The sequence below is a fragment of the Brassica napus genome, chromosome A2 (genome assembly GCF_020379485.1).
Source record: "Brassica napus cultivar Da-Ae chromosome A2, Da-Ae, whole genome shotgun sequence".
Classification (NCBI taxonomy): Eukaryota; Viridiplantae; Streptophyta; class Magnoliopsida; order Brassicales; family Brassicaceae; genus Brassica; species Brassica napus.
Genome location: NC_063435.1, coordinates 16,090,821 through 16,162,909, shown reverse-complemented (window position 1 = coordinate 16,162,909; position 72,089 = coordinate 16,090,821). Strand labels below are relative to the sequence as shown.

At 32.7% G+C, this 72,089-nt stretch overlaps 3 protein-coding genes, 2 long non-coding RNA genes and 1 pseudogene across 5 annotated transcripts; 3 read left to right on the top strand and 3 right to left on the bottom strand.

Moving 5' to 3' along the window:
• Positions 1–9,581: 9,581 nt before the first annotated feature.
• Positions 9,582–10,737, bottom strand: LOC106393375. Its single transcript, XM_022696044.2, has 4 exons — positions 10,629–10,737; positions 10,134–10,547; positions 9,960–10,044; positions 9,582–9,882 (listed from the first exon to the last, which is right to left on the bottom strand). The coding sequence occupies exons 1-4, from the start codon at positions 10,735–10,737 to the stop codon at positions 9,582–9,584; spliced, it is 909 nt and encodes a 302-aa protein (XP_022551765.2).
• Positions 10,738–13,801: 3,064 nt separating this feature from the next.
• On the top strand, positions 13,802–25,298 carry LOC106395763 (annotated as a pseudogene).
• A 5,214-nt stretch (positions 25,299–30,512) lies between these two features.
• LOC125586897 lies at positions 30,513–32,577 on the bottom strand. The gene is made up of 2 exons (XR_007323432.1): positions 30,788–32,577; positions 30,513–30,661 (listed from the first exon to the last, which is right to left on the bottom strand). It is a non-coding gene; the product is annotated as an uncharacterized LOC125586897 (long non-coding RNA).
• An 8,605-nt stretch (positions 32,578–41,182) lies between these two features.
• Positions 41,183–44,097, top strand: LOC106396908 (primary amine oxidase-like). The gene is made up of 4 exons (XM_048756740.1): positions 41,183–42,711; positions 42,841–42,954; positions 43,071–43,633; positions 43,716–44,097. Exons 1-4 carry the CDS (start codon positions 41,371–41,373, stop codon positions 43,927–43,929), a joined length of 2,232 nt encoding a protein of 743 aa, XP_048612697.1. The 5' UTR covers positions 41,183–41,370; the 3' UTR covers positions 43,930–44,097.
• A 6,640-nt stretch (positions 44,098–50,737) lies between these two features.
• On the top strand, positions 50,738–52,274 carry LOC106395837. The gene is made up of 5 exons (XR_001279362.3): positions 50,738–51,140; positions 51,218–51,491; positions 51,564–51,654; positions 51,758–51,882; positions 52,040–52,274. It is a non-coding gene; the product is annotated as an uncharacterized LOC106395837 (long non-coding RNA).
• Positions 52,275–67,720: 15,446 nt separating this feature from the next.
• On the bottom strand, positions 67,721–69,822 carry LOC106436650 (flavonoid 3'-monooxygenase CYP75B137-like). The gene is made up of 2 exons (XM_048756736.1): positions 68,645–69,822; positions 67,721–68,474 (listed from the first exon to the last, which is right to left on the bottom strand). The coding sequence occupies exons 1-2, from the start codon at positions 69,569–69,571 to the stop codon at positions 67,851–67,853; spliced, it is 1,551 nt and encodes a 516-aa protein (XP_048612693.1). The 5' UTR covers positions 69,572–69,822; the 3' UTR covers positions 67,721–67,850.
• Positions 69,823–72,089: the final 2,267 nt, after the last annotated feature.

The window sequence follows — 72,089 nt, the reverse complement described above, 5'->3', positions numbered from 1 at the left end:
TACAACATCAATATGTAACTGCTTATATAACTTTTATTTATACGACATCTAAGAAACAAAACTGTTCCATAACCGAGTCCTACTTTTAAGGAGATGGATTATGAATGGCAAAACAGAATCTATGTTTTGTTTACCAATTGAGCTTCCCGATTTTTTAGCTTAACTAGAATTGGTTGTTAACAATTAAAGTGAGCTTTTCATTTACATTGGATCAAACATTATAAACCCATTTTTATTTGCATCATAAATTATTATGTGTAATAATAACATTTTATAAATCATTATATATAAAATCAAATGATGAAAATTTAATGGAAAACTATTTTTACAAATATTTAATTACACTATTTAATTACTAAACAAATTTGTAACTATGCTTTATTAATTTTTTAAAAAAACTAACAAATTTATAACTGTTTAGATAAAAAATCAAAATTAATGCATGAAATGACTATGGAACAAGTGTATACTTTGGCAACCTCACAAATTTAATAGAACTAGGTGTTTTGCCCGCGATGCGGGCTTAAACATTTTCATAAATTTTTAAAAAATTCTTTGTACACTATCTTCATTATACTAAAATAAATTTTAAAATAACTCAAAATTATATTTTTAATTATATAATTAAAAAAATTTATTTGATAAATATTTAATTATATAATTTATGTTTTTAACTTTTTACTAAAATACTTTTTCAGATAACAATACAATATATATATAGATATAATTTTTTTTAATTATCTTTTTAGATTATGGATAATTCAATATTCTATTTTTAATTATATAATTAAGAATTTTATTTGATTAATATTTAGTTATATAATTTATGTTTTTAACTTTTTACTATAAGACTTTTTCAGATAACAATACAATATATACATAAATTATCTCTGTTTAAATTATATTTCAGATTTTGGATAATTCTTACTATTATTAATTTTAATCAATTATCTAATCAAATAAATTGAAATTTCGTTTAAATTTTTTAGTTTATTTATATATTTTATTCATTAAGGGTATAAACGATATTAACCACTCTAACTTTTAACGTGAGAGCTCGATTCTAAAAATTTACTTCGCAAATAATAGTATAGATTAACAAAAGTTCTTACTAAAGTTTTTAAAAAATATTATACACAAATTTGATTACAAAAAAAAAAACTACAAATATGATTACAAAAGACACAAATATGAATATTTCATTTCTAACAAAGAAAATACAAACAAAAAATATACCCGCCCTCCGAAGAGCGGGTCAAAATCTAGTTTTATATTAAAAATCTAAGACAATGATTATTTGACACATAGAAACACGATTAGAAGAGAGAATCATCTCGATTTTTACTTCTTATCAAACAAATATCTTTCAAAAGGAAAGAATTGATTTTGTCTCTTTTAGAAACATATATAAACTTCGATCTATGGATCGATTAGAAGTTCCGTCTAGCGGATTATAATCTTCGCGGTGGCGATCTTTTTGTTTCGTTTTGCCTTGTACCTCTTTCGAGTGTTTAAACTTTATCCCAAACTGTCAATGCTTGATTATCTTTCTATTAAGAGCATCTCCAATAAGATTATATTTTTTTCTATAATTTAAACTAAAATAGAGTAACTCTATTATAGTGTAACTTTTGCTCCAATAGTGTTACCCTATCATAGAGTTATTCTATTTTAGAGTGAAATATAGAAGAATGTCATATTTTACTCTGAGTGGAAAAGTGAAATTCATCTATATTTCACTCTATAATAGAGTAACTCTATTATAGAGTAACACCATTGGAGCCTGTGCCGGTCTGAGAAAACTTTGGGCTGGAAGCAAATAATCATTATGGGCCTATTCATTTTTAAAAAAAATATTATAGCACATGCTATTCGAACCACTCACCTTATGTTAGTAAAACAACAACGTTTTACCAACTATGCTACTGACGCTTTACCCAAACAATCGGCCGATATTTTAGATATTGTAAAACGGGCCGGAAGCACATGCTTGTACCGCTTCCGCCCAGGGCCGGTACATTTGGAGCAAAAGTTACTCCATAAGAGCATCTTCAAAAAGACACTCTATTTTGAAGTTTCCAAAACTCTATATTTGAAGTTTAAAGGTGCTCTACTCCAAAAGCAAAACTTCAAAACTAACTTTAAAACTATTTATATTTTATACTATGGTCTTTATATTTGTCATAATTAATTTGTATTCATAATTGTTTTGTAAATAACTAGCACATATATAAAAAGATTAAAACAATATTAATTAATAAAATATTATATTAAAATATAAAATTTTAAATATAAATAACATAACTAATAGTATTAAACTTTAAGTAAAACACCATATCATTCCATAAAATTATTTATGTAATTCATATATGATCAACTAGTTCATTTCAAAGTAAAAAATGATTCTTTTCATTTTAATTTGTAAATTACGAGCTAAAACTTGTTGAAATCGGGTGATATTAATACTTGTAAATACATTAGATCTGAAGAAGAAAGTAAGAGGAATATAAAGTAATGCTAAAATATTTAACTTCTAACGATGATATTAATACTCGTGAATACATTCAATCTGAACAAGAAAGAATCAGACGAAAAGACATAAAAAAACAACAACAACCTTTTTCGGCTACACAAAAACTTTTGGACAATATTTAGGAAATTTTGGATGTTCCTGATCAAATTTACCTAACTATTAGTGTTATTGTAATATTTAAATTTTTGTAATAGTTATATCTTCATGTAACTTTAAAAAAATGTTAAGTTTCTTTTGTGTATTGTTGTTGTTAAAATATTTTAAATATTATTTTAAGGTTTTATGTATAAAACTTAAATTTATAAAAACAATTTGAAATATTCATGAGATAAAAATTTTAAGTATTAAAACTTAAAATATTTGAGAATTATAAATGTAATGTATAATTGTAGGGATCAAAATGCAATAATAATATGAAACTTCAAATTTGAAGTTTTGGATAGTGAAACTTCAGATATAGAGTTTCATACTTCAAAACTTCAAAATTTGAAGTTTTGAAATTTCGTTTTAAAGGACAAAAAACTTCATATTTGAAGTTATAGTGTTTTTAGAGATACTCTAATAGAGTTACTCTGTTTTGGTGTAAATGTTAGAGGAAAAAATGGAGTCCCATTGGAGATGGTCTAACGATGTACTCTAGTTCTTTTCTTTAGGATATCAGCTTCACCGGTTTGAAGGTTCCCTGGAAAAGTGGGTAACAAGGAGAAGCTTTCCGAAGGGAAGGATGAGATGGTGATAGATCCAATCCAGTTTTCTCATAGGAGATTTAGCTGAATTTGGCGCCTCATAGCGGTCCAACAAAAGATCTTCTTTTGTATCGACTAAGTGATCACTTTATTAACATCTGAAATAGCAAGAGTTCAATCAATTGACGTCGAAGAAGCAAGGATGATTTTGCAGCGGGATCAAATCGTCTCAAAGACAAGGAACCAAACTACAGAAGATCGACTTCGGAGGAGCTTACGATGGAGGAACACTGGCGGTGGAAGAAATTGTTGATACTGCATGATGACCACGTGTTATTACACGTGTCACAGAAATGCTCTTGCCGTCAACATGTGGACTTGATGAAAAATATGGAGTCGATTAAAGTTTTGGGTTTATCTTGTACTGAATCTTTTTTATTTTTTCTGTAAACATGTTTCGATGTACAAGCCCATTGGACTAAAGTAATGAAACAAAGTTGACAAATAAAGAAACATGGTTAGAAATAATTTTCTTTTTACTAAGACCATCTCCAATAATTTGCTCTATATTTTACTCTAAAATAGGATAACTCTATAATAGAGTTTGAGTTTGCTCTGAGCATCTCCAACCTCACTCTATTTTTCACTCTAAAATAGAATTTAGAGTAAAAAATGCTCCAATGGTACTCTATTTCTCACTCTATAATAGAATGAAAAATAGGTTTACTCCAAATATAGAGTAATTTTTTTTTTGTTCATCACTCTATTTTCTACTCTAAAATAGAGTACCATTGGAGCAAACTCAAACTCTATTATAGAATTACTCTATTTTAGAGTAAAAATAGAGTAAGTCATTGGAGATGGACTAATAGTACTCTATTTTAGAATAGAAAATAGAGTGATGAACAAACAAAAAACAAGTTACTCTATATTTAGAGTAAATTTATTTTTCACTCTATTATAGAGTGAGAAATAGAATACCATTAGAACATTTTTATTTTAAACTCTATTTTAGAGTGAAAAATAGAGTGAGATTAGAGATGCCCTAATAAACAGAGTAAATTAAACTTCTGAAAAGTAAGCTTCTCATGACACTGGGCATTACTAATTAGTATCGCTTCTTTTCTACGCAACCTTTGATTGATGTTTAAGTTCTTCTTACCGTCCTTTTCTGTTTTGTCCTCCTATGCACCCACTGCATTCATAAAAAAAAAAAAACATTTAGCATTGCCATATAATACGTGTTACATTACTTGCATTGCAACTACTCCTTTCTTATTCAGTTTTCGAAAAATGTAATAATGGTCATGACTCAAGTGCCAATATCAATTAGTCTTATTGACCTGTTGCTTTAGTTGAACCAATGGCCTGTAATATTTTAGTTTATAATTGCTAAATGCCTACAATTAATTGAAAATAATGTTTAAATAAAATAATAATAATAATTGTATATATAAATGGTCATAGAAAGAAAATAAAAAGGAAGAACATAACTTGGTTTAAAATCTAAATTAAGAGCATCTCCAATGTAAAATTCTATTTTTTCTTCTAAAATGGAGCAAAAGTAAAAATGGAGTATAACTCCTCCAACTCTACTCTATTTCCCATTCCATTATGGAGTGATGAACAAACAAAAAATAGATCTCTATTTATGGAGTAATTTCTTTATGAACTGAGATATGGAGTTGGGTTGAAGTATTTCTTATTCCATATTCACTTTTACTCCATTTTCGAAAAAAAAATGGAGTGAAGATGAAGATGCCCTAAAGAAAATTTCAGTCTCTAACAATGGTTCAAAATTCACATGAAACCTAAAAAACTTAAGTTCCGGCTAATAAGAAGAGTTCAAGCATTGCAGATTAAGCAGATCATGTAGATCTAGCGGAACAAGTGCATATCAAATGGATCATGCTAAAAAAAATGCAGATCAAGTGGATCATGCTGGCAAATCAAGCAGGTCAAACAATTATTATAGTTTTGAATAATAAAACAGTTGAAATAAAATAAATATATGTTTAAATAACAAAAATTACAATAAAATATATCAAAACACATAATATAGCAATATAATACATAAATAAATCTCGCTTTAAATCTATGTTAGTACAATTTTGAAATCAAAATAGGAAAACATTAAAATTTAATGAAATATATATATATCTCTTCCACTAGTATCATATTTAAATTATACTACTATATTTTTCATAATACATATTATAATTAAACAAATACTCCTGTTTTATAAAGAATGTCATTTTAGTTTTTCTATTTTTTTTAAAAAAAGTGTATTTTACATTTCCAATGTAAGTTTCTCATTAAATCACTTTCTTACCTTTTTAGATGACCAGTAGATGTTTAGTTAAATATTTTTATTTAAATAATTGTATAATAAAGAATGATAGATTAGTATATTTTGTTAGTTTCTTAATCTGCGTGAAATGTGTCTAAGTGACACTTATTATGAAACAAAAAGAGTATTATATAAATATAATAATTTAAATAAATGTAAAATTATATGAAAAAATAGAAAGAGAAATATATAGTCGATGATAGTTTTTATATTGTTAAAGTTGTAAGTAAAATTGAATAAAATATTGTATTTATAAAAATAGATAAATATATTTTAAAATTAAATATTCGCTCGGTGAGATCTGCTGATTTTTTCAGAAAAAAAATAAATTGCATGCAAATCTTGTACTATCTGCAATGTAAAATCAGAAATAGTTGAATGGTGAATGCAATGCAGAAGAATTACATGTACAGATGATCTGCACTTTCTTCGCTAGACCATTCGAAGCCTTTGTTAACCAGATTCTCATGATTGGGTTGCAAGCAATATACTCCCTCCGTTTTTTAATATAAGTCGTTTTAGAGAAACTTTTTTTTTCTAAATTATATGTCGTTTTCGGTTTTCTATGTAATATTTATTAATAATTAATGTTATATGACCAATGATAATATATCTTCTCTTTTTCTATTGGTTGAATTGTGGTTAGGTAAATAATTAATGATGTTTTTGTTTCGAAAATATAAGAAACTAATGATTTTTTTAATCTATGTGCATAGCTTTAAAATGACTTATATTAAAAAACGGAGAGAGTATTAGTTTAAGAATGATAACTTCAGTCAAAATCAAAATTTATTGCATCGGAAAAAGATAACTTCAGCCCTAAAAGTAAATTGCAGTTTGATGTTAACTTCTGAATATCTTATTAGTTTAAGATCAAATTAGATTGCGCGGGATCATTTTTCTTTTAAATTTTCATATTAAATAATGTATATTTGTAAAATATAATATTTTCATAGATTTTATGTTTGTAGGCAATTTCAATATAATTGCCCTCTTTCTTTGTTATTATTTTAATTATAAGGTTATGTGCTAAATATTTGTTAACTTAATATTTGTAATTGTCTTGATATATAATTTTCTTAAAATTTTCATAAATGTGGAGACATAATTTAAAAGTTTGTATTTTTATACTAATAATTAATAACTAGTTTTGAAGATTTATTATTTATAAGTTCATTGTATTAGCGTTTAAATTAATTTTAAATTATTATATTTACAAATATATTACCTAATCTATTTCTCATACCATATTTTAATATTTTAGAAGGAAATGAATAGAAATAAATATTTAGATAAAATATTTCTGTTTAACATTTTTTTTAACTGGGCTTTGTACTGTTTAGTCTAAAAATTAATGGGTTTCAATTTGAACAACCTACAAAATTTATAGGTTTGTGAAACCCTGCCCAACAAACAACAACTTCCCGATCTTTGGCCTTAAAAAAAAATAAAGAAAAGGAAAGTAAGCAAAAAAGCGTATATCAATATAATAGCATTGCGGAAGCACCGTAGCCTAGTGGTTATGGTTTAAAGGTTTCTACAGCCAGTTCTAGGGTTCAAATCCCAGACTATGCAATTTCTTGCAGATTGCACAGGAAATCCAAGTTTCAATTCTCGGAGCAAGCGATTTATTCAAGAATTATGCGATTACGGAAGAAAGGCTTACAAGGGTTTCTCAACATGGTGCAAGTAAATCCAGTCAGGTGTAATCTTCCTAGGACGGCTCAAATGATGCAGTTAGGCATAGATCCTCATAAGACAGGTAGTATTGTCGGTTATCGAATCGTCTTTGTAATCTTTCTCATAGTTGTAATATCTAAATAAATCTCCGACAAAAAAAAATATAATAGGATTAGAATCGTTTACTTAAAATTTTGGGCGATATCGTATACGTTAAAAGTGCCAAGAATATAAGAATAATAATCAATACTCCTTCCATTTCTAAATAAGTATCACTTTGATTTTTTTCACACAGATTAAGAAAGTGACGGAAATATATGTAAGTTGTTATTAATTATATGTTTCTGACAATTAGTATTTGAGATAAATAAAATTATTTATAAAATCAATACAGTTTTCTATTAATTTTCAGATAAAAATAAGTAAATTTGCATTGAAATTATAAAATGACATTTTTTGTAACAAGAAAAAAATGTTAAAATGCCACTTATTATGGAAAAGAGAGAATAAAAATCTGTTGATCGAAATCAAAACTATATATGGTTTTAAGTTACTATAAAATAAGAAAATAAATATTTAAATAGAATACTCTTAACTAATCATTATTACATCGTGTAGTTAATTCATAAAGTGTTGCCCAAATTGAATGTGTAGTGTAATTAATAGGTTTTTGTACGATTGATTGAATATATAGTTAGCAAAACAAATTAAAATATTCGAAAAAAGAGAATGGCATTGTTTGTAAATAACTTCAAAAAGTAAGGACAAAATCCTAGTAAAATTTATGCTTTAATAGTATAGACTAGGTACGGTATACGCATAGTAAAATACTTTATTATATCTCATTATTTCCTATATATTAGTTGAGAATCATTTAAAAAGATATGACCTTATATGTTGTATTATTTACATTTTAATCTTGCTAAGTTGTCAGCTAATTAAAACTCTAAATTTCATATATGGCAGTACTACAATGAAATTGAGAAAACATGGACCAATCTTTTATTTTCTAGGAATTTTTTTTATCCCCACGTAATATAACAACGACGAACAATATGTTTGGTACCACCTAACCAAAAAATATCACATGATCTTCCACTCACGATTTATTACGAACTCAGCCTTCAATGATATGTATATCCTTTTATATTATTTAAGGAGCACTATTGTTAAATAATCTTACTCTCATGTGTGATTAACTAAAATACTGTTATTTTGGTGTTATCTTTAGAATCCTTCTCATAGCCTTAAATAAAATATCTTTCTTTCACTAGATTAATTACATAAAATGCTATTACCATCCAACTTTGGTATAACCATAATAAAAATCATACATCTTAGTTATTGATAAGTATATATACTGTCATAAAGTTTTTTTTAATACATAAATTCAAACCATTTAAAGAGTTTTCATTAACATATACATTTTTATCTAATGGTTTGTCCCCAAACATATACTCGAAAAGCTCTTCAAATATTAACCTCTTACCCATGACTAACACATAGAAGAATCGCATACGAGCCATAGACGGCCTACCCATAAAAAAAAAATAGAATAATTCATAGATAACAAACTTTAAAGTATACTTATTGTTTACATTTTTTTTTCAAAATAGTTTCTCTAAAATTTTATCTTTCTAACATTTCGTCTACATGTATTCAAATGATTCGTAACATATGTGAGAAAAAAATCTTCTTTATTCGAGTAAGCCTACTCATAAACAATTCGTCAATAATATGTTTTAAAAGTATTCAATTTTCGCTTTTCTAATCTTTTTCTTCCTAACATTTTTTCTACACGTATTCAAATGCTTCCTAACATATGTGAGAAAACAATTATTATTTTTTCAATTAAACCTACTTATGAACAATTATACAATACTGTTTTAAAGGATTAGTTATTATGTTAGTTTCTATAGTTAGGTAGTACAAATATTCATACGGACAATGTGGTTAAATGTATATTTATATGTGTAAATTTATTATATATAGGTTCTATATAAAATATTTCAAAAATTATAAACCTAGAGTTTCATTTGGTCTATTTTTTAAAAGTAGCAACTATTATGTTAGTTTCTATAATTAGGTAGCACATATTGAAACAGACTGTTAAATTTATATTTATAACTGTAATATAGTATATATAATAATTCTATATGAAATATTTCAAAAATCATAAACCTAGGAGTTTCATTCGGTGCACTATAATAATGATCCGTAAAGTGATTTAAGATCTTATGAATTACTGATTACTTGGAGTTGTGTTCAAATTCTCTTTTAATACATCAATTTCTGAATAAAAGGTAAGTAGGTATTAGAATGATTCCTAACTTTAAGCATTTGAGTTAATACAGTGATATACAATTGTGATTTCTTGTGCATCTGTAACTTTTGCATTTAGCGGAATTCCAAGCAAGTTAGGTCCAGCAGGCCCTGTGATATCAATCAGTTTCCCCAAGTGTAGCCAGTTATCATGCCAGAAGAACGTATCAAGACCATCTTTTACCTCAATACGGAGGAACTGACAAGCAATGTCACGGAGCTTAAGTAACTTTCGCCAGATCCAAGAACCATTTCCCATTTCCAAACTGTCCAAAACAATTTTCCCCGTAGCAGATACCACTTGATCCAAGCTACCCACAAAGAACCCGCTAGTCTAAAGATTCTCCATATCAGATTTAAAGCAAAAACTCGGGCAGTATCCATGAACCTCCGCAGCCCTAATCCGCCTTCTGATTTGGGAGAGCATGCAGTCTCCCATGCTACTTTAGCCTTTTGTTTATCATGGGGAAATCCTGACCAGAGGAAAGCATTGCACATACTTTCTATCTCATCATAACAACTCTTCGGCAGAATGAAAACCGAGCTCCAAAAGTTAACGAACTGGTGATCACAGTTTTAATCAGCTGCAGTCTACCAGCGTAAGACAGAGATTTATGGGACCAGAGTAGAAACTCATTCTGAATCCTGTTAAGAAGAGGCTCGTAGTCAAGTCTGGTAAGGGCTTTGGTAGTCAAAGTCAGCCCAAGGTAGCGTATGGGGAGAGTGCCACTCTGAATCCCCACCCTGTGATCCGTTACAACCAGTTGGTTTGCTTCTTCACCTGCTGAAAAGAGAGTAGACTTGGAAGGATTTATATGTAACCCTGACGTTGATGCAAAGTCCTTGAAGACCTCCAACACTCCAAATAGGGAAGCTGAGGTCCCATCTGTAAAGACCAGGATGTCATCAGCAAAGCTTAGATGGGTGAGCTTTACCTCTTGACAGCGAGTGTGATATCCAAACTTTCCTTCTTCAGCTGCTCAGTTTAACAGCTGAGATAACACACTGTTCAAGATGACATATAAGTAAGGAGAGAGGGAGCAGCCCTGTCGAATACCCCTTGCGCTTGTGAAGAATCCTTCTAGTGCCCCATTTACAGCCACTGAAAAACTAGCGTTAAAAATGCAGAGATAAATCCAATGAATGAATATATCCGGTAGAGCCATCGCCTTGAGAACATTGACAATAAAAAAACCATTTGACTGTATCTAACGCCTTGGATATGTCGAACTTGATAATCCAATCAGTTTTAGTTTGTGTTTAGTATTTTGAAATTTATGTTCGGTTCTTTGAATCCAGATGTTTTATCCAAACTTACTTTTTTCTACTAGAATAAAGAAAAATAAAATAAATGTAAAATAAATATTCTCGGTTTATTTAACATACATAATTATTGGCCTATACTTTAAAAATACCAATAAAAATGGTTAAGAATCGTGTCAATATTTTTTGGGCATGTTGCAAAATTGACATAGTATAAAACTAATAACATGTATTTTCTTATAATGTGATTTCTTCGTTAAGCACATGAATTCTGTTTTTCAATCGATTTCACGAATTTTTTTTTTCTTTTTAAATTTTTTTGATTTCTGATTTTTTTTTCTTGCAATCTGATTATGTTTCTTATTTTTGGTCTGATATGAAAACTCCGTAAAGAAAAAAAATATTTGGTTTAACTAATGATCTGACTTTGTATGTGGTATTTTTTACCTCAATTTTTTTTTTAATTCATAGCTAATCACAATTATTTATTGTCTTCCTGTTCAGAATCATCAACCATAGGTCCATAGCTAAGTTCCGCAAGATACAAAAGTTTCAATTTCTAAAAGCATTCCTACTCTATCATTTCAGTTGATGTGAATCTTAATCACTTTTTAATTTATTTCTTTCAAAATGATATTATTCAGTAGTTGTACGGAAATAACTTCAGTTCATTAATACCAAGATTAAAATGAGCTAATTAAAAAAATTAGTTATATGAATGCATTAATTATTAAATAAATATAAAGACGATATGTCAGTATATTCAAATTGAAATCGATGTGGCTAACACATGTCTAATATAGTGTTAATGAATTAAATGGCAATGTTTTCTTTTAATATACATGGGATTAGCTCGGTGGTCGTAATATTCATATTCATTCGAAAGATCATAAAACATTGATCAAGAAGAGTCCGGGTTCGTCACCAATGAAACAATGTGATCCTAATGGGTCATTCTCAAATTATGCTTTACCTGTAAATTTATAGCTACTGTAGTTTCTACTGACGCTGCGTATCACATTATAATGCTGGATATTATTTTGATTTTTTATGTAGCTAAAACTTCCTCCACTAGAGGAAGAACGCGAGGATTAAGAAAAATTGTTACTTTATATCGGATATTTTATTTTATATCCATCTGACCATTTGGGTGGAGATCACATTCGGTGCTTGGCTCTTCGATCGAAAATTAAGCTTAATCCAGAAAACTAGATACAAAACAAATAGGGGGGTCGCATTTGATAAAAAGAAAAAACAAAAAAAACAAAATTGGTCGCATATGTCGAACGTTTTGTTGGTCATGTAGTTTATTCTAAAAAATATTTCATGTTTTTTTTTTATAATGGTGGGGAGTAAACTGAGTTGCTGCATGTGTTTTTATTTGGTTTTGGTTTTGGTTTTAGTTTCAAAAACATGTTTTTCGTAATTTATTATTATCTGTTTTATTTCAATGTCTCATTGTTTGGTTTTTATCAATAAAGATGAATTTGAATAAATATTACTCCTATTGTTGCTCTAAGTTAACGACCAAATAACAAAAAAGTGTAAATCTACTCTATTAAATTATAGTTATCCGTCGCACTTAACTAAATCTTTTCGCATACGGAAATATGGTCTAATACTAGCATCGAACATCATGCCCTCCAGAATTTCATATATTTCATGTTTTTTTTTTGAAACTAATATTTATTCTAAAAAATACTTGAAAATTGACATATTACATAGATTCTCAGAGTCTCTCTCCTCTCCTAGAGAGAGATTTTTCTCTCGAAAACTCTATACCTCTTATCAAACAAAAATCTTTCAGAGGATAGAGTTTCATTAGAGAGGAAGAGAGCTCTGTTTTGTTTTGTTAATAATAGGTTCGATCACTAGATCGACTTTTTATTCCGCTTGTCGGATTAAAATCTTCGCTTTGGCGATTTCTTTTTTACTTAGGTGATTTTGTTGTGTTTCAATCAATAAGCAAAGCAGTTCTTCAATTTTTTTTATTTGTCTCTGTTTTTTGTTGATTTTAATAAAATATCCGATTTATTTCGGAGTTATGTGAAGCTTCTCCTCTCGTTTTTAATTCGTATCCCAGATGCCTTTCCAAATTTTCTATTCTCTGTTGGCCATCCTCGATCTTTTTCCCTGATGAAATCAATCTTTGCTTCTATAAAATTTAGGCAAAGTATTCTTAAGGGATGAAGATTTGAGTTTTTCATGTTTGTCTTCACAGTTTGGTCCAGTTCAAGAAGAGTTGAAGCTTACTATAAGAGTAGGTGTTTCAACGACGGCTGTAACTAAATTGTTTGAAGCTTCTTGGTATATGTCACATCCAATGAAGAAGAAGAAGAAGATTTTGAGAGGAAGAGGCGATGGTGAGAGGGAAGTAATCAAGTGGAATCAAGTTTCTACGTCTGAAAATCGCTCAGTTCGGATCATCGGAGGAGAGTGAGTCGGTGCCGGTTCTGGCGACTCTGCAACCTCTTCCCTTCGTGCAACACGTGGCGTCTATGAAGCCCTAGCTCAAGACACGTTGAAAGACAAATGTCTTTTGGTTGATCAATTTAATGTTTTCTGTGTTGGGCTTAATATTGGGCTTTTGTGAAGGGTTTGGTTTGATTTCACTTGTAAATGTATTGCTCATTGGGCACATGTTTCCGTTTAATGGAAAATGGGTTGACAAAAAAAAAACATAGATTCTCTTTGTTTCGTCTAGAATAAACGACATATTTTCCACACCAGAAGTTTCATATAGTAACAGTTCCACACGATCTTTAAACTTCATCTTAATTGCACATATATAGAAATACAACCTATTTCCGCACAATGTCAAAGTTCGAAGCCCGAACCCATATGACTTCGGTTATTTATCAATTTAGTGATTCAGAAAAGGTAACCAAACCGAAAGACATAAAATAACCCGGAACCCTAAAAATAACTAACCCAGAAGCTCTCTCCTTCAGCTGGTGAAAACCGAAGATGAGCAATGAAAGTGGAGCTTCGTCAGGGACATCAGGTGTTCGAAGAAGAGGAACAGTGGCCGGTGTGCCGAAGAGATGCTGGTGTGACGAAAGAACAGTCGACGAAATTGATTCAGAGCTTCAGTCTTGCCTAGGGTTCACGACACTTGAGAGAGATAAACAGATTTGGGGTTTTATCTGGTTAATAAAATCTGGGTTAGTTAAATTACGGTTTATAATAACAAATAGGGTCGCAAACGGGTCTTCTTTGGTTTAATTAGGTTTTCTATTGGTTAGGCTTAAACTCAAAAACCGATTTCAATCAGCTAATTGTACGTTCATGTGGGTTCGGGTTTCGAACTTTGACAGTGTGTGGAAATAGGTTGTACAACTTCTATATATGTGCAATTAAGACGAGGTTGAAAGATCGTGTGGAACTGTTACTATATGAAACTTCTGGTGTGGAAATATGTCGTTTTCCCTTTGGTCTATCAAAAGTAGATATCCCCTATAGAAACATTTAAAAAGTTATAACATATAATTTTTACTAATTAAAAAAATGTCATCTTGAGTTGTCACATAATTAAAATGTCAATTTTACTTGTGTGGCGGCTATAGAATCAATTGAGACTTTTGTTAGTCCAAAATTAAATTGCTAGGAAATGTTATATTATATAGTATATCCATTATGGACCATTCATTTATCCAATTAAAATTATTATATATATTATTTCCTTAAATAAAACCTACGAAATTACCTAATATGAATAAGATATATATATCAATTAATGATTTTAAATAATAAAGATTTGTCAACAATCTGTACACTTTCTATCAATTTTGTTTGATTATTTATTATTAAAATAAATTACACAATTAAATTAATCATATAATAAAAATTTAGATTTTTTTTTGTATATGATGTATTTTGAATTTTTCAAAACGAATATAAATTATTAAAACTGTTAAAATCTCACATAAACTATTCTGATCAAGGTATAAATTGTTTTCTATAATAAGATACAATGATTATAAAATCATATGAATAAATAATTTTATTTTAATATGTGTTTATGTTAATATATATATAGATTTCATATCGTTTAAATTAAACTATACATCATATGAAAATAGATACTTATATTTTGATATCTGCGTTGAACATATATTGAAAAGTTAATATTTAAATTCTGAAATCTTCATTGTTTTTTTTTAAATGATTATAAAAATTATTGAAACCAATAAACATTTCACATTTTAAAAAAACTCGTTGGTGTAAAATTTTGTGACACAAATATGAAAATAATCATAAAATCATATAAGTAGACACCTTATTTAATAAATATCTATATTAAAAGTATACTATATATATCTATGTTAAGATTGATTGTTTTGATTTATTTACCCTATAATGATTGCGAATAAACAAGATCGGTCGTTTGATTTATATGCGCATGCAAATTTATTACAAAATAGTAACTCATTTCTTAGTTATTTAATATATAAATATTATTTTATTATTTCATATTATGCAGAAAACATAAAATGAGTAATAAATATAAAATATTTATTCTGCATAAGGCGTAGATCTTAATCTAAGTATGTATCTCTTTAATAATTTTAAATCTTAAACATTTTCTATATCTCAGACCAAAACAAAATAACGAAATGAGAATAAACTCAAAAATCAATATTTATATCGCGCAATAACTAAAATGAGAAAAACGACACAAAAATGAGAAATACATTGAAGATATATAGGATTGGCACATGAACGTAAACTTTTCATAACCATAATTAACTTTTAATTGCTAAATCATGATATAAAACTTAAGCTGACAAAGTTTCATTGTAACCAAATAGTAGGTCTGATATTCTTCGATCTAAACGTTAGGTTGTTATACGATAAATGATTTTTTGACATAAAATATTTAAAAAATTAGGTTCAGCTCATCAGTAAAAGAAATTATGTAATTAATAAAAAAAATTAAAAAATTGTTTAAGGGCCAAAAATAGAGAGAGAGAGAGAGAGAGAGAGAGAGAGAGAGAGAGAGAGAGAGAGAGAGAGAGAGAGAGAGAGAGAGAGAGAGAGAGAGAGAGAGAGAGAGAGAGAGAGAGAGAGAGAGAGAGAGAGAGAGAGAGAGAGAGAGAGAGAGAGAGAGAGAGAGCGAGAGAGAGAGAGAGAGAGAGAGAGAGAGAGAGAGAGAGAGAGAGAGAGAGGATCTCTGAGAGAGAGAGAGACTCTCTCTTCTCTCGAGAGAGAGATCTCTCTCTCTCTCTCTCTCTCTCTCTCTCTCTCTCTCGCTCTCCCTCTCTCGCTCTCTCTCCTCTCTCTCTCTCTCTCCTCTCTCGTCTAGCTCTCTCGAGAGAGAGAGAGAGAGAGAGAGAGAGAGAGAGAGAGAGAGAGAGAGAGAGAGCGAGCCAGAGTCCACAACGGCTTGTTTCATCCTCATTTTCACTTCCACTAACTTCACTCACGCACAAACTCATCCTTTTCACATCTTTGCACCACAAGAAACTTCCTTTTCAACAAACACATTCGACCCATTCCTAAAAACAATCCTAAACCACACCCACCTTTCTGATACACCAAAACATCCTCTAGACCCCCTCACGTTGGTCGAGATACAAAAAGTCCGATCAACACTCTCCTCTCACGCACTCTTCACCTCACGTGCACCACACGCACTTCACTCCGTCGTACTCGAAGAGCCAGACAAGAATCTCGTACGACAATGGGAGAAAGGAAACGCACTCCCACCAAGAAAAGCCTCTGTGATAGCACGTGTCGGTAGCGACTCGCACGTGCTCACCGTTGATTTATCTACTGGTCACGTACTCACGTCGACATAGTGGATAGTCCAGTTCGTGTGTTGGGTTTCCCGGTTATGACTGTTGAGGAGATGAGCGACGCCACATGGGCACCTTTCTCAAACACGGAGTTCAACCGTACGATCATCTCACGTGGACTTAATCTAACGGACGTGATTTGTTTCCCGATCTCCAGTGGCTGGTATGGTAACAAAGAAGAAACTTCGAGGTTAATTAAGATTCAATGTTACTTAACACGAGGCACGGCTAATTTCTACATGCAACCAATCGAGGGTTTGACTCTACTTTACGATTTAGACACAAAGCAAATCCTCGAAGTATCCGATACGGGTCGGGCAATACTCATACCCAGTCCAAACAATACCGATCGATTACCGTTTCGCCAGTTTTCCGACCCTGGATAAAACCCGAATCCTCAACCCAATATCCATGGAGCAGCCACGTGGACCAAGCTTCGTAATCGAAGACAACCATCTAGTAAAATGGGCAAACTGGGAGTTTCACTTGAAACCCGACCCGAGAGCCGGGTTGATCATATCCCGGGTCAGGTTCCACGACCCGGATACACAAGAGACACGTGATGTGATGTACAAAGGGTTTGTGTCGGAGCTTTTTGTTCCGTATACCATCGGAGGCTTGGTACTTCAAGACTTATATGGACGCAGGCGAGTATGGTTTCGGGTTACAAGCGATGCCGCTTGAGCCGCTTAACGATTGTCCGAGAAACGCTGTTTATATGGACGGAATATTCGCTGCGGCTGACGGAACGCCGTACGTGAGAGAGAATATGATATGTGTTTGAGAGTTACGCCGGAGATATTGCATGGCGTCACTCAGAAAATCCCGTCACCGGCTTACCGGTAAGATTCTTTGTTCTTCTCTATTTTATATTATTATTACATGAAAAGTATTTCCGTGACTTTGGATTCCAGTTCAATCTTCACAACTTTATCTTAAAAGTTCTTGAGATTATAAATCTATTATAGTTTCCAGAACAATTAATTGATTAATATATCAAATCACGTGTTATTAAAATGTTTCTGTCCGATAAGTCTAGATTTTCTTTATCAACTTTATAACTTTGTCTTTATTAAAGTATTCAAAATTATATTTTAGAAAACTAGATTTTACCCAATTTCAACTTTTGTATGATTGTATATATTTTTAACAACACACCTTTGCAAATCGGCATTGCCCATATATATTTCGAAAACAACTTCCAAATACCATAACTTTACGTTTCCAAGATTACAATCGATCACTCCAAAAATACCACATAGTTTGAGCTTTTGACTAGTTCTAAGACTTTTTACTACATGATTTAATGAACAATTTTAAAACTTTTAGAACGATTCATCAACCTAAAATAAAATTAAAACATGTTTTTAGCAAAAATAAAATAAAATTAAAACATGTTTTCCTAAGGTGTTTTTCTATCCTTATTGTGTGTTTTTATTATAAAGATCCAATAGTTTATAATTGTAACTTAGTAAAATCCATAATTGCATTATTCAAAAACCAAAATATATGTAGTAAGAAAAAGTTCACACTACAAGAAAACATCGGGATACTGAAGGAAAAAATCGTCGGTATGTCGTCGGAATAACGCTATTCCGAGGACATACCGACGAAACAAGTCCTCGGAAATTTTTCACCATCTTCTTCAAATGGAACATATACCGCTCATACAGATACATCCATCTATACTGCACAGGACCACCAAGTTCCAATTCTCTTACCAGGTGAATAACAAGATGCTCCATAACATCAAAAAATGAGGGAGGAAATATCTTCTCAAAGTTGCACTGAATCACAGCTATGTTAGTCTTCAAATTTTCAATACCTTCAAGAGTCACTGATCTTGTGCATAAATCGCGGAAGAAACCACTTATCCCTGCAATTGCTTCATGAACATTTCGTGGTAATAGTTCCTTGAAGGCAAACGGAAGGAGACGCTGCATCATTACATGGCAATCATGGCTTTTCAAGCCAGTAAACTTTCCTTCCTTTCTGTCGATACAGTTACGCAAATTAGATGCGTAACCGTCTGGAAATTCCACATCGTTTGAAATCCAATCAAAGAACGCATCCTTTTCCGCTGCATCAAGTCTGTATATGGGAAAAGGAGCCCTACCACTCTCATCAACATGAAGTTCTGAACGAGCACATATATCGACTAAATCCAGTCTTGACTTCAAATTATCCTTTGTTTTACCTTGAACATTAAGGATCGTGTTCATGAGATTGTCAAAAAAGTTCTTCTCGATATGCATGACATCTAAATTATGCCTTAGTAGATGATCCTCCCAGTAAGGCAGATCCCAAAAAATACTTTTTTTGTGCCAGTTATGTAGGTTTCCAACACCATCTACCGGAAAATGCTCATGTCCACCGACGTCTGGCGTCCTTTCTGCACCAAAATCTCTAAGTTGTGTCTTCAAATCTTTCCCACGAATTTCCGGAGGTGGACTGTCAAACACCTTCTTGTTCTTCGTAAACAAATTCCTACTTCTACGATATGGATGATCTGGTGGTAGAAATCTCCTGTGACAGTCAAACCAACACGTTTTCCTTCCGTGTTTTAGTTGGAAAGCATCAGTGTTATCTTGACAATATGGACATGATAGCCTTCCATGCGTTGTCCATCCAGATAACATACCATATGCTGGAAAATCACTTATTGTCCACATTAGTACTGCCCGCATTTGAAAGTTTTCTTTATACGAAATATCGTATGTTTCAGCACCTTGAGTCCATAGTTGTTGCAACTCATATATTAGTGGCTGAAGAAACACATCAAGTGATCTCTTAGGATGCTCTGGTCCGGGAACGAGAATCGAGAGAAACAAAAACTCTCGTCGCAAGCACAAGTTTGGGGGTAGGTTGTATGGTGTAAGAATGACTGGCCATAGAGAATACTGTCTTCCACTCTTGCCAAACGGGCTGAAACCATCAGTACATAATCCAAGGTAGACATTTCTTCTCTCATACGCAAAGTCGGGATACTTTGATTGGAAATGCTTCCACGCTTTTGCATCTGAAGGATGTCTGATCTCACCATCTGTTGAGTGCTCCGCATGCCATCTCATTGGTTTCGCTGTGCGTTCAGACAGATACAGCCTCTGCAACCTTTCCGTCAAAGGCAAATACCACATCCTTTTATATGGTTCTGGAACTCTTCCACTCGTATCTTTATAACGAGGCTTCCCACAAAATTTGCATGAAACCCGCTGTTCATCCGCCCTCCAATAAATCATGCAGTTGTCTCTGCATACATCTATTACCTGATACCATAAACCAAGACCAGCTACGAGTTTCTGAACCTCGTAGTATGAGCCAGGAGCTACATTATCTTCGGGTAGAATACCTTTTACATAATCAGCAATCGCATCCACACAGTCTTCAGCCAAATTATAATCCGTCTTAATGCCCATCAATCTTGTAGCAGATGATAAAGCTGAATGACCATCTCTGCAACCTTCGTACAATGGTTGCTTTCCAGCATCCAACATATCATAAAATCTCCTAGCTTCGGCATTGGGTAAATCTTCCCCTCTAAAATGATCATTTACCATCTGCTCAGTACCTACACCGTAATCTACATCCGTTCTAATTGGATCTTCTAATCTAACCGCTGGCTGAGGTTCGCTAGTACTACCAAGTTCATAATCAGTTTCTCCATGATGATACCAAATTTTGTAACTTCGTGTAAACCCACTCAAATATAGATGAGTCCAAACATCCCATTCTTTAATAACTTTTTTATTTTTACAATTAGAGCAAGGACATCTTAACATACCTGTTTTTGCTTCCGGTTGTCGGTGAACTAACCCCATGAATTCGGTTATACCTTGTTGGTATTCTTCCGTAAGCAATCTCGTGTTCGGATCCAAATGAGGTCGATCGATCCAAGAACGAAAATAATTTAAAGAAAACATGTTTTTTATGAATCAAATTCGTGTGTAAAGAAAGTGAGAGGGAGGATGAAGATATGGAGTGAATGAAGAGGAAGAGGGGTGCTTGTATTTATAGTTGAAATCCTGCCGACGGTCCGAGGAAATTCCGACGGAATTCCGATGCAAACGGCTAGTTCGTCGGAATTTCCTCGGAATTTTTAAAATCCCCCAACGGCTCTCCAACGGCTCTCTAACGTCTATAATATTTCCTCGGAATTCATCGGTTTTTTCCGAGGAATACTAGTTTCCTCGGTATTCCGTCGGAATATTCCGACGAGATGAATTTTCCTCGGAATTCCGTCGGAATATTCCGAGGAAATTCCGAGGAAGCCAAATTTTGTGTTTCCTCGGAATTGCCTCGGAAATTCCTCGGTATATTCCGAGGAATTCATTTTCCGTCGGAACGTCCGTCAGAATACCGCTGTTTTCTTGTAGTGTCACGTTTACATTCACTACCAATAAACTCCTGAAAGAAAAAAATATATCATTTAATTTAGTTTACATAAAAAGACGGTCAATATAAATGAGTGTTTTTTTTGGGTTAAAAACCAAAACCTATGAGTTTGTAGTTGAAAATCCAGTTTTTCCTAATTTTTATGATAAAGTAGTTGAAACCCAATTGATAATGAACAAATCAATTCTTTCAAAAATATTATTATGGAGATTTCACTGGGCAAACCGAAGATTGTTATGATATAGTATGGACGAAGATAAAAAGACATCTACAGACTACAACATAAAAATGGTGACATGCTGCTAGTGAGTAGTCACACTCAAAATATCAGCATCACATAGTGTAAGATAGAAAGCGATTAATTACAATTTTCTTTTAGCCGATAAGGGAAGTAAGACCAAAGTTGACGCTTGTGGTACGAATGGTAGCCTCAGTGGGTAACTACGATTACATCATTGATTATGAATTCGAAACTGATGGGCTTATGAGACCTAAGGTACTTTAACTTTCCTTATCAGTCTTATGTTATAAAAAGATTGTAAATGTTGTATACCGAATATCTATTATTGGTACTGTGGAAAATAGGTCGGGCTCAGTGGAATCTTGATGGTTAAAGGGACAGCGTATGAGAACAAGAACCAAGTGAAGAAAGACAAAGAAGGTAATGAAGAAGAGCTTTATGGCACCATTCTATCTGAAAATGTAATAGGAGTAATTCACGACCACTACGTCACTTTCTATCTTGACCTCGATGTCGATGGCCCGGACAATTCGTTTGTGAAAGTGAACCTAAAGAGGCAGGAGACTAAGCCGGGTGAGTCACCAAGGAAGAGTTACATGAAAGCTGTTAGAAACATTGCAAAAACTGAAAAGGAAGGCCAGATCAGGCTTAGCTTGTACGATCCATCAGAATTCCACGTCATCAATTCTGGTAAAACCACTAGGGTCGGTAACCCAACGGGCTACAAGATTGTACCTAGAGCCACGGCTGCTAGCTTGCTTGACCACGATGATCCGCCGCAGAAGAGAGGAGCTTTTACCAATAATCAAATATGGGTCACTCCATACAATATGTCTGAGCAATGGGCTGGTGGTTTGTTCACTTACCAAAGTCATGGTGACGATACTCTTGCAGTTTGGTCTGAGAGGTAAGTAATATTCGATAAATTAATAAACACGATGAATTAATAAAAAAAAATTGGTCATAAGTTCAGCCAAAATAAAATATGACATAATTTAATAAGACAGTAATATTTACTAAAAAGTAAATATCTTATATATTAAAAGAGAAGTCATGACTTTTTTCATGTGTGATTTTTTTTTAATTTGGACCATCACTTAAAAATTTTATTAAATGTATTTTATTAAGACTAATAATACATAGAATCTTTAAAATACTTTAATCATAATATCTTTTGATATCTTTTTATTTTAAGTATAAATATATTTATTTTAAAAATCTAACAAATCTGTTTTAAAATATTTTTACAAGATCTTCATTTTCGAAATTATATTTAAATATTATTCACTAATTTCGAAATTAGTTTGAAATATTATTATACATTAATAAATTCAGTAATCGTTTATAAAATAAAAAATTCTGTAATATTTATATATTATATAATCATAATCAATCATATTAAAAAAATATTATATTGAGCTAAGTATAATAAAATTGTATTAAATTTATAATTTTTATTTTCATAAGTATAAAATATTTATGTTCAAAAATAAAATCTAATACGTTGGTAAGATGGGTTAAGCAAAATATATAATACATGTATAAAAATTAACATGTATTTCTTTAAAGTTTATAATATAAAATCTTTGTAACTACTTTAATCATAATATATTTTCATTTCAAATATAATATATATTTATAAATTATACTTAAAAATTCTAATAAATCTGTGTAAGAGTATTTTAACAATAATTTAATGTATTTTAAGTTATCGTTTATAAAATGAAAAATAAATAAATTATATCATATTTTATCCACTTTATAGTCACAATCATGTTAAAATACAATTATTATACTTAAATAAATATGATAAAATATATTCAATTGATAAATTTATAAATTTTATTTTTATAAATATAAATTGTTTATTTTAAAAATATAATATGATGATAGAACGGCTTAAAATTAACAAACCTTATAATACATGTCTAAAAATTAACATATCTTAAACTTTTGTATATACAATAATATATTATCTAAAATGAATAAGCATAAAAAATATTTGTAAAAAGAAATACAGCTTTGAAACACGGGTCAGAATTTAGCATAAAGTAAATACAAAATAATTTTTAAATATGTTTTATCATAAATATATTAATTTGCTTAACAACTAAATGCAAATACAATAAGATAAATATATAATAAGAAGTGAAAATACATACGGTTTTAACCAAATGATTAATTATAACATGTAAATTATAAAATTATTATATTTGAAATAGTTATATAAACATTTAAGTATATGATTAATGTTAAAAAAATATACCACTAATTTTTAAAAATAATAATTTATGTATAAAAAAAAGTAAAAACAAACATCCGCGCGGTTGCGCGGGTCAAAATCTAGTAGTTCCATTAAAATGATAAATTTATATAATTTTTTATATAACCATAAAAAGCATTTTATTGTTTATTTGTCTTTAAGTTAACTTTCATCTTTTTTGATAATTTGCAGTTACTTTATTGCATTACACATAAAATTTATCTGTATTATATCTTAATATCAGTACTATTAACATTCTCCTTCATTCTATCTTATGATATGTATTCCATATACAATATATTAAATAATATAATAAAATAGATAAAATACAAAGCCTTAAAATTTAACTAATATATAATATCTTGAAATGAAATATATTTTTTCTTGTTAAATAAAAGATATCTTTAAAATATAAATTTCATAAAATTCTCTTTAAATTAATAACTCTATAATTAATAGTTTATAGAGTTGTAACTATACATATTATCGTTAGTCATTGATGATTTTAAATTAATGTGTTTATTTGTTCTGAAACAGGGATAGATACATAGAAAATAAAGACATAGTGGTATGGTACACACTTGGATTTCATCACATTCCATGTCAAGAAGATTTTCCAATAATGCCCACGGTTTCTTCTAGCTTCGATTTGAAGCCTACAAATTTCTTCGAGCGCAATCCAATCCTTCAAGCTTGTCTGTACTTCGAACGTGACCTTCCAGTTTGCGGAACAGAATCTGTTTCTGCTTAAGCAGAATAAAAAATGATGAAATAATTATTCAACTTTTCGATCTTATTATAAATCCATGGTAAAACTTCAAACTATATTACAAGTATTGCATGTACTTGTTGGTGAAATCAATAAATAACGTGATATTAAAGGTTAAGTTTCAAGAAGACTTGCTAAAAGTTACTCTAAAATATAATTTAGAAGAAAAGATGAGTTTGATTAACGACATTTTGCCTATGTATATGGATGTTCCTGTGTTAAAAAGAGGAAAAAGTTTACCCTCAAGGACACATTCTATCATTCCAATTTCCCACAAACGTATATTGAACCTATAGAGCACTTTCATTCATTAAATTGACTGGTCTGCTCTTTAACCAGTGTGGAAATGTGTTTGGTTGGATTTTGTAATTAAAAAAGACAAATAATCCTTTTTTCCGATTTCCTATCTTGAAACCAACCATCTTTTAAATTAAATTTATCTAAATCGCAAAATATCTAACCTCTCACGATCTTTCTTTCTTCCATAAATCATTTGTGTCTTCACTTTATTCTCTCAATCAATTATACGTAATAAGTCTGGTTTTCAATCATTTTATTCAAAAATGCTTCATTTTCTTTCTATTGCCTCACTCATGGCAAAATCCTTCTCCATCGATGAATTAGATCTCGTAGATGACAAAGAGAACGAAGAAACGTATGAAGATGCATAGAAGAAGAAGATGATGAGCTGGATGGTCGAATGATTCGCGTGAGAGGAATTAATGATTCAGAAGCAGATGAAGATATATCAGAGATGAGTTTAAAAATAAATAGGACAATACAGAGAAAATGAAGACTTTTGTCTACAAAGTACCATCAAAGCTCCTTTTTGTTGCAGTTCCAAAGCTTAATTGAAGAGCAACAATGGTCAACTTTTACTTATTTGTACATCTCATCTTCTAACTTTGTCGTTGTTCTGAATTTGATCTTAAACACTCAAATTTGCATATAAATCCTTTTGAATTGACCCCAAGCTCTTAAATGGATGAGATTTTGGATTATTATTAAGTTAACATGCAATTTTTACTAATGGATGTGTACAAGAACATTTCCACAACTTTTTCTTATCCGCGTTTATCTCGTCCACATATCTCATATTACTTTTTTTTTTTTTATGGATTTTGAGATTATTACTTGTCCACAAACTCTTGTCCATAAACACTTATCCACCATAGACACAAACCTATGCACCAAGAACCTATCCACTATAGATATATTCACTCATTCTCTTCTACCAACCACTATAGATACATCTACTCATTTTCTTCTATCAAAAAATATATCCACGAAAACACTGTCCACAATGTTGTACTAAAATCAAATTTTAAGAAAAATTAAAATATATATAAATATGGATATCAAAATAATAAGAAAAAAAAATATTTCTATATACAGATTTATATATTTTTGTATCTTCAAATTAAGAATTAAATATGAATAAAAATATGTTGGAGGTATAAAATTGATTTTAATTGTAAATAGCAAAAAAAAAAAAAATTGTTCCTAGAAAAGGGTGAAGAGACTTATGTCGGAAAGCACAAAAAAATCATAAAATCTTTTTTTTCACCTACAAATTCTGACCATTGGATTGATTTGATAAATGACATCTTAAGATTATATTGATGCTCATATATATATACATAAACTAGTTAAGAGTCCAAATTAATTCACACAAACCCACACACCAACCTCATACCTCTTTAAATTAGGCATTAAATGCCAACACCAACTGAATGTCTCGACTAAAGTAAATTCTAGATGTTTGTTTACATGGTCATTTTCGTTAAAAAGACAGCTGTCTGCAAGAAATGCTCCAAATACACAATGTGTCTTCGGGTGAAAATGAAACACAAGATGTGTCCTTTTACATAACATTCTCTTAAAAGAGTGGACTATCACTTTTGTATTTTTTTTTTAATATCTAATTACATTTCGCTGAAAAAGCACATTTTTTTTGTTTCAAAGATGTTCTTGGACCGAAATACATTTTTCCTAACAAGTAATGATTGGAAATTAGTTAAGGTGTAATGAAAGTGTAACTAAAAAGAACCAAAATGTTATTAGATTCACATGTTTAAATGAATGAGGTGCAATTTTTTATATTTTTATTATTATTATTCATCCCCATTTCTTTATTTCATTATTTTTCTAAACTTAAAATATATAAATAAATAAATATATTTGATATAAGAAATTCATTTTATCTTTTATATTTGACATTCATTTACATATATTTTAGCAATTTTAATATGAAAAACATAGAAAATATTGTGAATACTAGGTGGATAAACCACCCACAGAAGTATATTAAACATACAAAAAGCAAACTTGTAGATTAAGTGTTTGTGGACAGAGAAAATGTGAACATATATATGTTGTGAATAGAGAAAAAATGTGAACTCGTGAATTGTGAAAACATAAATTAAAAATGAGTTGTAGACATAAGAATTATGGATAAGAAAACTAAAATCTGTTTAAATATCATTTAAGTTGTGGAATTGTAAGAATTTGGATTTTTTTTGTTTGTGTGTTTGTGTTGAAGGATGCATGTGTTTCGTTAGGAATTGAAAGAATATGGTGTAGTGGCTTGTGTAGATAGATTCATGTGTATATGTTTGTGTAGACATGTTCTTATGGATATTCAAACATTCACATTATAAAGAATTTACTCACTTACGAGAATGTAATATAAACTTTCATAAAAGCCTGAACTTTTCTAGTAAACATTAATTTTTAGAATTGGATTTCTATGAAACATTTGAATAGACCTACACTAGTATTCAAACTCATCCCCTGAAATTTAACATACATATTCATGAGCACCTTGCAAAAATACACATTGCAATCTACGTGTCCAAACAATATACCATGAAAAAACTCACCTAATCTCATATATGTCATCATCGTAAGAGAGAGAGGGAGGTTAGCTGTCGTGGACTAAGTTTCAAATCTTAAAATGTTTCATGTATTAGCTGTTGTGGACTATGTTCCGTGGACGTGCTTTCTTGGAGAAGGTCCCATGTTCCCATTATCTTACCATTCTTCTTCTTCCCCAGCTAAACACTCACAACAGATATTACCTTACCCACATGCTGAGCTTTCGACTCTATCTCTATATCTTCCAGCAACATCAAAATCTCACACTATATAATCTTTGAAATTGAATCACCCAGACACAGATCTAATTTTGGTTTCTTTGAAATTGATCTCAACACAAAAACATAATCTTACGCCAAGGAACGTATCATCAAGGTATGAGTGATTGATCTCGAATGAAACACCTGACTGTGTAACTCCGGTTGTGAAAATTACAGCTGATCCTATCAAATCCACCAGTGTCTCTGTTGCTCCTCCGTGTAAGATATTCCCTGCGTTCTGTCCCAAATTCCAAAATCAAGGGTTTTCAAATTTCACATCCCAAAACGAGAAATTGGAGGGGAGGGTGAATGAAAAATTAGGGTTTTTAATTTAGTTACCAGGAGATGAGGTCGAACTTTCATAAAGCAGACGATTCGACCATGTTCAAGTTTTATAAGTTCATATTTTATTTGCACACAGTTTTATAGTTAGCAAAACATGTAACAAGAATGAGAGTAAGGCTTTCAGGGTATGATCGACAATCAACAAGAGAAAAGTGTGTGGCAATTAGAATGGACCTTTTGTGATATTATAAAGTCAAACATTAAGAAACTTTAAGAAACTCTAAACTCTTAACTAAGGTATCCGAAAAACTGTCCAAAACAATTTTACTAGAAAAAAACTTAAGAAACCTTCAACTGTTAAGGTAACCGAAGGAAACCCTTGTAATTCTTAAGGTTATCTAAGGCCATGAGTACCCTACTACGTTATTATCATTTGTTCAGTTTATTTTCAATTATATATGATAAATTTATTTTATTCATTTATGATAAATATAATAATTAATTTATAATTTTGAAGAAAAAATATTTTATGTTTTTAATAAGAAAACAAAATTGAAATTTTTTACAATAAATATGATTTTATGTTTCAGTGAAAATTAGATTTTATTTTCTTACGAGGAAACAAGATTTTGCATTTTTTACCGAAACAAGAGTTTAAGTTTTGTGGTGGAAAATAAAATTTTAATTTTTTTGCAGCAAAATAAAAATTTAAATTAATTTCAAATTATTTAGAAAATATTAAGTTTAATTGAAGAAAACTCTACGAAATATCCTAACTCTATAGGAAAACCCTATTTGAACCATGATATTCCCGTTCATTTTTTACCAGTTTTGGGTTTGAAATTTTGGAAAGTCTGATTACCAAAAAAAAAAAAATTTGGTAAGTTTGAAGGTACTGTACCGATAATTATATACTATACCACCTGCGCGGGTATTTATTTTTAATTTTTTGTAATTAAATTTTCACTTTGAATAAACGGTATAATATATTTATAATTTTAAAAGTATTACACAAGTATTATAACACTTTAAAACATTATTTACATATAATTTTACATTGACTAATTTTATTTTGTATTTTAGACCGACATGGATATCATATAAACTAATTCCATATTTATAAACGATTTAGACTTGTATTTATATGTAAATATTATACAATTAATCTATTCATAGATTATTTTAACTTATATTTAATAGTATATAAATTGATTATTTGATGTTTATTATTTTAACTTATATTAGTAGTATATAAATTGATTATTTGATGTTTTATAACTTTAACTGTATTACTAATAGATAATATGAAATATTTAATGTGTTAAGGTTTAAAACAATATTATGTTATAAGCTAGCGTGGGCATTATTTGTATCAATTCGGTTCGGTTCAGGTATTTTGAATATCAAGTAATTCGGGTAGGAGGATAGAGGATCCATTTACTATTTAACAATTTTTTGTTTGGGTTCGGTTCAGATAGCTTTGGGTTTGGTTCGGATTGATTCCGATAGTAAAATTAGGAACCAAAAGATACCCAAAATGTTTTGGTCCTCATTTGGTTTCGGCTCTGGTTCGCTATTTCAAGTAGTGTAGGTTAAATAACATGTATTTTCGATAAAATAACGAATAATTAGGATGATTTAGATTAAAAAATCTGATATTTTGGTTACTTTGGATAAAAATATCTGGATAGTTTCGGATACGTTCAGATAGTTCAGATACTTTACAATAATTTAGTCTTTTTCAAATATTTTAAATATATTTTTAAAGTGTATATATATATATTTAGCTATGCTATATGTATATATATAATTAATATTTTTTTATTTGGGTACCCGTTCGGCTCGGTTTGGTGATTTTTAATATATAAATTTTGAAACCAATTCATTATTTAAGAGTTTGGTCCAGTTTCAGATTCAGGTATTTTGGTCGGTTCTTCGGTTATGATCTTTTTGTCTAAAGCTTTTATAAAGCCATAGTAAATGAATAATATACTTCCAAATCTAATATTAAAAAAAAATACAAACCACTTTACTGAATTAAGATCATAAGAAATAGAAAACTGTGAGTTGTATTGTGTTAAACATAAAATATATTACGATAACATATTTAAAATCCACTGGTGATCTCAAAGATGCATTCAATATCTTTGAAAATACTAGGTCGACACCCGTGCTACGCCGCGGGAAAATATCTATAGGATTATGTAATTTGATGAAACTAACATTTCATGTTTACTTTATCTGAATAATCAAACATTTTTAGCTTAGCTTTAAATATGTTGTTTTATGATTTATCTTTCTTGGTTTTGGCACTCCTCTTTTTGGCACAAATTTAATAATTCACTTTTATTTAGAGTTGAAAGATGTCTTTGACAGTTTGGAGCAAATACCATAAAGTCACGAAGCAATACTTAAAGAAACAGACAGATATATTTAAAGACAATAATAATGATTTTGCTTTACCATCTTAACGAAAAAAATGCAGCGGAGGAGTATATTTTCAATCCTCTGTTTTGTTCTCATAAGCTTTGCTATTGATTCTGTTTCAGCACAAAGATGTACTGACAGTGGGTACTTATACGGTCTTGTATATATACTTTAAGGCTTTTGATATTATTACGGTGGCTTCTCCTTCTCCCCTCCCCCTCTTCCTCCTCCTCCTCCTCCTCTTGCAGCTGCGCCACCACCCGCTGATGATCAGGTCGGTACAATAAAAAATGGTGAGTTTTATAATTTAAAAGATTATGATCGTAAGAACTGAAATATCTGATTGTTTTTTGTGTTATGAGAAGATAGTAAGAACTGAAATATCTTATTGAAAGAGATCCTTGTGGGAGTGAGAGATTCAAATAAGTTGAAGGTTTTACTTGCCACAACAAATAAAAACTGAACATAATTGAAGCAGGGCTCAGAGGAAGCATCTTCAACTCCTTGAAACTAATCTGAAAATAAAGAGGTATAAAACGGGATATTAGTGGAAAAACATACGAGCAAGGCCAACATAGACAAGACGATACGAGTATAGAGCTCCTAGATATATCACAACTGTTTAGATTAAATATGCTTACCTATTGCTGGTCTCCGGTGCCAAATGAGAAAGTAGAAAATACACAGCAAGAGCCAGCAGAGGAATCAACTAATTTTGGAAACAATTCATTAAACTTATCAAACCAAAAATAATTCATTAACATATCTCCATGTTCTCATGTTCATTCTTTTCTGAACCTTCTGTGTTGCAGCAAAGAACATATGTTAAGCTTATTAGAATCCTTCAGTTCATAAACACAGATATCGAAACAAAAATAATGAAATTGATGCTATCGCATACTGGTAAATCATCTCGGTGGAGCAAGAAACGTTTCAGGTCATGCAACATATAGATTACTAACATCTTGTTGATCAATTATCTTGTTGAGTAAAAAGTTCAACAATTCATAAACAAAAGTCAGTGTGTCACTTTCCTCCGTAAAGCAAAAACTCATCTTATTAATTAAAAGAAGAGTAATCGCTAAACCGATACAAAGCCAAAAGCTTTTCCCTAACAGCTAAATCTTTCTCACACAAATAGACATCATCCTTACTGATACTAAATGTAAAACCAAAACACAACCACAAACAAAATATATTCTTTTTCACATAAAAACCTAATAAAGGAGTCACCTTTAGACTCAGACTTCTGGTAACTATTTGGTACGTGAACCTTATAATGATTTCATTAACGTAGTTAATCTAAAAACAACCACCTTACCAAAAACTATAACAGGACACGAAGCAAATGCCAGAGATATTGATCCTTCTGGATCTACAAAACCCACGAGTTCCATCTTCAATCATGAACAGGATAATATTTCAGCTGCAAATAGCCATTTGATTCTCACTTTGTCTTGTGAAAACCTAACACGGACAACATGATTCTAACGACAATGGGTTTTTGTGTATTTGCGGTGACGATATAAACATAATGACGAACACAATTGGAAAATTAGAGAAGCTTAGGTATACATTGACATGTACAACTGAAATGTTTTTATTGGTCTTTCAACTTTTTTTATTTATTGACGTGGCAGTCTCACAAGATTCTAAAAATCTGATGTGTCATTCATTGGAGAAAACCTTGTGCTATTATTGTGTTGATTCACTTTCATGATATAGTACATGTATATTTTCCTGACGTAAAATAGGAATTCAGTTCAAATATAATTAACTAGATTTTGACCCGCACTTTCAAAACGCGTGTTTGTTTTCTTTGACATATTTATTATTATAACAAATGTGTTTATACATAAAATATATATCAAGTGTCTTAATGATTTTTGTTAGCATTTGTTTTTATGTTTTACGTTAATTTTTCGTCTATACAAAATGTTAGTATTGTGAAATAATTAATTTTTTTACTGAAAAATACAGTAAGAAATTAACTTTAAAATTATTTTTAGTAAAATTAATTTGTACATTGACTTATAAAATTATTAAAATATTTAAATGAATTGTAATATTATTTAAACTAAGACAGGGTGTATTGATATCATCTATTACATTCATATCTAATTTATGTTTATGTTTATTAATTGTAAATGTGAAATTATTAATTATAAATGTGAAATTTTTATATAACTTCAAAAACTATGTTTAATATTTAATGTAAAGCCCATATAATATAAACTTGTTTGATAGAAATTTATCTAATAAACCATTGCAAACACATAATTGTTTATCTAAGTATAGAAGTGGTGGTGGATTTAAACAATAGATGATCTATTGGATTTATAGATAGTATAAATTAAATAGATATAATTTAATGTTGTAATACTATACTTCCATATGTTAATTATTTAAATATTTGTCGTTGTTAAATTTTCAAATTATAAAGTTTTTTTTTTAAATAACAAAAATCATATTATCTAACAATGATTAATCTTTACTACCTTAAACCAATAAAAACAAATTTTAAACTATTGTTTATTTTAAAAATTAAACAAAAATTAAATGTTTAATTATTTACTCGATAATATAAATCTATGAAGTGAAAAGTTTATTTTTTAAAAAACTTTCTGAATTTGTGAAATGTTACAATATCTTTGAATATGACAATAAAACAATATTTTATTAATCTTTATATATATAGTTATGATTTTAAAAATGAAATTATAATCTGAAAATATATATATACAAGAAGATAAAATACATGTAAAAGTTTGAAACAATCTATTCAACTAAAAAATATACCATAAACTTATTATGTTTTAAAAATTGATAGACACATATATATTATAATATATACCAATTTAGAATTGAAAACACATGTTTATATTTGATCAAAAAAATATTTATATAAAAATAAATGAAAACAAAAATCCGTGCGATTGCACGGATCGAGATGCGTTAAATGCTGTAAGTGGTATATAAGTGGTATATATTTTTAATGTTAATCGTATACTTAAATATACATTAAGTTATTGTTTAAATATTTTACTAAATCATGTACTTTTATATCCATAAATTATTGTTTTAGAACATAAGTGGTATATATTTTTAATGTTAATCGTATACTTAAATATTTATATAACTATTTCAAATACAATAATTTTATAATTTACATCTTATAATTAATTAATTGTTTAAACCGTATGTATTTACCACTTCTTATTATATATTTATCTTATTGTATTTGCATTTAGTTATTAAGCAAATTAATATATTAATGAGAAAATATATTTAAAAATTATTTTGTATTTAATTTATGCTAAATTTTGACCCGTCTTTCAAAACTGGATTTCTTTTTACAAATATTTTTATGCTTATTCATTTTAGATAATTTATTATTGTATATATAAAAGTCTAAGATATGTTAAGTTTTAGACATGTATTATATAGTTTGTTAATTTTAAGCTGTTCTATCATCATATTATATTTTAAATAAATAGTTTATATTTATGAAAATAAAATTTATAAATTTATCAATTGAATATAATTTTATCATATTTATTTTAGTATAATAATTATATTTTAACATGATCATGACTATAAAGTAGATAAAATAGGATATAATTTATTTATTTTCATTTTTAAACGATAACTTAAAATACATTAAGTTATTGTTTAAATATTTTTACACAGATTTATTAGAATTTTTAAAATATAATATATAAATATAGATTATATTTAAAATGAAAATATATTATGATTAAAGTAGTTACAAAGATTTTATATTATTAACTTTAAAGAAATACATGTTAATTTTTATACATGTATTATATAGTTTGATAATGTTAACCCATCTTACCAACATATTAGATTTTATTTTTGAACATAAATATTTTATAATTACGAAAATAAAATATATAAATATAATACAATTTTATTATATTTAGCTCAATATAATAATTTTATTTTAATATGATTGATTATGATTATATAATAAACAAAATATTATAGATTTTTTTATTTTTAATTTTATATAACTGAATATATTAATGTATAATAATATTTTAAACTAATTTCAAAATTAGCAAAAATATTTAAATATAATTTCAAAAATGAAGATCTTGTAAAAATCTTTTTAAACAGATTTGTTAGAATTTTAAAATAAATATATTTATATTAAAAATGAAAAGATATCAAAAGATATTATGATTAAAATATTTTAAAAATTTTATTTATTATTAGTCTGAACTAAAATGTAATATGAATTTCTATGAATAGGTCTATTTTTAAAAAAATTACACATGAATCAAGGTTGTGACTTCTGTTTTAATATATAAGATAGAATCGATTATAAATTAGATTCTTGCATCCAATCACATTAATCATTCTCTACTCAGCTTCGTTATCATCAGAATCATAGTGACCAATCTTTAAATTGAGCTTATAAATGTCACTTATTAACAGTTTGGTAAGATCTCATCATTTGGAAAACAGTGGTATAAATTGTTATATAGAAAATAACTTGTGAATGTCATTGTATGCTTTGAATAAAATGAGCAGAGAAGCATTTAGGCTTTCATGATTGACACATCTAAAGAGGAACTACACCTTTATTTAAAGCAAACTAACCTAAATATACATCCACAAAGCATAGATTAGGTTCATAAACTACTGAAAACACTGTCTTCTTAATCTTATTTTTATTCAGCAAGGGAAAGCTAAGAAATGACTTTAAAATACTTTTTGGGTGGTAAAAAAAATCTTATGCGGATACTTTACCCTGCAAAAACAAAAAACAAAGAGAAGGGGATGAATATTGTGTTTATACTATTAGACATTCAAATATGACATTTGTTTGTAATAAAAAAATATCAAAACACGAACAAACATCTACCATATGATTAGGTTGACTACGTTGTACACCAAGCAACTACTCACACAAAACCAGAATCTTTTCACAACTGTCACCTAACACAAGCAAAAGACTAAGCTTTGAATCAACCTATACCACAAGTGTCACTTAACACAAGCAAAAGACTAAGCAAATATATATGGTGTTTGGATTTTAATTAGAAATAGAATCGATTGTAAATTAGATTCTTGCATCCAATCACATTAATCATTCTCTACTCAGCTTCGTTATCATCAGAATCATAGTGACCAATCTTTAAATTGAGCTTATAAATGTCACTTATTAACAGTTTGGTAAGATCTCATCGTTTGGAAAACAGTGGTATAAATTGTTATATAGAAAATAACTTGTGAATGTCATTGTATGCTTTGAATAAAATGAGCAGAGAAGCATTTAGGCTTTCATGATTGACACATCTAAAGAGGAACTACACCTTTATTTAAAGCAAACTAAACAAAAGCCTAAATATACATCCACAAAGCATAGATTAGGTTCATAAACTACTGAAAACACTGTCTTCTTAATCTTATTTTTATTCAGCAAGGGAAAGCTAAGAAATGACTTTAAAATACTTTTTGGGTGGTAAAAAAAATCTTATGCGGATACTTTACCCTGCAAAAACAAAAAAAAACAAAGAGAAGGGGATGAATATTGTGTTTATACTATTAGACATTCAAATATGACATTTGTTTGTAATAAAAAAATATCAAAACACGAACAAACATCTACCATATGATTAGGTTGACTGCGTTGTACACCAAGCAACTACTCACACAAAACCAGAATCTTTTCACAACTGTCACCTAACACAAGCAAAAGACTAAGCTTTGAATCAACCTATACCACAAGTGTCACTTAACACAAGCAAAAGACTAAGCTTTGAATCAACCTATACATAACAACATCACAAAGTTCGGTCTTATAAATCACTATCCCTTCCTTAAACTCCACTGTCGTAAAAGATTCTCGCATAAAATTAAGTTACCACCACATTCACTCTGGCCACTTCTAAACATACCGGCAAGTTTTCATTGAGGACTTCCGGTAGAATATATATTAAGCAACAGATATTTTATATTCCAGTCGAATAGGAGAATTTTAGTTATTAGAATTTTTAATTTTTTTTTGTTTTTGGAATATTCTTTAAATAGAGGAGAGAATAGTATATATGGAAATAAGTGTGTTTAATTTTTGGTCAAAATTAATTTTTTAAAAATCTAAATAAGAAAATGGAATATCATTGTAAATAACTCCAAAAACCAAGAGCAGAATCCTAGTATAGATTGATAGATTACTAGCATATCTACGTGTGTATGGGGATTTCTCTTTGGGAAGAAAGAAAGACACAAAGTTATCCCATGTAAAGACATTTTTTTGCATAGTGTGGCTCAAACCGTTGAATTATTATTTTTAATTGTAAGAAGTTATGCACCGAAGTCTATCGTCTTTTTGAAATAGGAATAATAGCTGGTTGTTAAATGAGACTCTTTGCAGCTACGGAGAGTACCTTTAACAGTGGATTCTAGAAGAGTTCTCAGCTTAAAAAAAAGAAATAGTAACAAAAATATGAGAGAGGATGAACAAAAATCCTGTTTTAATTTTTTTTTAAAATTTGCTTAGAACTTTAGAAGACTGATATCATTCAAGTATGGGGAAATAGATGTTTTGATTGGTTAAAAAAATAAAATGTAATTGACATATTATAGTACTAATATATTCTTTTCTTTTAGAAACTTTCTAAACAATGGAGCCGCTCTGAGATTCGAACATGGTATCTCAAGTTTTAAACATTAAGCTTTACCAATAGAGATAACAATCTATGATGATTTTGAACATTTAATCTACAATTTAGGAAAACGTTTTAGTTTTTTCTTAAAATTTTGCATAATATCCCGATATAAAAATATTTTAATTAATCTTTATGAAATTTCTTCTAAATAATTATATATTAAATTTTTATTTCTTCTAATTCCAGAGTAAATAAAATTATTTATGATATCGATGGATAATACTCCTACCATATACACACTTTTTATTCATCACAAAAACAAACTAAAAATTTATATCAAATATCCTTCATTTTTTCCCTAAAAGTATTTTTTTGTCATCAACTTAAATAGACTCATATTGACTCTGTTAACCACACCAGGAGCTCTGCATCCATGTGAACAACGAAAGACGGTTGTATCCTTACACTGCGTGCTAGAAAATCCGTCTTAGAATTGTGCGTTCGTGGTACATGAATGATCTCTGGGCTGAGAAAGCTTGCTTTCAGGGTCTTTATATCTTCCAAATAATTTGCAAAAGCTGGCCATTCTTCTTGTTTTGAAACCATCTTCACCAATTGAGAAGAATCCGCTGCAAACGTGACCTGAACCTGTTGTAAGTTCCTCATGCACTCCATTGCCTAAAGTAGCGCTTCCACCTCTGCATGAGGAAGAGAGAGACTCGCCCTGACATTTCGTGCCTCCAACAAACCATCAAAATCTTCTAGAGTACTATACCAATCTTGTCCTGAAAGTAAATCATTTTCTTTCTAAGAACCATCTGTAAAACACCATCACCCTGGAATTGACGGTAGATTCGTAACCTCTACATGGTGTGCTGCCCTTTGTATGTTCAACGCTTGTGCCTCAACACTTTCCCAAAGTGTTGATTCTGTTTCCGCAATTTTTTTTCCCTAAAAGTAAGTCTTCAAAATGTAGTGCTCAAGCATGATTTAGCACAAATATTCCATGCAATAAAGGCTTAACTGAAACAGGCCAAATTGACAATGAAGACATGATCCAACGATGAAACCCAACTATTTGGGCTCAAAGGACTGCCTCACAGCTTGAAGTAGTGAGCTCCGAGTCTACGGATAACAACCAAGACCTTGCCACCTTGCCATCAAGTGGTTACTAGCAAAACAAGATCTCTAGAGCCAAGCATGACACGTGCGCCTAAATACACAGAGTAGTTAAGCGAGCTGAGCGTTATAAAGGACGAGCCAAGAATCTAATCTAAGAAAAGCCAGAACAAAATAGATCCCATAACCAGTGATACCAACCGTAACGATGCACCGATTCAAGCTAATGAAGTCATTACGACTCAGTAGAGCACCATCAACATCGGAGAGCTGAGCCATACTTCCATCAAGCACGAATCTCAGTCATCCGCTCAAGATAATCCTTCAACAACTATACGACTCTCCCAATCGTTCCCTCGGTAGAAAACCTGAATCCGGTAAGTTTCCCTATTGACCAACTCAACTCTTGGATACAAAACAAAACAATGGTTTGTCTGCCGCCGTAGCCAGATCGAGTAAGTGACGGATCTCTGTTCTTCCGTCTTCATCGAACAAGCTAGTAAAGATCCAAGGGATGCTCATCTCACTCAAAGATCAAACGCATCGACATGAGACAGCTGCTCGAACCTTTGAGGCTTGTCTGGAGAGGCACGAGCACCATCTACAAAAATCTCAATATCCAATACTCCAAAGCGGGACAGTCGATGGAGCTAGTTAATTGGCCGATCCTAATTCTCCTTTTCGAAAACATCTTAACATATCTTCCCTGGCATCACAAACAGGAAGTAGCATCACTAAGTCTGAAGTAGGATCGCATCCTGCACAGCTAAATGTCGACGATCATCCACCATTTGTAACTCCACCTCGAACCATGTTCGAAGTCGTTAATCATCTCAACAAGGGATCTCCACTTCCTCTGCCACCGGGATACGAGACACCGAGAAATTAATGGCACGAAGTATCAGCATTCACATAAAACTCACACGTTCCACATCAAAACCCCGCCTGAGAGTTTGACCCTCAAGACAACATACCACCTCAGGTGACCCATGAGGAGCTGCCTTATGCAACTCTGATTAACGGCTGAGTACTTCAAATCCATTGCCACATATCAATGGAACATGGATCGACTGACTTCAAATCTTCTTAAAGATATGTCAAGCAAACCAACACTAATATAATGCAACTGAACTAAGGGATCCATATGGACACTAGTTCAGCGCCAAAACTAAATCACATAATAGAATAGCTGCGTCAAACTTAGTTTAAAAACCGGATAGCCAATACTCGTCGATGAGACACTAGGAAAATAAAGTTCTCATAGTTCTTAGGGAGATCCGACCCTAAGGCTCACATACGCGCTTTTAGACTTGCGATAGCCCGAGCCCACCTCAAGGATGAGGAGAAAGAAATAGGTCATTGTAGGATTTTTGTCAAAAATCTTACCGAACCCGCGCTTGAGTGGTTTGCTTGCTTAGAAGAAAATTTCATAGATAATTTCACACATCTATAACCACCTTTCTGAAACATTACTCCTTCTACATGGAAGAGAAGGTTTCGGAGAAGCCCTTTCTGCAAGAATATAAGGGCACAATGAGATGCTTAGATCCTACATCGATATGTTCAAAGAGGTAAGATATCGAATCATGAATCCAAATGATAGTACGGCCTTAAGAGCACTAAAAACCGGCATCCGGTTCACATAGCGATTCGCGCACACCGTGATTCACCCTTCTGCTTCTTAGAAGAAGAAATCACTGGTCTCTCTGCAAGACACAGACGAGACCCGTGGGAATCTACCTCTCGCGAAAGTGATGTTTCGACGGCTTAGCTTATGCATCGTCAATCATTAAGGATAATCATTACTAATCCGACATATGAGATTGAAGAGTCACGACTTCAGGTGTTTCCGCCCATTAAAGATGACTATGTGTCAGTTAATGGGCTGGGAGCAACTGTTATAGCGGGATTTTGCACACAAAATCTTATCCAGTAAAGACCCAATTGAAACAAGCTAAATTGGCAATGAACCCCATGATCCATTGGTGAAGCCCAACTATTCCGGCCCAAAAGACTACTTTGCCGCTGTAGTGAGCTCCGAGTCTACCGATAACAACCAAGATCTGGCCACGTCGCGGTCAAGCAGTTACATAACCAGCCGAGATATCTGGGGAAAAGTACGATTACATCTTAGATATATGGAGTAGTTGAACTTAGATGAACATTAATACTATCATTTGATACACACTTTTTAGTTTTCTCACTTGAGACTTAAAAGTTTTTATCTTGTAATTTGTTCTTTGTATTTATTATATATATAGTCAATAATATTAGTCTAATTCTAGCAAATTATTTTAGAGATTTCACATAAATCTTTTCACACCTTTTCCTAAGCTTTAGTATGTAATATGAATTTGTATATTTGTGTTTCGAAATAGTATCACACAATTGTATCTTGATATTCAAATATTTTTATCTCCTCGCCTATATTTGTTTCCCTAAAGAAGTTCAAAACGTTTCTATATATTATTATTTTAAAATTTTGTTATGATTTAGGCTTCTTAAAAACCTCTTGGACCCTTTAACTTTTTAGTACGGTTTTCAGTCTTACAACAAACGGACATTGATCATATCTATACTATTAAAGCAGAATCCTATTATCCTTTTACTTTAGCCTGCCATTTTCTTTACTAACATTGCATGTTTCATTAAGGGCAATCAAGTAATATTAATAACACATCTATATTGGGTCATTTTTTTTTGAGATCCAGCCCACGTCATATCTCTCTTGGGCCATTTGGGCCGATTAAGAAATCAGATTCAATTCTCACATTTTTTTTTCCTTTGGACCATTGAGTCCAAGTTTAAATAATTTTTTTCAACTATTTTTAATTATTATTTTTTTCTTTTCTTAATATAATTTAAGCATTCATAAGAAAATAAATTTTTTCATTGAAAAGTATAAATCTTTATTAAAAGTATAAATTTTTTTTATTAAAATATTAACCACATAATAAAATTAATTTATTAGAGTTGTACCAACTTAATTCATTAAAAAAATAATATTTAAACATAAATAGTCATTTAAAATGAAATACGATAAATAAAGATAAAAAATTTAAGTCTTTTATAAAATAAAACATAAATATATAAAAATATGACATTTACTAAATATTTGTGAATTGAAAAAAAAAAATAATAAACCAAAACAATCTACGACAAAGCCCGTCTAACGATCCACCATAGTTTATACACTTTTCACTCATGCATGTACCACACTACCACGGCACAGTACATCACACTGAAAGTTTCAATGTGTGGACGAATTTTGTTTGTCTTAATCTTCCATCGTCAAAGATAAGATCCTACTTCCTAGGGGTTCGATATTTTATCTTTTGGACGATTTATCTATTTTCAATACTGGTGATCAGTGACGTAATTAACTAAGCTCACTTGTTTCCTTTTTTTCTTCTATATAATGCGATGGCTACTTTGATCTACCTCACTAAAGAAACAAAAAACAACACATGGAGCCACAAACATTCTTCCGTTTGATTTTTCTCATAGTCACCGCCGGTTTCATCATCTCTTTCACTTCCACTAACTTCCCCTACGCGCCGTCGTCTACCACGGGGCTTCTTGACTGCACCGACTCTTCCTCTTCACCTCTTTGTGCATCAAGAAACTTCCTCTTCAACAAACAAAAACCACAATTTTCTAAACAAGATCCTAAACCAAAACCCAAGAACCATGACCACTTGTCTGACACATTAAACCACCCTCTGGACCCACTCACTGTCATGGAGTTTAACAAAGTCCGATCTCTCCTCTCCTCTGACGCGCTCTTCTCCTCAGGCGCACCACACGCGTTCCACTCCATCGTTCTTGAAGAGCCGGAGAAGAATCTCGTTAGAGCATGGGAAAAAGGAAACCCACTTCCTCCGAGAAAAGCTACCGTCATCGCACGCGTTGGCCCCGACACGCACGTGCTAACCGTTGACCTTTCTTCTGGTCGGGTGGACATAGTGGATAGTCCGGTTCCTGTTTCGGGTTACCCGATGATGACTCTAGAAGAAATGAACGAAGTGACGTTCGCACCGTTTTCAAGCGCCGATGTGAACCGTACGATTGTTTCTCGTGGAGTTAATCTGACGGATGTGTATTGCTTCCCGTTATCAAGTGGCTGGTACGGTAGAAAAGAAGAAAATAAAAGGGTTATTAAAAGTCAGTGTTACTCAAGCCAAGGTACTGCTAACTTCTACATGCGACCCATCGAAGGTTTAACTATTCTTATCGATTTAGATACAAAGCAAGTGATCGAGATAGTTGATACCGGTCCGAATATTCCCATACCCGGTTCAGCCAATACTGAATACCGCTTCAAAAACCTAGGGACCACTGACAAAACAAGAGGTCTTAACCCGATCTCGATCGAGCAGCCACGTGGTCCAAGCTTCGTAATAGAAGACAACCATCTAGTGAAATGGGCAAATTGGGAATTTCATCTAAAGCCTGACCCGAGAGCAGGTGTGGTATTATCACAAGTTAGAGTACATGATCCTGATACACAAGAGACACGTGAAGTGATGTACCAAGGGTTCGTATCGGAGCTTTTTGTTCCGTACATGGATCCATCCGACGCGTGGTACTTCAAGACTTACATGGACGCAGGTGAATACGGATTTGGTTTACAAGCCATGCCGCTTGTACCGCTTAATGATTGTCCACGAAACGCAGCCTATATGGACGGAGTTTTCACGACGGCTGATGGAACGCCGTTTGTGAGAGAGAATATGATTTGTATCTTCGAGCGTTACGCCGGAGATATTGGTTGGCGTCACTCGGAAAGCCCCATCAGCGGTTTACCGGTTAGTCCATTTGCTTAGCTGTTTATAATTCAAAATTTACGTAGAAATAATTTGTGGTTATAATGATTCAATTAAAAAAACTTGATGGTGTTACTTACACTTAAGATAAGTTACATTTTGATTAAATAGATAAAGGAAGTGAGACCAAAGGTGACGTTAGTGGTACGAATGGCAGCTTCGGTAGGTAACTATGATTACATCATTGATTATGAGTTCCAAACTGATGGGCTAATCAAAGCTAAGGTACTATAATTTCTACTTTACAATATCTTCCAAAAATAAAGATTTTTTTTAAGTTCCGTGGAACAATAAATATTCGTTTTTGTCACAAACCACACAAATGTATGGACAATGACTAGGTGGGACTTAGTGGAATTCTAATGGTGAAAGGGACATCATATCAAAACAAAAATCAAGTGAATAAAGATAAAGAAGGTAACGAAGAAGAGCTTCACGGCACGCTTCTGGCTGAAAATATAATAGGAGTAATTCATGATCACTATGTCACTTTCTACCTTGACCTCGACGTCGATGGCCCGGACAATTCATTTCTCAAAGTGAACCTCAAGAGGCAGATGACTGAGCCAGGCGAGTCTCCAAGGAAGAGTTACATGAAAGCGGTTAAGAACATTGTGAAAACCGAAAAGGACGCTCAGATCAAACTTAGTTTGTACGATCCATCTGAATTCCACGTTGTCAATTCTGCTAAAACCACCCGGGTCGGTAACCCCACGGGTTACAAGATCGTCCCTAGAGCCACGGCGGCTAGTTTGCTTGACCATGATGATCCTCCGCAGAAGAGAGCAGCTTTTACCAATAATCAAATTTGGGTGACACCGTATAATAAGACCGAGAAATGGGCTGCCGGTTTGTTCACTTACCAAAGCCATGGAGATGATACTCTTGCAGTTTGGTCAGACAGGTAAATTAAATGAAAGTTTTAATTATTCATCATATAGTTAAGATTTGATTGTTTTGTTTAATTTAATATTGGTGCTATGCAGGGATAGAGACATAGAGAACACGGATATAGTTGTGTGGTACACACTCGGATTCCATCACGTTCCATGTCAAGAAGACTTTCCAATAATGCCTACAGTTTCTTCGAGTTTTGATTTGAAACCCGCAAATTTCTTCGAGCGCAATCCAATCCTTAGGGCCGCCCCAAACTTCGAACATGATCTCCCGGTTTGTGAAGTTAAATATGTATCTGCTTGAAATGAGTGAAGTACGGAATAAAACTTATAGATTTTTCCTTCTGTATTTTCGTGGTGCTTTAATTAGTCAAAACAATGTTTGTTGCGAGATGTAAACTGGAAACCGGATGTATTATATGCAAATGTATATGTGTGTGACCTTTTACTATTAAAGTAAAGATTTTAATAATTGTTGATATACTTTTAAATTTAATTTTCTATGGGACCTTGTCTCTTTTGATATTTTGAATTGCTGAAATGACAATATTTTGTAAAAAAATTAACATTCTCAAAATACCTGTTTGTTGCTTTTAACGTTTTTGGTAATGGTTGTATCAGAAAAACTTTAACCCAACCGATAATTTTTAAATCAAACACGAAAGACAACTCCGACTATTATGCCAAATTTGGTGTTTTCAATGCTAAATTTGATGTTTTGGTGTTATATTTTATTTTCTATTTTCAATCGTTACACCAAATTTTCACATTAGAAATACTATTATTTATTATTTAAATTTTAATTTTTTTTAATTTGGTTTTGTTCGAGATCGCTTGAATAATAGAGTAAATGAATGGAATTTCAAAGTTTTTACTAAGGGAAGAAAGAATGTGATAATAAAATATGTGGTAACGGTTTTACCAAACCATGTAATGTCCTGCTTCCGCATACCAAAAACGGTGATGAAGAAGCTAACAAGTCTAGTGGCACAATTTATTTATTTATTGTACCACACAGAGGTTTATGACAAGGAGATCTGTTGTCCCCTTATTTATTTATTTTGTGTACTGAGGCATTGATTGTAAATATCAGGAAGGTGGAGAGAGGGAATCAATTAAATATGTATCTACTTGAAACAAATGGGCCTTGATCATATTTCATGTTAAAACAATCTACGACAAAGCCCGTCTAACGATCCACCATAGTTTATACACTTTTCACTCATGCATGTACCACACTACCACGGCACAGTACATCACACTGAAAGTTTCAATGTGTGGACGAATTTTGTTTGTCTTAATCTTCCATCGTCAAAGATAAGATTCTACTTCCTAGGGGTTCGATATTTTATCTTTTGGACGATTTGTCTATTTTCAATACTGGTGATCAGTGACGTAATTAACTAAGCCACTTGTTTCCTTTTTTTCTTCTATATAATGTGATGGCTGGCTACTTTGATCTACCTCACTAAAGAAACAAAAAACAACACATGGAGCCAAAAACTTTCTTCCGTTTGATTTTTCTCAGTCACCGCCGGTTTCATCATCTTTCAATCTTAGTAAACGGATGGAATTTCAAGGTTTTTACTAAGGGAAGAAAGAATGTGATAATAAAATCTGTGGTAACGGTTTTACCAAACCATGTAATGTCCTGCTTCCGCATACCAAAAACGGTGATGAAGAAGCTAACAAGTCTAGTGACACAATTTTGGTGGAGACCAGGAGAAATACCAGAGGTATGCACATGAAATTATGAGATAAACTATCTATATTATTAAAACAAAAATACTTTTTGATACTGTTTGGAAACATAGATAACAATATAAATGAGAATTGTTTAAAAACATGGATAGCGGTATAAAAAATATATAATATCTTTTTAGTATTTCATTAATATAAATACATTAATTGTTTTTCATATTTCACTGAGTTTAACAATTTTATTAATTATATTATCTTAACAATAGATCAAAACATTAATTATATTATCATAATAATATAATAGATTTTTATTTATTAATTAATCAACATTAATTTTGTGCCAATTATAAAATAAAAAATGTAAAATAAGTGGATTCTTATATGGTTAAACGTTCTGTTTAATTTGTTTTAATAAATTCTTTTTTTTTTTAATTTTAGTTTCAATCGATGTAAAATTATGTAGTCAAAAATATAATTGAAAGACATGTTTTTGTGAATAAAATAATAACTTAAATCAAAATAATAATTCTGAGTGTTTTGGTAAGTTTTTATGTCTGATTTTTCTTCATTTGGTAACCTCCTGTTGCATAAAGTTCATACATTTTCCCAAATTAAAACTTTCCAAACCCACTCTAATCTCTTTGACTTGAAAACACTAAACTTTATCTGAATTTTTCATTTTTGACTCATGTTTTTCTCACTAATATATCTTTTTGTTGCAGATTTTTAATCAGATGATTCTCATCTTCCAATTAAATATGTACTTTGTGTGTTCTATATAAGTATATCTATCTAATTTTCCACTTATTTTCTATGTTTTAAGCCATTTGAACGTTTTTTGATATGATATACATGTTTTTCATATCTTGGTTTGATATACATGTTTTTCAGATCTGGATCAGACTTTGGAAGACCTATGGAATGTCTTCTCGGAAGTCTTCTCGAAAGTCTTCTAAAATATAATGCGCTAGAAGAATTCCAAACGACTTCCATGAAGTCTTCCAGACGACTTCAAAGAAGTCTTCCAGACGACTTCAAAGAAGTCTTCCAGACGACTTCCAGGAAGTCTTCCAGACGACTTCCAGGAAGTCTTCTGACGAGGTCTTCTTCCATATCAAGTGGAGTCTAAGCTTGTCTTTGTAGAGGAATGATCTATAATAGTTTTGTTTGTGGTATATTTTGTGATTTGCATGTGTACTCCTTTAGTTGTGATTTTTTTTTGTAAATTTAAAAATATATTAATGAAAAAATTTGGTAAATATGTTCATTTTCCACAATATTATCTTGCTTAAGTTACTTGACATAATTGAAGTTATTGAAACAACTTCAATAGAAAAACACAATAACACAAAAAATTAAACAAATTTATTACAACTAATGGAGAAAAATTCTCAAGAAAACTTAGTCAAATTCACAACAGATAAAACATTACATAAGTTCAAAGCTATAAAACTTTCATTAGATACATAAGTAAAAAGTATATCTTATGATCTGAGAAGACACATTAAACCATGTTACTTGATATTCTTGAAGTTACTTAACACTTTTGAAAATTAAATAAACATATCTTAAAGTTACTTAACAAATTTACGAAAACTAACGTAGAAGACTTCCACAAAAGTCTTCTCAATTAGCTAGAAACTTTACTAAGCATGAATGTTGGTAACCTCATAAATATCACCAATTAAGTTATAAATTTCATTCAGTAGCCCCAATATTGATTAATATACATGAATTAACAAAAATAATATAAAAAGTCTTTATAGTTTTAGAGAAAATGAAAGTTTATTAAACATTGATGCAGACGACTTCCACGTAGGTCGTCTAGTAGACTTCTAGGAAGTCGTCCATTTAGGTTAGTTTTGCAATTGATTTTAACCTAGACGACTTACATAGAAGTCGTCCATCTTTGTTTGTTAAAAAGACTCGAGACGACTTACATGTAAGTCATCTAGGGAAAACAGGTTAGTTATGCATTTGACCGGATTGTGTCAGAAATTTGACTTTTCCTGCACGACTTACACGTAACTCGTCCAATAGAAAATTTAAAAATCAATATTTTGTTATACCTAGACGACTTACATGAAAGTCGTCTCAGGTTCGTTTTGCAATTGAAAAATAAAACAAAAAAATTATTTTTTTCTAGATGACTTACACGGAAGTCGTCCGTCCGACGACTTACATGAAAGTCGTCCAAGATAAGCAAGGTTTGACCAGAATCTCGGAATAAAATCATGGATGACTTCAATGTAAGTCGTCGGACGGATGACTTCTATGTAAGTCGTCTAGAAAAAAATATTTTTTTGTTTTATTTTTCAATTGCAAAACTAACCTGAGACGACTTCCATGTAAGTCGTCCAAGAAAAGTCGAATTTCTGACACAATCCGGTCAAATGCAAAATTTACTCGTTTACCTAAGTCCTCTCGAATTTTTTTTTTAACAAAAAAAGATGGACGACTTCCATGTAAGTCGTCTATAAAAACACAGTTTAAAGTTAATTTCAAAACTAACCTCTGCATTGATCAGAAGACTTCTATGTAAGTCATCTACAACCAGGCGACTTACATGTAAGTTTTCCGGACGAACAGATCTGGGAAAAAAAGCTGATTTCCTAGTTTCAACCAGTGAGATAACTTGTTTAGCACACATAAGTCTTCTCCAAGCACCCATGATCTCAAACAAAAGTGACCCACAAAGAATCGTAAGCTTCAATGGCTCTATGAACCATAAAAAAAATTAGAATCAAAATCTTGGGTTTTTTGGATGAATATGGAGAGAAAGTGAAAGAGATGTTGTTTTTAGTTCATAAGAATTGACAAAGAAAGAGTGTAAATCGATTTTTAGGTGCATTAAGAGCTTCAAATTGGTTGTTCATAGTGGTTGGTATATTGATGGCAATGACAATATTGTGAATACTTGAGGAAGATGGGGTGATAGAGTAAGATATGCATTTTCAAAAAAAAAAGAAAAAAAAAAGTGATGACATTTTCGTGAATTATCTGAACTTTGGGGATGAAAGAGGCTAGTCAAAGTTTAAAAAAAAACATGGGTTAGTTTTGTGTTTGACTTCAAATTTAGAGTCATATTTGCAAAAACCCCATTTTTCATTTCATATAATTATATTACTAAATTAAAAACTCTTTCTATTTCACTTAATTTAGCCAAAATACGTAGAAAAAGTCACTTTTATTAGTTTATAAAATCAATTAGGCATGACCATTAGCTATCCATTTAGGTACATGTTGTTCTTATTGAGTATCATTTTTTTTTGTTATAAAACTAGGCCACACTTGATATCATAAATTTATGTGTGGATTTTGAGTTGGGTCATTCTGGATCTAGATGAGTTCGGTTCTGATGTATATGAACCTAAAAATATCTAAATAAAAAATGTATGAGAAACGGGTTCAGATATTTGTACCAAAATAACCATATTACCCGATTCGGTCCAGATCTTTTGAATATAATTAGTTATATTACGATCTATTTAAAATATATAACATTAATTATGAAAAATAAATATCAATATATAAAAATGTAAGAACCAATACCCGCGCGGGTGCGCAGATCAATCTCTAGTATAGTCTTAAGGACGAAAGAGGTTTAGGGTTTAAATACCTCGTGGACTCTAACACAGCTATGCTTAGTAAGCAATTTTGGAGGTTGATAGAGAAACCGAACACATTGTTCTCTCGTGTGTTGAAAGGAAGATATTTCAGGAAGACATCACTCCTGGAACCAATTAGATCATATTCGTCGTCCAACAGCTGGCGCAGTATTGTCTCTGCTAGATCTCTACTTAGCGAATGACTAATCAAAAGGATGGGATCAGGATCATCTATCTCAGTATGGAACGATCCTTGACCCCCATCCACTCGCCCGAGACCAGCACATAAAAATCAACACAATCTTTACCTGGATCTTACAGTAGATTCTCTCATCAATGGAATTTACTGATAATTCGGAATCAGGTGGATTCTGATGTGAAAATAATTCGGAATCTGGTGGATCATCATGATGTGAAAATAATTTTAAGTATACCACTAAGTCGAATATCGACAGTAGACTGTGATGGATGACATTTTACTAATAATGGTAATACACGATTAAATCAGGATATCAAATAGAACGAGTGTACCCAGATAGAGAAAGAACGCTCCCAGAGTTTGGTCCTTCGGTCGCTCCATTGAAGGCTTTCTGCTGGAAAGTACGATGTCCACCTAAGATGAAACACTTTTTATGGCAATTGGTATCAGGATGTATAGAGGTTACGAAAAATTTAAGAGAAAGAGGTATACAATGGGATACGACTTGAGGACTCGTTTATAGACATTATATTTGAATGAGACATTTTTACAGTTATGAATCTTCTTAAGAGTCAAGAAACATATCTGAATATCAAAACAATATCTCATACGATCACTTTGTGGAATAACTGTTCTGAAGAAATTGAATTTAGGCATTTATGTCCATCCTATTATTTTTGTCCATCCTTTCTTAAACATCTTGAAATAACTGATGCTAATTAATAATAAACTTTTGGCCGGCAAAAAAAAATTAAATTTATCTAATTATTGCTTAAATATTTTATTAATATTTTCTAAGAAGCTTTCAAGTGATATCATAGTTTAATTTTTATTAGTTTTTTTTTGTTAGTTTATAGAGTTTTTTGTATTTAAGATTTTTTTCCATATTAAGCTTATATTACCATCAAATCAGTTTTACTTATTTATTATTTTGTTTTTAATGAAAATACACTTCTTAAATAATTTAATTTAAAATAAAATTATATATTAATTTGCTGTATTCTAACAATTTGATTGATTTAATTAATTTTCTTTGGTGGATAACTTAAAAAAATTTCATATGTATCGGGGAAAGCAAGTTTATGTTGTTATATTATATTTATTTGTGTATATAGAATCTATATATAATGCTAGTGTAATAAAGAAAGAACATTATTTTCTTGTAACTTCAAAAAGATACATTATTACAATTTGAATTAATCAAAATTCAATAAAAGGGTAATTAAATATTTGTAAATCTAATTGTTTTTTTATCTTGTTTAGTTGGATTCTCATGAAAATAAATCGATAGGTTAAACAAGTATTTCAAAAAAAATTTGTGTTATTGTTTTGTCTATAAATTACAAAATTTACTGAATTGATATATTTAATTATTGCATCCTTAAATAATAAGACATTAGAGAACCATGTCTTGAGTTGTTTTGTAAAAATTGTACAAAAATCTATGCATTTTCATATTTGTCACGAAAATTTATATGTTAAACTTACTTTTACAAAATTCTGAACTTTTTCACGAAAACAAAAATCTATGCTTTTTCATATTTGTCAATGTTCTCACACTTTCAAAGAATATATTAGCTTAGTCACTTACTTATTTTTTTTTACAAAACAAATTAAGTATCGGAGTCTTGAAAGTTGAATTCATATTATTGTAACTGTACATAAGAGTTTGTGATTACATACTTAGTGATTCTTGTATATGTGTCCAAGAAAGTTTAAATGACTTAGTGGTAACTGCCATATATTTATGTCATACTAACCTGGGTTCGATCCTTTCCTTGGCATTGTTTTTTCATTTTTTACGAGAAAATAAATGAGATGACGTGGCAACTTCAAGCTTTCTGATTGATTGATTTTTCTATCCTACGTGGACAGCCTATCTGAGGCTTATATTCCCCTTCTAGTATATTTACACATCTTATATGTATATTTCGTATGTGGCGTATTTTAGATCAGAAAAGGAATAACCAGTATCTTGGGACATCTTTCCTTTGTATTGACATCAAGGTATGCGATGCTTCTACTATTTTCATTATAACTAAGCCACTAAACAAATGTTTATAAATTTTACGATATGAAAATAGGGAAACGCTTATGAAGGGAAGCTAGATAAAACACTTCCAGATACAACAACTCAGATCGTGCAAGAGGGCGAGATATACCAAATTCAATATTTCTCCCTCTTACCCAACGCCCAACGATACAATCTCACCACTCAGCAATACATTATCCTCATCACCAGGTCAACATCGATAGAAATGGTAGAAGATGAAATCCCGATGATGCCTCACAACACATTCCCTACTATTCGATACAGGCGATTGATCAGCATCGCCATTACTTCCAATTAGTTGCCAGGTAAGCAATTACATCTTATAAAACATGACTTAAAAGAGAATAATATTCCAGCCAGTGAAAATATAATGCCAGATGTGGTTGGGCAAGTAAAATTGATTCAAGGAACCGATCTCCAAAATCCGAGGCTAGCGTCAAAGATTGTAGTTGGTCTACTTCTGAACAGGTACCGAGCACCAACCTCCTTCTACACAATTCCGTTAACTATACTCTTTTGTATATAACTTTGGTTCACCGCCACTTCATATATACTTACATGTTTCATGCAGTTTCAGAACCGTCCGCTTGGTAATATCAGACAATGCTTCTTCTCTGTTTAGAGACATGTATATCAAGTCAGTAATTAAATACAGAGTTATACTAATCACAAGCGTCAATCCCAGATTGATAAAAGGTAATGATTAGTATTTCAGGTATATATTTAGGTATTATATGCTTATAAAAATGCTTAGAGCAATTGATAAGGGTATATGATAGATGTATTAGTCCAGAGATATAACTCACATAACTTTATTCACATCGCCAACCTTATTTACCTTACATGACTACAGGGAAATTGACTCTCACCACGACCACTGCTACTCGCTTTTACCATGACAGCTCTATCGATCCCATCCAGCAATTCATCCGGAAATATGAAGTTGGCAATCACTCTTGAATTGATCATATAGGCTGTCTTCTGATTCTAAGAGTTTAAGTATGTGTGTTTTTATCCTATGAGATAGGTTTTGTTTAGATTGGTTGCACTTTGGAAGACTTGGATAATAAAAATTGGGAGGTTGAATTCCTTCTATCCTCTGAATCCAAAAAATTTTAATCTTAGCTTCCATTGTGATGTTCCATATAATTCGCAAGTATAAACTTGACCAAGCGACGAAAGCATAGACGTCAAAGAACACACAGCATAGGAACTTGAAAAAACTTTAACAGAAATACTTCATTATTGAGAATTCAAATCTAAAATAGGAACTTGAAAAAATCTAAAATAAAAGTATCAACGAAGCCATATTCAAATTATCAATATAAAAAACATATATAATTCGTTATTGAGAATTCAATTAATTGGTATTGCATATAAAATAAAGCTTGCAATTGCCTAAATCACTATAGTTCTTTTAAAAAAACATAACTACTAAGATCTTTTTAATAAAAATGAATACTAATCAATCATATATTCACGGCAAATCTTTATGAGAAAGGAAGGTCAAATATCTTTTTGATCCAGCATTTACAATTTCGACCAACTCATTCCAATTACTATAATACTCTTTATCTTAAGATTCTTTTAAACCGTACTTTCTCCCCCACAAGTCTAACAAGTTCTCTATCATCTTTGCAAGTTTATCTTTCAGACAAGTAAACGGTCTAGGAGTCACCCAAATCAACATACGGTATTAGAGTTGTCGACTACTTGATCTTATCAATTATTTATATTGTAGTAAAGCTTGTATGATCGTATAATGTATTACAATATGTTACAATTTATTTTTTGGTATAATAGTTAATATTTTTGTTTTTAGGAATAAAATCAAGACTAAATTATTTAATTTGAATGAAATAATATATATAATGCTTCCAATATTAAAATTACTTTGTTTGAAGAAGTGCACTTTTGGGATTGTAAGGATCAAACAACGTATTAGAAACCACCTATTTAAAATATAATTTGTCTACATAAAAGTATATAAATTAGAGTAAGCACATAAATCAAAATCAATACTTTTTGAACACATAAATCAAAATCAATACTTTTTATTAATTTACAATCATGTTTTTGGTAAATTAATCAAAACAATAATTATAATTACTTTATATGGTATATAATTATACTTTAGTGATACTGACATGGATATATATATATATATATAGTATATTTTAATATAAAAATTTATTATTGACTCTTCCTACTCATATGAGTTTTTTAATATTTGTATATTTTCTGTAACAAAAATTTTAATGTGAGATTTGTTAATTCAAATTACAAAATTAAAATATTAATTTCTCTATAATTTATCATTGCAAAATTTGAAATTAACATATTTTTATACAGTATATAATTTAATTAAATGATATTGATATAAATATATATAATATGAATATCTATTAATGAAACTTCATATTCATACGATTTATGATCATTTTTTTCTTGCTTGAACAAATAAAAGTTAAGACATTGATCACAAATTTTTAGATGTGAGACAATTACTATTTTTAGTAATTTATAGTCGTTCTAAAAATTTTAAAATATAAAATATAATAAAAAATCTAATTTTTTTTATTATATGCTTAATATGATTGTGTAATTTTTTTAATAATATAAAATTAAATAAAAAAAGAGAGGATAAAAAAATGGTTATCAAATATATATTTGAGGTCGGAGGCTCGGAGCAACTACGGTATGGCCAACCTTTCTTGCTTTGGACTTATTGATGGTTGTCCTGAGATCCGTCTTGCTTGCTGATACTACGGTCCCAAGGTTGTAACCGACTAAACGCTTTTCCGACCATCAATAAAACGTCTTTGCTTAACCCACATCTGAAATCAAACGTTTCACCGTTTGAGTACTGTTTCCCATTCAAGCAGTTGGCGCCCACCATGGGGACTTTAGCAAAGTAGCGTCAACAAGATGGCGAGGAGCAACGCCGGCTCTTCTCTGGAGAAGAGCGTGAAGTTCCCGAAACGACGCCTACGTCCTTTCCTGTGACTCCGGCGCCGTTACCACTCGCGTCCATAGAAACTATCATGGTGCGCCTCGCACAGTAAGACGCAGCCCAGAAGGCGGCGACCGACCAAATCGCGGCACTCGCAAAAATCCTAGCCCCTCTCGCTGCGAACGTGGAAGCCTCAACGGTGCAGTACCGAAGACATCTGTTTAATACAGATCGAGCGACCGGCGCAACACCGGCGCATGCTAAAGACCAAGATATCAACGACAGCGATACGGCTCAAACTCCTGGAGGTCTTGACGTCCAGACCATAAACGAACTCGCTGCATTAAAGCAATCAATGCTCGATATCAACTCTAAGATTCACAATGTAACGACGTCTGCTCCACAAATCGAGCGTGTCCTTGCAGAATATCTCCCGACACCGTTCACAGAAAAATAACGGGGGTTCGACTCCGAAAGATGGAAAAGCTCCATCTTACGACCTTCGATGGCGTTTCCGACCCCTCCGCCCACATCACATCCTTCAACATTGCGATGCGACGCGCAAACCTCTCCGACGAAGAGAAAGACCCCGGCTTTTGCCAGCTTTTCGTCGAAACCCTAGAAGGACTTGCCCTACACTGGTTCACCGGTCTCCAAGAGAACTCCGTCAACAGCTTTCACGACCTCTCGACGGCTTTCCTCAAGAACTATTTCATGTTTACTCGTCAGGAAGCCACCGCCACGGATCTCTGGAATCTCAATCACGCTAATGGGCAAAGCCTCAGGGATTTCATGGAGAAGTTTAAATTCATCGTCTCGAAGGTCGACGTACCAGACTACATAGCTGTGGAATCGTTGATGAACACCCTCCATATTAAATCACCGTTTCGAGCCGACCTCTACCGGCACCCTACAAGATCCGTGCCAGACGCTATCGCCCGATTCAACAACTTCATCCATATGGAAGAAGACACCAGGACGAAGGCGGCAAAAGAAGCGGCGGGGAAACAAACACCCGCCCGAACGAACAACACCCTTCAGGAACCTCGCCAACATTCTGTGGGCGGAAAACCCAACCAGAAAAGGGTCACATGAATGTCGTGGACGAAGAAGAGCCCCCGGGTTCCGCAGTTGTCGTGCGAGAGAAGGGATGGAATCACTGGGACCCAGACTCCGCGCAGTATTCATCCAGCTCCTCCGAACCAACGAGCTCAAACGCTGTCGAGCTTAACACGTGGTGCTCGTATCACAAGGTCAAGTCACGCGACACGAAGGATTGCAAAGTTCTTTATGGGCATTTCCTTGAGTCGGTCGAAAGTGGCAAAATCGAGATAGAATCTCCCCCGTAGAAGGTGAAGAACAATAAAAGCTGGAGCAAAAATAAAGAAAAGAAGACTCCGAAATTTCAAGCCAGGGCTCCTCAAAACGAAGAACGATTTATCCCCGAGAAAGCCCCCGTGAACAACCTTCACCTCGAGGATGAGTCCACCGATGAGGAACGACCGAAGAACCGGCAACGAGTGGAAGTAATTCTCTCTCGCCCAGACAACTCATCGGATTACGAAATCCCACCAATAGCCCCAGATTTAAGTGACAAATTGGGGAGAAGAACGGAGCAGCCTCTCCTTCCCGCTACGAACTCCGAGGATCTACGCGCCTTGCTAAAGCGAAAGGCCGCAACAGTATCAGCAAGCAAGACAGATCTCAGGACAACCATCAATAAGTCCAAAGCAATAAAGGTTGGCCAGACCGTAGTTGCTCCGAGCCTCCGACCTCAAATCACAGACCTCCGCGAGCAAATCAATCCGAAATCACTCATACATACTCAGCGGCTAGATTAGGGTTTTACCTTTATTCTCTCGCCGTATTGTATCTTTCCGGCAAGCTCTTCGAGCTCCGGTTTCCTTTCTGTTACACATCTCCTTTCCTTGTAACCGACTAAACGCTTTTCCGACCATCAATAAGACGTCTTTGCTTAACCCACATCTGAAATCAAACGTTTCACCGTTTGAGTACCGTTTCCCATTCAAACAAGAATGACATGGGAAAGTTGGACTTGATCGAACCTCCAGCATCATAGTACCCTCCTGCCAAATGTGGGTAAGAGCTCCCTGGAAACTTGCCATCGTTCAAGCAAGAATCTCCCTGCCAAGACCCGTTATTCCCCTCTGGGTGTTTTCCGGCTGGAACATCAAAACATTTAAAGAGAAGAAGCTTAGTAACATTTACATTCGTTTAGTAGCTAGTAATGAATTTAAAATTGATCAAAACTGATTAGCTTACATATTTGGGCATTGAAAAACTTCAATGCCACTGGAATAGCAATGGTGCTATTGTCTTTCGTTAATGGTGGAACGTTGTGGTCGTGAGGCAGAGTCTTCGACAGGGTTATCGCTATGATGCAGGACACAGACAAGACTCCTCCAAGCCATAGTTGATTTGAGAACCCAACTTTCCTTCATTTCCAGAGAAGGCTGTGTCAGTGGCGTCAGCTCAAGTTCCTCAATCTCCGTCAAGATCATTTCCACAGAAGGCTGTGTGTGGAACTCATGTTAATTTTAGAGTAGTCAATTACAAAATATTTTTAATGAATTAAAAATATTATGCATAATGCCATTATTATAATTTTTTATTTTACTTTCCTTTTTGTTTCATAAATTTTTGCTTTTAATTTCCTTATTTTTATCATAATGTTTTCTTAAACTATTAAAATATGGAAATTATATATATATATATATATATATATATATATAATTTCGATATTTAATTTAATAACTAATAATGACTATATTTTTTAAAGAAGATATTTTTTAAAATATTTTACCTTAAAATAATAAAATAAAACAACCAAAAATATTTTCTATATATATGTTTAGATCAAAAGATTAAAAGTGGAAACAAAATATTTTTAATAATATAAATCAACCATCAACCCTTTTGCTTTATATATTGATCATTTAATATCTTCTTAATGTTACAACTAACTTTAAACTAAATAACTAATAAGACTTAATAATTTATGTTTGTCAATAGATTCAAAAAATATATATGCTAAGATAATACAATTTTAATTTATTTTTAATATTTTATCAAAAGGATACATAATAAATGACAAAATTACAAAGATATATTTAAAAATATAAAATAAAAAAAATTAAATTTTAATAACATTTAATATGATTTTAGCTATTTAAAATTCAAATAGTTGTAGTACGAATTCAACTCAGTAAACACCAAAAATAAATAAGTAAATCAATGAAATTTTAAACCTAGATTGCATATATAACTAAAATAAAATATATTATTTAAACACTATTTACATATGATATATATATATATATGTTTTCACATAAGATAAAATTTCTAAATAAATTAAAATAACTAATAATTGTTATAATGATATATAAATATATTAATTATTTTATATATATTTAAATCTATGCTGGACAATTGTCTTTGCTACCAACTGCCTAAACACAATATGATCACACTTGCGAGATACCTTTTTCCTACTCGGTATTGAGTTGTTGCTGCCTTCCTCCATTCCTTGGATACATTTTACATCTCGTTCGATGCCTCCTCAACCCACTTGCTTCATGCGAGTGACAATACCACGCATACTCATTCTTGCAATGATTGCATACAGCTTTCATATCTCCACTGGTTTTTTCAGCCACAGTGAAATCCTTCCACACGTCAGACCTTTGCCTATTCTCCATGTCTTCCAAATCTATTTCAGCCTCGTCTAACTCAACTTCTTCCGAATCATCATCAAAATCCGGTATCTCCTCTTCAATCTTCTTCTTCTTCTTCTTCTGCGACTGACTAGAGGACCCCTTGTTTTTTCGCGCCTCACTAGACAAGCCCTGAGTTGATGCCTTTCTTCTTCCTCCCCTAATCACGGCTTTCAACGGAACCTTCGTCTGATTAGAAGCCCTTGCAGACGAGCCACTACCACCATCTAGAGTGGATTGTAACATGGGCTTCCACGTGGCTGTTCCATAAGTTGTTTGTCTGCGAGGCTTGCTTGATCGGGTTGGGGGTGTGATTTCAACATAAGATTCTTCTTCTGAATCGACAAGATCGATGAGCTTTCTTTTCCTTGCTTGCTTCTTTCCCTCATTAGCACCATCGGCTCTCAGATCACCAATCTCATCTTCTGCAGCAAGTCTGGCCATGAGTTGTTGAGTCCCCAAGTCACAGGTAGCTGGTGGCAAGTAGTCAGTATTCAAAGTGAAATGCTCTTCTGAGTCGTCTCTGGATCCCATGGTCTCTCACGTTTTGGTTGTTGCTTGTTTTTTTAGATAATTGTTTAATTGTAAGTTACGGCTCGTGACCTAATACGTGACTAAGTGGAGGTAGGGTTTTTTTTTAAATTTGTTAATATTTTTAATTAAATTTAAAAAAAAATTAGTTACTTAAAAATTAAATTTTAAACGTTCTTGAGGATAAGCAACATTAACATTCTCAAACGTGCTTGAGGACAAGCAGCATTAACATTCTCAAACAACAAGCAAAGACAACATATCAAGTTCAAAGAAAGACAGCGAGAAAATGAGTTCTAAGCAAGACAAGCAAGACTACCAAGGCAATGAGTTCTCCTATCTATACAAGCAAAACAAGCAAGGCAATGAGCTATCCTATCTATACAGCGAGTTCTCCAATTAATTCAGCGAGTTCTCCTATCAACCCAGAGAGTTCTAAGCTAAACATCAACTAAATTTGACTCAAACCGAGACTAAGCTAAGCACAATCACACTCACATCAAGAACCGAGACTAACCTGAGGTCCTAAAGCTGCTCATATAAATGGTAGGCTGACGTGCTGACGCATCCTTGGTCACCATCACTCCAAGAGCTCGAGGCAACACATATTCATACGCGTGACACAAGCAAAAAGAAAATACATATCAGAGATAACACATGAGACTACAATGCAACAGAATACAGTAAGACACTAGTCTTGTCTTAACTTTGCAGTGAATCTACACGCATAGCTTACGAACAATCACCCTTAAAATACTCCGAATGATTTTTCATAAGCTATGCAGCAAAGATTCACCGAACTAGTCAACACAAGACAATAAGACATCGAGCTCTCCTATCAATGCTTACTAGTTCTGCGTAAGAAGCACTAACCCGAGGTCCTTTAGCTGTTATATCAGAATGAAAGTCTTAACTTCAAAGAGGAGAAGAAGATGATGGAACCGTCACCTCCTTGTTCACCATCACTCCAACGCCTCAAAACAACCCACAAAACAAATACAACACGACTATGAATTAGTGAATTGTCTCAAGCACAAAGCACAAACTACAGATCGCTAAACTCTAATGTCTCAAGCACAAAGCACAAACTACAGATCGCTAAACTCTAATGTCTCAAGCACAAAGCACAAACTACATATCGCTAAACTCCAATGTCTCAAGCAGAAACCACAAACTACATATCGCTAAAGACACAAACAGACAATAAATCAAAGACATAACACAAACTACATATCGCTAAGCTAGATAAGTACCTTTCGGATCTTGTTGATCTTCTTATTACATGGATTTAACATAACGCTTGACTAATTTAGCTAACAACCTGGAAAAAATACAAGAGTTAGAGCAAAGATTTAAGTAAAAAAAACTTAATTTTTTGTCTGAAATACTACATGCATGTTCGATGTGTGGAGTTTGGAAGCTCATGAGTAAGAACCGCCGGCGTCGGAGCTCAAGTGATGGAACCGTCGTCGTAGCTCAGGTGATGGAACGAAGACAAAGAGAGGCTTCGGTGGTGGAACGACAAGTAAGAGAAGCTCAGGTGATTCACTAGATTCATCAAAACAAAATCAAAATCAAGTTGTTAAGAAAATAACAGTCATATAATGTCCGATCTGTGAAGATAAGAAGAAGAAGCTTACAAGTTGTACATGCATGTCCGAACTGTGAAGCTTAGAAGCTCATGAAGAGACATCGAAGAAGAAGAATCAACTTTGTTGGAGCTTTCTCTGCTTAGCTTCTCTGCTGAAGATCGAAGACTATGTGGTGAGCACCGGACATCGAACGGCCGTCGCCAGAGCTCCATTTCTTCACGCGGTGAACTACATCGTCATCGCTTTCTCTTTTTATCTTTTTCTTTTTGTTTTTTCAGGTGAAAACTGAAGAGGCAGAATCACAAATGACGAAAAGCAAGCGGGATCTAAGGCATCCCGCGGTTCGCAGTGGGCCGTCCCGCATCGAGCCCGGTAACAACCAAGCCCCATCCCGCAAGGCCCGCTATTTTGCGGGTTATAGATTTCTCGGCCCAAACCCGCCCCACACCAAGCCCTTACAAGCCCAGGCCCGTGGTCCAGTACATCAATTGTCATCCCTATAGATAGGCATACAATTTTGTTTTATTCGGGTAATTAGGTTTTTGGTTAGTTTGTTTGACCACACTTACGAATTGAACTAGAAAATTTTGGTTCAATCTTCTGTTATTTGATATTCTAAAATTATGGTAAATTCAACTTTTTTTGTTCCAGTTAAATTTATGTTTAAACTGAAATTTTTTAATTTAAAGTTGATTATTTTCAATTAATTTTGGTTAGTTCAGTTCATTTTTCTCGGTTTGTTTGCGTAATTTTGATCAGAATCAGATTAATTTTGTTTTTGCCTAACCGAAACAACCGACGGGACCGACTACTAACTGAACAGACTTATAACCGGTTCTGAATTGAGAAGCAGACAATTTGGGTTCAGTTCGGCTGGCTATGGTATATATAGATCCCAACGCTAGGATAACGAAACGATGAAGAAGAAAAAGAGATGATCATACAATACATTACTGTGTAAACCTCACAGTTTCATCAGAATCGTTGAAATGAAGAGTATAAATAAAATAAACTTCGAGAAAATCACTTAACAGAATCGTTGAAACAACCTTAGAATCAATGAAGAGTATAATTTACAGGTGAAATGAAGAGTATAGATCCAGCAAACTCTTTTCTCATATTTATGTTCAATAAAGTCCCAACATTCTAAGTTCCATTACATGACTCTGGTCAAGGTCAGGAACATTCTTGCAGTCTCGGTCTTCCACTATATACTCCTGATACAGAAACACAATGTTGTATATCAAGGAAACCAATCACAGTAAGAAAATAAACAAGAGAAAAATCTAAACCTTTGTGAGTTCTTGTTTGGCAAGAACATGGTAGTGCCGCTCATTGATCCTTTGACCACATATAATTGCGATGAAGAACCCATAAAGTAGTCCTACCAAGACAATGGCCAAAACTGCAACATAAAACAGAATCATTGGATATTGAGAACCATATCTCAAAGATGATGGTAGAAAGCGAGAAGAGGTGTTACCAGCTAATGTGTAGAAGCCATAAGGATGTTCCTCATAACCGAACATCTCACGTAGTTCTTCACCGTAGAACTTGTAAATGATGAATGTATTAAACAAAAAGAAAAGAAGCTCAAATGTGAAATTATGGGACTCTAATAAACTTCTCTCTAAAACTCACTCCCCAATCATCTCTTGTCCCTAAATGTAGACATTTCAAGTCCTGAAGCTAGAAGCAATTCCCGCAACAATACAGTTCATTAGTCACCCATCACGTTGTTTCGATCAAGAACAAATGTTGTCTTAGTTTTTAACTTTGTGTTGCTCATGTAGCCAAAACCGTGCATTCCTCCTCCTCAGGACAATCCCCAACCTGAGCTGCTCATATGAACTACTCCTCATCTTATAGATCTTAAACACATTCTATTGCTTTTACCATACTTAATACACCATTCACAACTGTTCTCTACTTCTCTCTTATGCTTCTTTCCTACTCCATAGAAAATTGTGACATATAACATTCATTCTCTCTCTTATAGTGAACCATAAACAAAGATGCAAATTCAATTAGACATCTTTATATCTTGCTTTCTTTTTAACTTTAACCATTGACTGTTGTTTAGTTAAAATATCCATTCATTGTTCTTTCGTGCTTGAAACTTGTAATAAAGAATTAAAAAAAAACAAACTGAAAGTAAACAATTTTTTTAACCCTTACAACACTAACCAAGCTTCTCTAAACACATTGACCTGAAAACATATCTTAAAAACGAACACTCAAAAATTACACTTTAATGCTTGAGAAGCTTATTGGCTTCCCTGAAACCACTAAAGTAAGCACCAAGAATTGTAGAGTACTGGGTTCTACGTTTTGCTTCCCCTACAAACATGACTTGAAGCTCATGAAGCTTCGCTTGATCACGATAACTTACCTGGCCACTCTTTTTTTTAACCCTTGGCAATGGCTCAGCCATGGTGTGTAGATCATCCCCGCTTGATCCAACCGCGACATATGAATTTCGCGGAATAGAGGGTCACCTCCCCTTTTGTTCTTCAAGACCTTTGTGATTTTCATGACTTCATCATCTTTATCATGCACAAAGCCTTTAACCAACGGCTTCGAAGTTTTTGCGGTGCCCTTTTCACTTCCTTTCCTGTCAAGCAAGAGATAGTGGTGAAGAGAAATAATCTCCAAGTGCATTGTGTACCCGGAGAAGAAGTCCACCGTGGCCGATCTCCGTCTCTCAGTCTCTGATCTTCCTATGCTCTCATGTCACAACATTCAAAAAGGTGTGCTCCTCGCCACCCTCCCTCCTTCCTTCTCCTTCGACGACCTTGTCTCTTTTCTCTGCCGTTCTCTTTCCTCAGCTCTCTCCCTCTTCCCTCCTTTAGCCGGCCGTTTCTACACCAGCCCCGCCGGTCACATTTACATCACCTGCAACGACGCCGGAGTTGATTTTGTCGCCGCTTCCGCCAAACACGTCATCGTCTCCGACGTTCTCTCTCCCGGCAAAGACGTTTCTCCCCTCGTCCGCGAGTTTTTCGTGCTCGAGCAACTCGTTAGCTATAAGGGCCACCATAAGCCTCTAGCAGCGGTCCAAGTGAATCCCAGCCATAGTTTCCGGCACCAGAACCACTTCCAGGTCTACGCTTCTGTTCCCTTCTTTTCCTGGAAACGCCGATATCTTCCCGTCGAATTTGTTCGCTCCTCCGCTCCTCACCGCTAACGACTTTCCCCATCCGAAATCGTTGTCGTACATTGGGAATCTCGGCTAGCTCCCCATCGTGATCGAAGCACCGTCTGCATTTCCCAGAGGGAACAGCCTCGGATTGCTCTCCCAATCGGCTACTCCCCGGCGGACCGTCGCGTCGTCGTGCGCCACCACGTTCCTGTGAAGTTGATCGGCGGACCATCGGAGATCGTTTGCTAGCAGATCTCCCGCAGTCGCCATCGTCGGTATGCTCTGTATCGCGTTCCCGAAGTAGTAAGGATCCATCTTAGGCTCAAGCCGGTGCCGGCAGTTAACCGCCATCCTAAACGTCGTCGTCTTGCTCGGATCGAGGTTCCTTGCTCGCGTAACGGATCGCCATAGCTGAGCACTGAGAGATTGGAACGAAGAAATCTCAGCCGTTCGATCGTAATTCTTCTTCGTTTTCACATCCATTATCTTCCCTCCTCCGTTACGAATATCATAGGCCGATTTAATTTGTCTAATATGTTGTTTATGTTGATTTGGGTTACGTGGCCTAATTCAATACTATGATAGGCTGATTTAATTTGCCTACTTGGATAGTCTAGATGTTGACTTGTCTACTACTTGATCTTATCAATTAAAACAAAAAGTTGACAGAAGGTTAAACAAAAAGTTGACAGAAGGTTTAGTAATATACAGATGTCCCAAGATACTAGATTTTTTTAACCGCGCTACGCGCGGATAAGATATTATATTTATTTCTGAATTCTAAAAAATTATGTATAATATTGTATTACATTATTTAAAGAATATAAAATAAGACTACATAGCATAAATGTATTTTTAAAATTTTCTTTGTGGATATCATTATGTTGTTTGATTGTTGTACTTGATTCACATATTTGCATAGATATTTATGATAGATGAATAACTATATTTTTGTTATCAGTAAATAATATATATTTATTATATAATATAAGAAAAATGAATTTACTTACTAAATGGATGTGCAGATGTGTTATCTAATTCAACTTTATAAAGTACTACTCATAGTTCATATATCATTTATGTTCATCCTATCTTTTTTGTCCATCATTTCTTAAACATCTTCAAATAACTGATTCTAATTAATAATAAACTTTTGGATGACAAAAAAAAATTCAAATGTCTAATTATCGCTTAAATATTTTATTAATATTGTCTAAGAAGCTTTCAAGTGATATCATAGTTTTTTTTGTTAATTTTTAGAGTTTTTTGTATTTAAAATTTTTTTTCCATATTAAGCTTCTATTTCTTTTACAAAATATATATATATGTCATAAAAATTACCATCAAATCAGTTTTACTTATTTATTATTTTGTTTTTAATGAAAATACATTTTTTAAATAATTTAATTTAAAATAAAATTATATATTAATTTGTTGTATTCTAACAATTTGACTGATTTAATTAATTTGCTTTGGTTGATAACTTAAAAAGTTTTCATATGAATCGGAGAAAGCAAGTTTATGTTGTTATATTATATTTATTTGTGTATATATATTGCTAGTGTAATAAAGAAAGAACTATATTTTTTTTTAACTTCAAAAAAATACATTATTACAATTTGAAATTAACTAATAACACAAAAACAGTTTTAAAATCACTACTGCAGCCCCATCAACCATCGGCATAGCCTGTCTGTAACCACCACAAAGACAATCAACAACGTCAGTTACCAAAAAATAAGAACCAACTTGGCATAGGAATGAAAGAGAACAAAGGATAGAAGAATCATTCTCAAATTCTTCCGCAGAACCACAGTTAGTTAGATCTATCTCCAAACAGTTTAGGATTAACTGTGGTCACCAACATCACAGAGTGAATTTTATCCCCTGATTTCAAGAGGCCCCTAAAGGTTGATGCAGTCTCATACCACAAAATAAGTACACAGTTACGTCCATGTCGTGGAAACAATAAGTAGACAGTTTCAACAAATCATAAAAACAAATCCCAACAATGAACTGATCAACTATCAAGTAGTAGGTTTCCAGGCAAAAACTAACCTAAACAACACAATATAAATCTAAACCAAGATGCTAGACTACTTGAGATCATAAATAGAAAGGACCACCTGAATCCGTGCTCTCGACTTTGTCTGCATGTTCTTGATAGTCTCCCGAATACCATCATTTCGAACTTTGATCCATATTTGTTCTGGGGCCCCTCTTACAAAAAGGGCAGGTATACTTTCTCCTTCAGACTAAGATTGCAGCAGGAAAAAAAAATGTTACATCAGACAGTAAAAACAAAAGTTGTCAATTAAATAGAAACAAAGATAATTTATAACCTGAGCTATAACTTCATTGATAAGCTTCTCTGCTTTCTCAATAGAAGCAAGATTCCCAATTATCTCCACCGGTCTTAGTGCTGAATTTAGATCAGCCTCTGCATCCCTCCAAATTTAGATTTTGACACCAGAACTGAGCTGAAGATTCCTTACTATCTCCCCACCTTTACCAATAAGCGTGCCAACCTGTGAAGTATGTGGAGAAAATAAATAAGTGGATATATAACCCCGTAAGATTCATTCACACAAGAGTCAAAAGAGAAAACTAAACTGAACAACCTTTAAACTCGGGACTTCTTTCTTGCGAGTTGTGGAATGGGTATCACCAACCTCCTTATGAGAACTGCCCCCATTAACGTCTTTACTTCAGTCGCCACCCTCTTCAAGAGAACCACCGCCGTCGGCTTCCTTAGATTACATAACAAACAGATGGAGACACGAGCCAAGATGTTGATGATGAGGATGGGAATGCTGCGGCGTCTCCTTTAAACGTCTCATTAAACAGATCTTGTACCTGTTCAAAACTGTCCCCTGAATTATTCTCATGCCAAAATCAACATCTCAAATATCAAACAATCAGTCATGTCTAATAATAAACCAAAGGGAAAAACTAATGCAGAGTCTTACACTATGCAGAGATTCATCATGGCCGCCATCTCGTTCAAGAAATCTCCCATTCCCTGTAAACCAAAAATGATTCATCACCACATAGTTCATAAAGAAGACATGTCAAGAAACATTGTACTATCTTTTAGCAAAAAGAAAAAAAAAGAAGAATTTACGTTTTGGTCAGCTTTATCATCATCACTATCATAAGCTCCAACATCATACACGAACCTCTTGTTGGAGTCAGAAGAAACTATGTTCCCACAACAAATAGAAAAAAAAAACCTTAATCAGACACATAAACAATACTTTTATAATAAAAAAAGTACACAGATCAAGGAAATAACAGAAGATCCTCTGTATCCAATAATAAACTCCCATTTGTTTCCGTGATAAAATAATTTAGAAGACAAAAATGAAGAAAAAGAGAGTATAAGCCTCTTGGATAACCTGGAAATTTCTTCTTTACTTCATCTACACAGTTTCTTCTACAAATTTAGACAGAAGAGACATATGAGGCAGAGCTAGACAATCGATTAAGATGGGGGAGATGTAGAGTTAGCAGTAGATTCACGATTCACTGCTCCATGGAAACCAAAAGGGCTATTTATGTTTCTCAGAGGAGACTGAACCGATTGAGAGATGAAGATAACCAAAAAAACAGGCATGGCATCGAAGAGGATGATAATGTTTGATCGGTACGGTGGAAGAGACACCGGATTGGCCGGTACGTTTGATCGGCTCAGCGGAGGAGGCTCCGTCAGTTCCGTTTGATTGCTTCGAGATAAAACCGCCGGAAACAGTGGAATTGCGGTTAGAATTCATCGCAAATTTCGATTGTGATAGTGTAGACTATCTTGAGCAAGATAGAGATATAAAGAAAATCAGAGGGAGAGATATGAAAAGAACCCATAAATGATGGATTCATTGCACATAGATAGAGTGGAGTCGATTGATCGACTTTCCGTTGAGAAGATGAATAGTCCAAGAATGAAGAGAAGAAACAGAGAAGGCATCGTGGGAGAGAAAGCTTGTTACGGTTTCTAGAGGGTGGACTAACTGGGCCTGAAAACTGAACCAAAAAAATTAAAAAATCGAAGCCCAAAATATCCAATCCCATCGGTGACATGTCGAAAACCAGTGATCCTATTGGTCGATTTTATTTGTTGACGTGGAAGGCCTCTCCATTGAGGATATTCAGCTTTTAGTATTGTATTGATTTATATATATATATATGATATGAACTAAACCGATAGAAATAGAATCACATATATGGTTATTGTATGGATTTTTTTTTTGAGGCATATACTTTACAAATTTTAGGATGTATTACAAATTATAACTGGAGTGTTATCATATGATTAAAATCCATACTTATAAATATTAGAATGAGATCTAAGACACTGACATTGAAATACTTATAAAGAGAGTGAACTCGAAATATTCCCAAACGCTGCTTAGTCCTGACATTGACAATAGTTTTTTGTAACCTAATGGTAGTGGTATCCAATCTCCTTATCCTTCAAATTATTTTAACTAACAGTCCATAGTTTTCCGGGGCTTGTGGCCCTTATATTCACTGGGCCGGCACTGGTAGTATGCATTCTTCAGTTCCTTTCTTTACAAAGTTCATAGATGGAAGTTTGCCAAAGCCAAAAGGCTTCTTTCTTAATACATTGATAGGTATTCTGCATTACAAAACTTATATAACGATAGTATATTTGGGACTAATATATGAATTACCAAATGTAACGACCTTAGCTTCTATTGATAAAGATTCGAACTGGACAACCTAGGAATGGGCAAGGCAACAAGAGCGGTCTTGAGCTTCAAGACAATTCCAAACTTCTCTTCCAGACCCAAAACTTGTCCCTCTGGAATCTTCCAGTCGAACGAGTGTAATAGGGTGGCGAGAGTGTACAAAACCATCCTCTCAGCGAGTGCTACACCCGCGCAAATTCTCCTGCCTGATCCAAACGGAAGAAAGCTGTAATCGGTTCCGCTGAAATCACAAGATTTATTATCAAGAAACCTCTCGGGACAAAACTCCGTCGGATTCTCCCACACGTTTGGGTCTCTTTGAATAGACCAAACATTGATGAAGACCTTAGTGTCTTTAGGGACGGTGTAACCTCCCACCACAGCAGTTTCAGTTGGACGATGAGGGACTAACAAAGGAATGGTTGGGTGAAGTCTAAGTGTTTCCTTCATAATGGCTAGTATGTACGGAAGTCTAGTGATGTGCGATTCTTCGACAATGTGTTCTTTTCCAACAACTTCGTCTAGCTCTTGTTGCGCTCTCTTCATCAACTTTGGGTTACTTATAAGCTCCGCCATCGCAAACTCTATTGTGTTTGTAGATGTGTCGGTACCACCAACTACCATATCCTTCACACATACAGTATATAACGAACACTTTAATCAAATCACTCTCATGAACAAAAAAACACAAACACATATATATATATATATATACATATTCTATTTTTGGTAATTAAAGACCTATGATACCAAATCACTCTCGTGAACTAAGTAACGAAACTGAAACCATTAGTTACCGCGAGTACGGCTTTGACATGGTTAACTGTAATGGGAACCTCCGAATCGCCTTCTTGGTCCTTTAACTTCATCAAATGTTGCAAAAAGTCTTTACATTCACCATCGTCGCTACTTCTTAGCTTATGCATCTGTTCGATAGCTCTATCGAATATGGCATCAAGCTCGTGAGCAGACACACGCATCTTCTTCACAAGCCCTTGAAGATCGAACCTCGCTAGCCACGGGAAGAAATCAGAAACATTAGGCTCACCCAAAAGCCTAGTAATCTCAGAAATAACTCCTTTAAACTCTGTTCCAACACTCTCCATATCCTCTGCTCTTACCGACCCTCCCCATAACATATTCATCGTAAGATTCATCATCGTCAAGAACAACTGGTCTCCGACGTTCACCGCCGATCCTTGTTGACTCTTCTCGTATAAAAATCTCGTTCTCTCTCGGATTTCTTTGCGTCGAAGCTCGTAGAATGAATCCAAAGTTTTGCGGCTAAGAAGCTTGAGAACACAAACTTTTCTAAGCATCCTCCATTCAGCACCGTATGGTAGCCATACAAGGTCGAGGCCACCGTAGGTAACGATTCTTGCCGTGAGTGGGACATCATGGTTTGAGAAGTTGATGTCTTGATCTTTGAAGATCTCTCGAGCCAGCGATGGAGAGTTGACCACAACAGTTAGTTTTGAGCCAAGATTGAGTTTGAAGATTGGACCGTGTTCATGAGAGAGGTTTGTGAAGTAGGTGTGAAGGTCTGGGTCAAGAAACGGGAGGCTTCCGACAATAGGTAGGCCTCGCGGTCCAGGCGGTAGAGGCGGTTGCGGCGAGCGTTTGAAGAGGAACCAGAGAACCGTAAATATAGCAGTGAGGATGAGAATTGCGTAAGGAGTAAGATTGGCTGTGTTGTCGGCGAGGAGATCTGATATCAGAGACATTGTTTCTACCGCTGTTCGTACGAACTATGAGATTGTCAAGACTGGTATAATGTTTTTATATACGGTTACAATACATACACTTGCAGCATCATCTCGCTTTCACTATCTTATTACATACAACAACAAGATAATTTATTATAATAATAGTGGATATGAATATGATAACATTTGAGCGGATAATATAGTCTCGATGTTGCGTCTGTTATGCATTCCAATACAAGAGTCAGCGATCTCATTAATCAGACAGTGAAGAATTGAGATGTTGGACTATTGGAGAACTATGTTAATATAAATGATATACAGCTCATAAGAAGTTTGGCCATAAACTCATTTTATCGTCGTGATATTTTTTACTGAAACTACACAAAAAATTACCAATACATGGTTAAATCTGGATATTGGGTGGTCCAGAACTTATTAAAGATGGGGAAAAACATAAGATCTTAGAGCCAAGTATCACCAAGCTTCAAGCCTTTACTTGGAAGCTGAAAGCGCCTACAAAAATATGTCATCTTATATGGCAGTTGTTGGCTGGGCACGTGGCAGTTACAAGAAATTTAGCAAGACGTAGTATGAGATGTGATAACTATTGCCCAAAATATGGAGAACTAGAAGAATCTGTAACACATGTCATCTTTGAATGCCCGCCAATGCTACAAGCTTTGAACTTATCAACAACTCCAACAAGCCTAGAGGTATTTCCAGTATCAAGTATCGACAAGAATATGGACTATCTATTTTGGAGGGAAAACGCTATTATCGAACCGGAACAAGACATGGACCCTTTTTCCTGGATAATTTGGTATATATGGAAGGCTAGGAATGATAAACTGTTCAGGAGGATAGATAGAGATCCTTTGGAGTTAGTTCAATATGCAGAGAGTGAATGTCAGGCCTGGTTTGATGCGAATGAAGTGATACAACTAGTAGCACAAGAGAACAATATGGTGAGCCCCCAAGCCTTAAGCTTGGGCAATATATGCTTGTTAGATGGATCTTGGACAGCATCTGCTAATTTTAGTGGATGTGGATGGGTGTGGATGGATAGCAGGGGGAATACTCAGCTTATGGGGATAAGAAATATTACTTGACGTGAATCAGCCTTGCACTCGGAAATTGAAGCACTACGGTGGACAATGGAGAATATGCTCCAGCACTCAACATGTCAGAGCTTTAGGATGGACTGCAAAGATCTGATTGCTATGCTATAGGAACCTCATGCTTGGCCAAGCTTTGCGACAAAATTGGAGAAGATAGAGACGCTACAGATATGCTTCTCGGATTTCAGCATCACTCATGTTCCACGAACGCATAATCAAATTTCAGATTTTTTAGCTAAAAATGTTAGATTCTTCCATAGGGAGTTACTTTTCATTGGTTGTTCTATTCCGGTTTGGTTACCCAAACCACCTCAAGCTTGAGTAATAGAATGGTCGTTTGACGTCAAAAAAATATATATATATAGTCTCCATTGTCTTTTGTTTAATCAAAAGTTGCAATGTATATAGTTGTGACAAAAAAAACAATTATTTTTTTATTCTAAATGTTTTCATCCCCTAAATATTAATTGAAAATCATTAAAAAAGTTGTAACCTTAAATTTATACTAATTAAAAAGAGACTTTGCTTATGTGTCACTTAATTAAAATAACAATTTAACTTATGTTTGGTCCAAAATCAAATTACTAGTGAACATTATATTAACCCAAAATATAAGAACCGTGTACTCTTTCCTTAAATAAAAGCTATGAAGTCACCTAGTATGATTAACATATATATGTCAATTAATGATTATGAATAATCAAGATTTGATAACAATTTTTGCATCTTTCCTCATTTTTGTATAATTTTATATTATTAAAAGAAAATAAACAATCACATTAACCATATAATGATAAAGAAACTTAGATTTTGTCTTATATGTTATATTTTGAATTTTTAAAACGACTTTAAATTACAAAAATGTTAAAAATCCCTTTGAAAATTTTGTGGTCAATGGCTTAATTTTTTGTTTTAACAAGATAAAAATGATCATACAATCGTATTAATATGAATTTTTATTTAATACATATTCATATTAAATAATATATATATATATATATATATATTATCGTTAAATTAAACTATGTACCATTTAAAAATATATAAATATTTTAATTTTGAAATTTACATTGAAAGAGTATTGAGACCTTAATATTTTAATTTTAAAATTTGCATCGAAAAATACCACATCGAAGATTTTGAAATTAATCGTTTAAATTTTTTGTTACATCAAATATACAAATGTTAATAAAATCATATAAGTAGGAAGTCTCAATAATAAATATTTATATTAAAATATACTATATATTTATGTCAATATATTTAAAATATAATTATATACAATATAAATAAATAAAATAATTATTTTGAATTATTTACCATAAATATATTGTAAATAAACAAGATGTACTATTTTGATTTATGTGATTACTATAATCTCTTATATATTAATTGAGAAACAATTGATTACTTTAGCA

Excerpts from the sequence above, each read along its gene's own strand:
- LOC106436650 (XM_048756736.1), bottom strand. The coding sequence starts at position 69,571 with ATGTCTCTGATATCAGATCTCCTCGCCGACAACACAGCCAATCTTACT. Across the intron at positions 68,475-68,644 it reads ATGTCAAAGCCGTACTCGCG|GATATGGTAGTTGGTGGTAC; the intron begins GTAACTAATGGT and ends GTATGTGTGAAG.
- LOC106393375 (XM_022696044.2), bottom strand. The coding sequence starts at position 10,737 with ATGGCTCTACCGGATATATTCATTCATTGGATTTATCTCTGCATTTTT. Across the intron at positions 10,548-10,628 it reads ATTCTTCACAAGCGCAAGGG|CTGAAGAAGGAAAGTTTGGA; the intron begins GTATTCGACAGG and ends TAAACTGAGCAG. Across the intron at positions 9,883-9,959 it reads GGCGGATTAGGGCTGCGGAG|CTTGGATCAAGTGGTATCTG; the intron begins GTTCATGGATAC and ends CTTTGTGGGTAG.
- LOC106396908 (XM_048756740.1), top strand. The coding sequence starts at position 41,371 with ATGGAGCCACAAACATTCTTCCGTTTGATTTTTCTCATAGTCACCGCC. Across the intron at positions 42,712-42,840 it reads GCCCCATCAGCGGTTTACCG|ATAAAGGAAGTGAGACCAAA; the intron begins GTTAGTCCATTT and ends TTGATTAAATAG. Across the intron at positions 42,955-43,070 it reads ATGGGCTAATCAAAGCTAAG|GTGGGACTTAGTGGAATTCT; the intron begins GTACTATAATTT and ends GACAATGACTAG.